This window comes from Tachypleus tridentatus, chromosome 13 (assembly GCF_004210375.1).
Source record: "Tachypleus tridentatus isolate NWPU-2018 chromosome 13, ASM421037v1, whole genome shotgun sequence".
NCBI lineage: Eukaryota > Metazoa > Arthropoda > Merostomata > Xiphosura > Limulidae > Tachypleus > Tachypleus tridentatus.
In genome coordinates this window covers 249083943-249140395 of record NC_134837.1, presented here as the reverse complement: position 1 = coordinate 249140395, position 56453 = coordinate 249083943, and the positions used below count along the sequence as shown (strand labels likewise).

Sequence of the window (56453 nt, the reverse complement as noted above, 5' to 3'; positions counted from 1 at the left end):
TCGAGTAGCTTTGCGCGAAATTCAAAAAACATATCGTCACGTTACCAGTTTAGGCACCGACGGGTTACATTATTTGTTATTAATTTTGTGTACAAAATTACATTAAGTATTAAATTGACTTTCAAATATATTGATTCTTAAACTACTACTAAAAACGTTGAGTTGTTACTTTTGTCATACAAAATACGAGATTTATTAACATGAAATAATTCAGTATAGTTTATTAGCCCTGTTGTTATTAATACCATATTATTACTTTTGAATCTACCAGAAACAAAAGTATTAAAGCAGTCTCCAAACATCAAAGACGTATTTATTGTAAGTGAAATTTAAAATAAAAAGTACAATTCCTTTGTTTTGCCAAACATGTTATAATGGTTTTAGTACAGGGGTCGTATCTTCATCCCCACATCTGGGAGTGAGTGTTTCGGTCTTCTCCATGTATTCCATTCCACGTCATCAGCATAACTCTCGTGTTCACCGTTGAGTCTATGAAGTTTGAAACCTTGACATTTGTTGTATCACCAAAATCCTTTAAAGGTTTGGGCATAAGTTGTTTCATATATGTCATTATCTTTGTCCTTTGTAGAAAAACTGCATCCATTATGTCCACTAAAGCCGTCTCCTGTGATATGGTCCGGTAACATAACTTCAGTAAATGAATTTTGATAAATAAACGTGAAATATGCCAGATGTTTGCTTAATATTGTAAAATAATGATTTCTTGAATATACAAAACCAAAGATACACATATTAAACACTTGTAAACCACATCAGGTTTAGCCAGTGTCTGAAAAGAAACGTGAGCGACAATAGGTGTAATACTATACTGTTAACCAGAACTTAAACATACCTTATACTTTTATAACGTGGATAAAGTGAGTCTTCCAGATTAACCATATTATATGATGTGTCATTATCAAAAACGTTCACCATGATCAACTCTATATCATTTAGAACAAAGGTAAAGTAGGTTTATGACGTCTAATGATGTACAGTGTAGACAATAATTTTGAAAGATAAATATAATAGTTGAGAAAGTAGTTTATAGCATGTTTTCGATACCAGCTGCAGTTACTGAGAATAGAATCAGTGTTGTACCGTATTAGAACAGTAATAAATGAGATGCGAAACAGCTCAGAACAGTGATATAAGATATAAAACAATCTTAAGACAATAATGCACATATAAATGAAGTAATAAAACACTTCATAATTATTACTAAAACTGTAGTAGTAAAGTGACTTATCAGTACTTGTGACAGACATGCAATATTGATCTGTCTAATTTGTATAGTAGGTTTGGTTATTTTTATTATTTCCTTCTCGTTCTTGTACTTTATACCAGCGTATATCATGTCAAAAATGACTGGGCAAATACTGTCACCCCACTACATAGTATAACCTAACTTTACCTTTCATAGCTAACTGAAATATATAAGTTTCGTTAAACCAAGCTTGACCAACAGAGAGACAGAAAAGTGAAGTCGAGGCAGTGAAACTTTGGTAAATTACTTTGTGAACCAATTAAAATTAAGATAATTCATTGAATAAATTTATTGTTTTAATAGAATAATTTTTGGTAAAAATCAGTCAGATTAACAACTTCTAATATTTAGTAAAGCCAGTTCGTTTTGGCAACACTTTGTTCCAACAATGACTTTTATGTCATGTCGTTTAACAACAGAAGCATAACCTAATGTTATCGTCAGAGTAGGTTTTGTTTTTTAATTTCGCGTAAAGCTATTCGAGAGCTATCTGCACTAGCAGTCCCTAATTAAGCAGTATAAGACTAGAGGGAAGGCAGCTAATCATCACCACCCACCGCCAACTCTTGGGCTGCTCCCACGACTGAAAGGGCGAGCATGCTTGGTGCGACGTGGATTCGAATTTGCGACACTCAGATTACGAGTCGAACGCCTTAACCCACCTGAACATGGTGGGCCCCACCGAAAGGAATAATATCTATGATTCTAGCATTTTAACTTGGAAGACATTTACTGCTGTTGCACTGGAGGACACTTTACCACAAATTAAAATTTTCAAGACACAACTCGTAGCTATGATTTTCTATTTTCAAGCACATGAGATTAAAATTTATTTTTTAATTCATTATGTGATCATTCAATCTATATTTTGGTTCACGTGACGAAAGTTAACAATGCAAAAATTATTAGGTGTAAAGTTTGAGATAAACATTCTAAACGAACAATCTAAAAGGAATATGAATAAAATCTCTCATTTACAACTTAACATTTTTGTTTTTCATTATGGTGATGTTATTAACCGAGAAACACAATAAGATGATAAGAATTTATTTTTAAAATATCCTTTCTTTTTCTCACGAATTCGAAATCCGAGGGTCGCGGGTTCGAATCCCGGTCGCACCAAACATGCGCGCCCTTTCAGCTATGGAGGCGTTATAATGTAACGGTCAATCCCACTATTCGTTGGTAAAAGAGTAGCCCAAGAGTTGGCGGTGAGTGGGGATGACCAGCTGCCTTTTCTCTAGTGTTACACTACTAAATTAGGGACGGCTAACTCAAATAGCCTTCGTGTATCTTTGCGCGAAATTCTAAAAACAAACTTTTTGGTGAACACAGCACATACCCCAATGTGGCTTTATTATTAGAAAACACAGTCTTACTACGAAACTTTCATTCACTCCTACTTAATTTCCAATGTTACACATGTATGTCATAAACCACTGAGCTAAAGAAACTAGGAATGATAAACTGAATCGAATTTGAATTGATAAACTGATCAAATTGATGCTGCATAAACCAAACCACCCTCCACATTGGCTCAGCGGTATGTCTGCGGATTTAGAACGCTAAAAAACAGGGGTTCGATACCCGTGGTGGGCAGAGCACGTAGTAGATAGCCCAGTGTGTAGCTTTTTGTTAATTCAAAACAACAAAAACATCATAAACCTGAATTGGAGAAAAAGTGGAATTAAAAAAATTTAAAAACGTAAACTGCAATTCGAACTCGAATTTTAATTGGTAGAGGATTACTCGCTCCACGTGTTATTTCCCGATAAATTTAAATCATCAGGTCAGACTGAGCCTTTCATTTGTGTTCGGTACCCATTATATTGTCGACTTCTGTTTTAACCTACGTTCTCATTTACCCTCACCATTAATCTGTCCTGCCGTATTATACCTTTTAAAGGAACGATATTCTTAGAAATATCTGTTTGGCTTCCATTGTTGTAAGTTCATAATTACGTATGAGGCTGCTATATCTGGAGAGTGATCGCTGACTGTATTTGTAGATGTGGTAACACGGAAAAAATCGAGCAGAAAACGGCGCCTTTGATCCTTTCTAAGGAATTACAGAAATGACCTTGTTGAGAGAATGACCAGCCGCTTACCTTTCCAAATCATAAGTCAATATATAATTAAAATTTGACCACATTAAGCCTAAAATTGGCTTCCTTAGATGTCGATATGATTAAAGAATCTAAGAGGAAGCTTGCTAATTACAAACGAGAAGACGGTCTATTATGTTTTCCAATAAATGAATATTCAGCTACTTTCGTTTTGACTAAATTCAAATAGTTCTGAATCTGGTAAAAGTTTCTGATTCAGTAATGTCATTCTAGATTGTTTTTTATTCTTATTTGCTGTCTTTGGTATCTTGAATTAATTAACTTATTATTAATGTGGATATTTCTTATAAACATTCAAAGAACAAGGTGAAATATTGTGGGGAGAAAAAAGAAAACTCAATAATAATGAGGCATTACTAAAACTCGGATGTAGCTTTAAATGCAACATACTTCACTGTATCATATCGATGAAATTATGCACTTTTAGTATGTTATAAATAATTACCTACTTTATAGATTTGAGAAGTTATGAAGTGATAGGAAAGATATATTTTAAGACAATATGTTCAGACGCAACTCGGATGCTAATTATACCTTTGGAGAATTTGATTTCCTAAACTCGGATGCAATACTGCTGGATGCAGTGGTTCACAAACAATTCTTAAAAATTAGGTACAGTGTAGGATTCTTTTTAATGATATATATTTCTTAATTATCGTGATAATTACGAGTTATGATTATGATGTGTTCTAACTGGCCTCTTTTCAGGGCTGGAATCTATAAATCCTAGGAAACGAAGAATTTTGATGTGGGGGCAAACGGGAGTACCCTGAGAAAACCCACTTTCACTGCTAAGGCTGTTTATTCGGCCCCCCACCATTCAGGCCATGTATGTAGTTGTAGGGAGAGAGGTATCGCTGCCAAGTTCGTGAGGTGGCTGCTAGTTGTGGAAATTGTCTTGTCAATTGTGTACGGTTGCTTTCTTTCCGATAGTATTTAGATGCTAGATAGGTAAGTCTTTTCTTGAGAGGCGAGATGGTGCTTGCTTTGTCAAGGTGAGCTGTCGGTGTGTAACTGTCGATATGCCAGTCGAATGGCAAGATTTTGGGCTTGTTGCAATTTTTTATGGTAGTTGAGGGGTGCGTTCGCATTAATCATGTTGCCGTATTCAATGATCAGCCGAATGTAAATCTTGTAAATGGTAAGAATCGTTTTAGTTCTACAGCCCTTGGTAATTCTACTGATTCTTCTGAGGTAGAAGATTCGTTTGTAAACTTTTGAGAGCATGGTTTTGAAGTGGTCAGTCCAAGTTAGTTTCTTGTTGAACGTGATGCCAAGAAACTTAATAGTGGGAGAGAATTTAAACTCAGTGTTCATCATTTTCCTTTTTTGACTTTAGGGATGGATTTGCTCTCTCTCGAGATTTTGCGTTTAAAGGTTATAGCCTGAGTTTTAGTTGCATAAAGCACTACCCGCCAGGTGTTACACCAGGTGGTTATACTGTTCAGTGTGAATTGAACTTTAGAGATGGCCAGTAGGGGTTCGCGTGAGGTCCTCCATACTGCTATGTCGTCAGCATATTGCGACGCATAGGTGTAGTTAAGATAAGGGAAAGGGATGTCGTTAACATATAATTCATATAAAAGAGGGCTGAGTGCAGAACCTTAGGTAACGCCTGACGAGAGGTGAACAATGTGGGATGTTAATTCTTACTTCAGCTCTTCTATTGTCTAAAAGCTAAATATCCATCTTGTTAAGGTAGAAGGGGAAGTTAAACTGAAGGAGTTTGAACTTGAGGCCCTGGTGACAGTTTGAGTAAAAGGCTCGTTTGACGTGTAAAAATAAGCCACTGTTTTTATTGAATCCTTGTACAATGGATTAAAAATAAACTCCGACGAGGCGGATTTGAACCACCGACCTATGGATAACTATAATCTTACTACAGTCCACCGCTCTACCAACTGAGCTATCGTCGGATGTTGTAGATTAAGCCAACTTGTTTTAACTGCATAGCCCACTTGACGTCACTAAGCTCCGCCCAGACCCGACCGAACTTTCAAAAACTGAGCATCGGGCTCTATATAGTCCTTTCAGCTCTCACCTGATGGAAACTTATAGAAAAGATAATCTCGAACAGACTCTTATTTCATATAGAAACTAATAATATTCAAAATGCATATTCGCTGCGTCTCAATTCTCCTCGCCAACATACAGGCCAGAGCACGACTCAATCAAACACATTCTCGCTTATTCAGGCTGGTAGCAGGCGTACCGCAAGGGTCTGCTATCAGATAACTCTTGTACACAATACACTTCAACAACGTTCCGTTCGTCAAACTCGGGTATACTCATGCGTCACAATAAGCTATTAACGCTGCTGTTTGGAGTACGTCAAAAGACTCATTGGTCGCAGCTAGTGGAGCTCAAACATCGCTCAATCACACAACAGAATTGTGTGATCGTTGGCGTATAGCTTTAAATCCCAACAAAATACAGGCAATTATATTTCACCCATGTTGTAAAAAGAAAATGTATAAATTAACCCAAACAAAACTTACCCTACCAGACACCGATATAGAATTAACTAAATCTATAAATAACTCGGAGTCGCCTTCAATCGGTCTGTATAATAGACGGATCACTTTAGCAAAATTTGCAAATCTGTCAATCAACATAATACTTTTTCAGACGCATTGGAGTTTCCCACAAAGGACGCTTGGCCAGTACCACTCCAGCTATTTACAAAGCTTATATTAGACCACTTACTGAATATGGATACATAGTCGCGTGCAGCATGCCCAATGACCTCATGCGAAAGTTAGAAACACTACGATATCGAGTTCCCTGTGTAGCATATCGTTTACCAAGGTACACGCCCCAAGGCTACTTAGATTCACGACGGATATTACCTATACTTTGTGAAATAACCCACAATTTAGCCGCAAGATATTATCAAAGAGCCAGAACAAGAAAAACAATTCTCAAATTAGCTGAAACACCTAACACATGTCGCACCCACTAGTCTCCTTAATATATTTGTAGTGTATAGAGTACTAACCAATTTCCCTCACACCAGATTCTTGACACAGGATCTATACATCCAACGTCATTCTGAAGGACTCTAAGTCCCATACCGGTCGTTTATCTTTGTGATACTTACTCGTCAGAGCCTGTCGTCGGTTTTTCCGCCGCTACTTGCTTGCCTTCTATCCATAACCACAGTTTGTTTGTTTATACGTGTCAGTAATGTGAATGAGTATTTACATACGTAAATACGCACGTTCGTTTTAGTTGTGTTTTTCTCATGTACCTTAACCTAATATCCAGTCACGAGTGGGGTGGAGAGAAAATAAATTTCTGAGTTGATTCTGACTCATAACCTCGGCTAGGAACCAGTCAACTCTCAAACCGAAATATCTGCTGTAAACATTTAAAGATCAGTTATTTAGCTATCAACTTTTAAAGTTTAGTTATTTAGCTATCAACATTTAAAGTTTAGTTATTTAGCTTCAACCTTTAAAGTTCAGTTATTTAGCTATCAACTTTTGTAGATAAAGTTAGAGAGAAATAGTATTCAGGAAGACCTTTCTTAGGCATATTTTGTCTGGTCACTATTTTTTACGTTTTTCTACACTTTTTAAATATGGGGTGTTACGAAACTAATGAAGTGTATTCATATTTCATAATCGCTGGTTTTCGCGAACGCGAAAAAGCAACTTGCAGTGTAACTGGTTGCACTATGGTTTTAAAGAATCCTTGTCTTATTAATCTAACATTACACATGGAGAGACACTATAAAGCAGAATTTGAAAATGTAGTAAGAAGACGTGAAGCTTCAACTATGAAAAGATCACTCCTGCAAGGACCCGGCATGGCCAGGTGGGTTAAGGCGTAATCCTAGGGTCGCGGGTTCGAATCACGGTCGCACCAAACATGCTCGCTCTTTCAGCTATGGAGGCGTTATAATGTAACGGTCAATCCCACTATTCGTTGGTAAAAGAGTAGCCCAAGAGTTGGCGGTGAGTGGGGATGACTAGCTGCCTTCTCTCTAGTGTTACACTGCTAAATTAGGGACGGCTAACGCAAATAGCCCTCGTGTATCTTTGCGCGAAATTCTGAAAACAAACTTTTTGGTGAACACAGCACATACCCCAATGTGGCTTTATTATTAGAAAAGACAGTCTTACTACGAAACTTTCATTCACTCCTACTTAATTTCCAATGTTACACATGTATGTCATAAATCACTGAGCTAAAGAAACAAGGAATGATAAACTGAATCGAATTTGAACTGATAAACTGATCAAATTGATGCTGCATGAACCAAGCCCTTCCACCATTGGTTCAGCGGTATGTCTGCGGACTTACATCGCTAAATACTGGGGTTCGATACCCGTGGTGGGCAGAGCACGTAGTAGATAGCCCAGTGTGTAGCTTTTTGCTTAATTCAAAACAGCAAAAATATCATAAACCAGAATTGGAGAAAATGTCGAATCAAAAAAATTTAAAAACGTAAACTGCAATTCGAACTCGAATATTAATTGGTAGAGGATTACTCGCTGCACGTGTTATTTTCCGATAAACCTAAGTCATCAGGTCAGACTGAGCCTTTCATTTGTGTTCGGTACCCATTATATTGTCCACCTCTCTTTTAACCTACGTTCTCATTTACCCTCACCATTAATCTGTCCTGCCGTATTAAACCTTTTAAGGGAACGATATTCTTAGAAAAATCTGTTTGGCTTCCATTGTTGTAAGTTCATAATTCCGTAATGAGGCTGCTATATCTGGAGAGTGATCGCTGACTGTATTTGTAGATGTGGTAACACGGAAAAAAAATCGAGCAGAAAGCGGCGCCTTTGATCCTTTCTAAGGAATTATAGAAATGACCTTGTTGAGAGAATGACCAGCCGCTTACCTTTCCAAATCATAAGTCAATATATAATTAAAATTTGACCACATTAAGCCTAAAATTGGCTTCCTTAGATGTCGATATGATTAAAGAATCTAAGAGGAAGCTTGCTAATTACAAACGAGAAGACGGTCTATTATGTTTTCCAATAAATGAATATTCAGCTACTTCGTTTTGACTAAATTCAAATAGTTCTGAATCTGGTAAAAGTTTCTGATTCAGTAATGTCATTCTAGATTGTTTTTATTCTTATTTGCTATCTTTGGTATCTTGAATTAATTAACTTATTATTAATGTGGATATTTCTTATAAACATTCAAAGAACAAGGTGAAATATTGTGGGGAGAAAAAAGAAAACTCAATAATAATGAGGCATTACTAAAACTCGGATGTAGCTTTAAATGCAACATACTTCACTGTATCATATCGATGAAATTATGCACTTTTAGTATGTTATAAATAATTACCTACTTTATAGATTTGAGAAGTTATGAAGTGATAGGAAAGATATATTTTAAGACAATATGTTCAGACGCAACTCGGATGCTAATTATACCTTTGGAGAATTTGATTTCCTAAACTCGGATGCAATACTGCTGGATGCAGTGGTTCACAAACAATTCTTAAAAATTAGGTACAGTGTAGGATTCTTTTTAATGATATATATTTCTTAATTATCGTGATAATTACGAGTTATGATTATGATGTGTTCTAACTGGCCTCTTTTCAGGGCTGGAATCTATAAATCCTAGGAAACGAAGAATTTTGATGTGGGGGCAAACGGGAGTACCCTGAGAAAACCCACTTTCACTGCTAAGGCTGTTTATTCGGCCCCCCACCATTCAGGCCATGTATGTAGTTGTAGGGAGAGAGGTATCGCTGCCAAGTTCGTGAGGTGGCTGCTAGTTGTGGAAATTCTCTTGTCAATTGTGTACGGTTGCTATCTTTCCGATAGTATTTAGATGCTAGATAGGTAAGTCTTTTCTTGAGAGGCGAGATGGTGCTTGCTTTGTCAAGGTGAGCTGTCGGTGTGTAACTGTCGATATGCCAGTCGAATGGCAAGATTTTGGGCTTGTTGCAATTTTTTATGGTAGTTGAGGGGTGCGTTCGCATTAATCATGTTGCCGTATTCCATGATCAGCCGAAAGTAAATCTTGTAAATGGTAAGAATCGTTTTAGTTCTACAACCCTTGGGAATTCTACTGATTCTTCTGAGGTAGAAGATTCGTTTGTAAACTTTTGAGAGCATGGTTTCGAAGTGGTCAGTCCAAGTTAGTTTCTTGTTGAACGTGATGCCACGAAACTTAATAGTGGGAGAGAATTTAAACTCAGTGTTCATCATTTTCCTTTTTTGACTTTAGGGATGGATTTGCTCTCTCTCGAGATTTTGCGTTTAAAGGTTATAGCCTGAGTTTTAGTTGCATAAAGCACTACCCGCCAGGTGTTACACCAGGTGGTTATACTGTTCAGTGTGAATTGAACTTTAGAGATGGCCAGTAGGGGTTCGCGTGAGGTCCTCCATACTGCTATGTCGTCAGCATATTGCGACGCATAGGTGTAGTTAAGATAAGGGAAAGGGATGTCGTTAACATATAATTCATATAAAAGAGGGCTGAGTGCAGAACCTTAGGTAACGCCTGACGAGAGGTGAACAATGTGGGATGTTAATTCTTACTTCAGCTCTTCTATTGTCTAAAAAGCTAAATAACCATCTTGTTAAGGTAGAAGGGGAAGTTAAACTGAAGGAGTTTGAACTTGAGGCCCTGGTGACAGTTTGAGTAAAAGGCTCGTTTGACGTGTAAAAATAAGCCACTGTTTTATTGAATCCTTGTACAATGGATTAAAAATAAACTCCGACGAGGCGGATTTGAACCACCGACCTATGGATAACTATAATCTTACTACAGTCCACCGCTCTACCAACTGAGCTATCGTCGGATGTTGTAGATTAAGCCAACTTGTTTTAACTGCATAGCCCACTTGACGTCACTAAGCTCCGCCCAGACCCGACCGAACTTTCAAAAACTGAGCATCGGGCTCTATATAGTCCCTTCAGCTCTCATCTGATGGAAACTTATAGAAAAGATAATCGCGAACAGACTCTTATTTCATATAGAAACTAATAATATTCAAAATGCATATTCGCTGCGTCTCAATTCTCCTCGCCAACATACAGGCCAGAGCACGACTCAATCAAACACATTCTCGCTTATTCAGGCTGGTAGCAGGCGTACCGCAAGGGTCTGCTATCAGCTCACTCTTGTACACAATACACTTCAACAACGTTCCGTTCGTCAAACTCGGGTATACTCATGCGTCACAATAAGCTATTAACGCTGCTGTTTGGAGTACGTCAAAAGACTCATTGGTCGCAGCTAGTGGAGCTCAAACATCGCTCAATCACACAACAGAATTGTGTGATCGTTGGCGTATAGCTTTAAATCCCAACAAAATACAGGCAATTATATTTCACCCATGTTGTAAAAAGAAAATGTATAAATTAACCCAAACAAAACTTACCCTACCAGACACCGATATAGAATTAACTAAATCTATAAATAACTCGGAGTCGCCTTCAATCGGTCTGTATAATAGACGGATCACTTTAGCAAAATTTGCAAATCTGTCAATCAACATAATACTTTTTCAGACGCATTGGAGTTTCCCACAAAGGACGCTTGGCCAGTACCACTCCAGCTATTTACAAAGCTTATATTAGACCACTTACTGAATATGGATACATAGTCGCGTGCAGCATGCCCAATGACCTCATGCGAAAGTTAGAAACACTACGATATCGAGTTCCCTGTGTAGCATATCGTTTACCAAGGTACACGCCCCAAGGCTACTTAGATTCACGACGGATATTACCTATACTTTGTGAAATAACCCACAATTTAGCCGCAAGATATTATCAAAGAGCCAGAACAAGAAAAACAATTCTCAAATTAGCTGAAACACCTAACACATGTCGCACCCACTAGTCTCCTTAATATATTTGTAGTGTATAGAGTACTAACCAATTTCCCTCACACCAGATTCTTGACACAGGATCTATACATCCAACGTCATTCTGAAGGACTCTAAGTCCCATACCGGTCGTTTATCTTTGTGATACTTACTCGTCAGAGCCTGTCGTCGGTTTTTCCGCCGCTACTTGCTTGCCTTCTATCCATAACCACAGTTTGTTTGTTTATACGTGTCAGTAATGTGAATGAGTATTTACATACGTAAATACGCACGTTCGTTTTAGTTGTTTTTTCTCATGTACCTTAACCTAATATCCAGTCACGAGTGGGGTGGAGAGAAAATAAATTTCTGAGTTGATTCTGACTCATAACCTCGGCTAGGAACCAGTTAACTCTCAAACCGAAATATCTGCTGTAAACATTTAAAGATCAGTTATTTAGCTATCAACTTTTAAAGTTTAGTTATTTAGCTATCAACATTTAAAGTTTAGTTATTTAGCTATCAACCTTTAAAGTTCAGTTATTTAGCTATCAACTTTTGTAGATAAAGTTAGAGAGAAATAGTATTCAGGAAGACCTTTCTTAGGCATATTTTGTCTGGTCACTATTTTTTACGTTTTTCTACATTTTTTAAATATGGGGTGTTACGAAACTAATGAAGTGTATTCATATTTCATAATCGCTGGTTTTCGCGAACGCGAAAAAGCAACTTGCAGTGTAACTGGTTGCACTATGGTTTTAAAGAATCCTTGTCTTATTAATCTAACATTACACATGGAGAGACACTATAAAGCAGAATTTGAAAATGTAGTAAGAAGACGTGAAGCTTCAACTATGAAAAGATCACTCCTGCAAGGACCCGGCATGGCCAGGTGGGTTAAGGCGTAATCCTAGGGTCGCGGGTTCGAATCACGGTCGCACCAAACATGCTCGCTCTTTCAGCTATGGAGGCGTTATAATGTAACGGTCAATCCCACTATTCGTTGGTAAAAGAGTAGCCCAAGAGTTGGCGGTGAGTGGGGATGACTAGCTGCCTTCTCTCTAGTGTTACACTGCTAAATTAGGGACGGCTAACGCGAATAGCCCTCGTGTATCTTTGCGCGAAATTCTGAAAACAAACTTTTTGGTGAACACAGCACATACCCCAATGTGGCTTTATTATTAGAAAAGACAGTCTTACTACGAAACTTTCATTCACTCCTACTTAATTTCCAATGTTACACATATATGTCATAAATCACTGAGCTAAAGAAACAAGGAATGATAAACTGAATCGAATTTGAACTGATAAACTGATCAAATTGATGCAGCATGAACCAAGCCCTTCCACCATTAATTCAGCGGTATGTCTGCGGACTTTCATCGCTAAAAACCGGGGTTCGATACCCGTGGTGGGCAGAGCACGTAGTAGATAGCCCAGTGTGTAGCTTTTTGCTTAATTCAAAACAGCAAAAATATCATAGACCAGAATTGGAGAAAATGTCGAATCAAAAAATTTAAAAACGTAAACTGCAATTCGAACTCGAATTTTAATTGGTAGAGGATTACTCGCTCCACGTGTTATTTCCCGATAAATTTAAATCATCAGGTCAGACTGAGCCTTTCATTTGTGTTCGGTACCCATTATATTGTCGACCTCTGTTTTAACCTACGTTCTCATTTACCCTCACCATTAATCTGTCCTGCCGTATTAAACCTTTTAAGGGAACGATATTCTTAGAAAAATCTGTTTGGCTTCCATTGTTGTAAGTTCATAATTCCGTAATGAGGCTGCTATATCTGGAGAGTGATCGCTGACTGTATTTGTAGATGTGGTAACACGGAAAAAAAATCGAGCAGAAAGCGGCGCCTTTGATCCTTTCTAAGGAATTATAGAAATGACCTTGTTGAGAGAATGACCAGCCGCTTACCTTTCCAAATCATAAGTCAATATATAATTAAAATTTGACCACATTAAGCCTAAAATTGGCTTCCTTAGATGTCGATATGATTAAAGAATCTAAGAGGAAGCTTGCTAATTACAAACGAGAAGACGGTCTATTATGTTTTCCAATAAATGAATATTCAGCTACTTTCGTTTTGACTAAATTCAAATAGTTCTGAATCTGGTAAAAGTTTCTGATTCAGTAATGTCATTCTAGATTGTTTTTATTCTTATTTGCTGTCTTTGGTATCTTGAATTAATTAACTTATTATTAATGTGGATATTTCTTATAAACATTCAAAGAACAAGGTGAAATATTGTGGGGAGAAAAAAGAAAACTCAATAATAATGAGGCATTACTAAAACTCGGATGTAGCTTTAAATGCAACATACTTCACTGTATCATATCGATGAAATTATGCACTTTTAGTATGTTATAAATAATTACCTACTTTATAGATTTGAGAAGTTATGAAGTGATAGGAAAGATATATTTTAAGACAATATGTTCAGACGCAACTCGGATGCTAATTATACCTTTGGAGAATTTGATTTCCTAAACTCGGATGCAATACTGCTGGATGCAGTGGTTCACAAACAATTCTTAAAAATTAGGTACAGTGTAGGATTCTTTTTTAATGATATATATTTCTTAATTATCGTGATAATTACGAGTTATGATTATGATGTGTTCTAACTGGCCTCTTTTCAGGGCTGGAATCTATAAATCCTAGGAAACGAAGAATTTTGATGTGGGGGCAAACGGGAGTACCCTGAGAAAACCCACTTTCACTGCTAAGGCTGTTTATTCGGCCCCCCACCATTCAGGTTATGTATGTAGTTGTAGGGAGAGAGGTATCGCTGCCAAGTTCGTGAGGTGGCTGCTAGTTGTGGAAATTCTCTTGTCAATTGTGTACGGTTGCTATCTTTCCGATAGTATTTAGATGCTAGATAGGTAAGTCTTTTCTTGAGAGGCGAGATGGTGCTTGCTTTGTCAAGGTGAGCTGTCGGTGTGTAACTGTCGATATGCCAGTCGAATGGCAAGATTTTGGGCTTGTTGCAATTTTTTATGGTAGTTGAGGGGTGCGTTCGCATTAATCATGTTGCCGTATTCCATGATCAGCCGAAAGTAAATCTTGTAAATGGTAAGAATCGTTTTAGTTCTACAACCCTTGGGAATTCTACTGATTCTTCTGAGGTAGAAGATTCGTTTGTAAACTTTTGAGAGCATGGTTTCGAAGTGGTCAGTCCAAGTTAGTTTCTTGTTGAACGTGATGCCACGAAACTTAATAGTGGGAGAGAATTTAAACTCAGTGTTCATCATTTTCCTTTTTTGACTTTAGGGATGGATTTGCTCTCTCTCGAGATTTTGCGTTTAAAGGTTATAGCCTGAGTTTTAGTTGCATAAAGCACTACCCGCCAGGTGTTACACCAGGTGGTTATACTGTTCAGTGTGAATTGAACTTTAGAGATGGCCAGTAGGGGTTCGCGTGAGGTCCTCCATACTGCTATGTCGTCAGCATATTGCGACGCATAGGTGTAGTTAAGATAAGGGAAAGGGATGTCGTTAACATATAATTCATATAAAAGAGGGCTGAGTGCAGAACCTTAGGTAACGCCTGACGAGAGGTGAACAATGTGGGATGTTAATTCTTACTTCAGCTCTTCTATTGTCTAAAAAGCTAAATAACCATCTTGTTAAGGTAGAAGGGGGAAGTTAAACTGAAGGAGTTTGAACTTGAGGCCCTGGTGACAGTTTGAGTAAAAGGCTCGTTTGACGTGTAAAAATAAGCCACTGTTTTTATTGAATCCTTGTACAATGGATTAAAAATAAACTCCGACGAGGCGGATTTGAACCACCGACCTATGGATAACTATAATCTTACTACAGTCCACCGCTCTACCAACTGAGCTATCGTCGGATGTTGTAGATTAAGCCAACTTGTTTTAACTGCATAGCCCACTTGACGTCACTAAGCTCCGCCCAGACCCGACCGAACTTTCAAAAAACTGAGCATCGGGCTCTATATAGTCCCTTCAGCTCTCATCTGATGGAAACTTATAGAAAAGATAATCTCGAACAGACTCTTATTTCATATAGAAACTAATAATATTCAAAATGCATATTCGCTGCGTCTCAATTCTCCTCGCCAACATACAGGCCAGAGCACGACTCAATCAAACACATTCTCGCTTATTCAGGCTGGTAGCAGGCGTACCGCAAGGGTCTGCTATCAGATAACTCTTGTACACAATACACTTCAACAACGTTCCGTTCGTCAAACTCGGGTATACTCATGCGTCACAATAAGCTATTAACGCTGCTGTTTGGAGTACGTCAAAAGACTCATTGGTCGCAGCTAGTGGAGCTCAAACATCGCTCAATCACACAACAGAATTGTGTGATCGTTGGCGTATAGCTTTAAATCCCAACAAAATACAGGCAATTATATTTCACCCATGTTGTAAAAAGAAAATGTATAAATTAACCCAAACAAAACTTACCCTACCAGACACCGATATAGAATTAACTAAATCTATAAATAACTCGGAGTCGCCTTCAATCGGTCTGTATAATAGACGGATCACTTTAGCAAAATTTGCAAATCTGTCAATCAACATAATACTTTTTTCAGACGCATTGGAGTTTCCCACAAAGGACGCTTGGCCAGTACCACTCCAGCTATTTACACAGCTTATATTAGACCACTTACTGAATATGGATACATAGTCGCGTGCAGCATGCCCAATGACCTCATGCGAAAGTTAGAAACACTACGATATCGAGTTCCCTGTGTAGCATATCGTTTACCAAGGTACACGCCCCAAGGCTACTTAGATTCACGACGGATATTACCTATACTTTGTGAAATAACCCACAATTTAGCCGCAAGATATTATCAAAGAGCCAGAACAAGAAAAACAATTCTCAAATTAGCTGAAACACCTAACACATGTCGCACCCACTAGTCTCCTTAATATATTTGTAGTGTATAGAGTACTAACCAATTTCCCTCACACCAGATTCTTGACACAGGATCTATACATCCAACGTCATTCTGAAGGACTCTAAGTCCCATACCGGTCGTTTATCTTTGTGATACTTACTCGTCAGAGCCTGTCGTCGGTTTTTCCGCCGCTACTTGCTTGCCTTCTATCCATAACCACAGTTTGTTTGTTTATACGTGTCAGTAATGTGTAATGAGTATTTACATACGTAAATACGCACGTTCGTTTTAGTTGTTTTTTCTCATGTACCTTAACCTAATATCCAGTCACGAGTGGGGTGGAGAGAAAATAAATTTCTGAGTTGATTCTGACTCATAACCTCGGCTAGGAACCAGTTAACTCTCAAACCGAAATATCTGCTGTAAACATTTAAAGATCAGTTATTTAGCTATCAACTTTTAAAGTTTAGTTATTTAGCTATCAACATTTAAAGTTTAGTTATTTAGCTATCAACTTTTAAAGTTCAGTTATTTAGCTATCAACTTTTGTGGATAAAGTTAGAGAGAAATAGTATTCAGGAAGACCTTTCTTAGGCATATTTTGTCTGGTCACTATTTTTTACGTTTTCTACATTTTTTAAATATGGGGTGTTACGAAACTAATGAAGTGTATTCATATTTCATAATCGCTGGTTTTCGCGAACGCGAAAAAGCAACTTGCAGTGTAACTGGTTGCACTATGGTTTTAAAGAATCCTTGTCTTATTAATCTAACATTACACATGGAGAGACACTATAAAGCAGAATTTGAAAATGTAGTAAGAAGACGTGAAGCTTCAACTATGAAAAGATCACTCCTGCAAGGACCCGGCATGGCCAGGTGGGTTAAGGCGTAATCCTAGGGTCGCGGGTTCGAATCACGGTCGCACCAAACATGCTCGCTCTTTCAGCTATGGAGGCGTTATAATGTAACGGTCAATCCCACTATTCGTTGGTAAAAGAGTAGCCCAAGAGTTGGCGGTGAGTGGGGATGACTAGCTGCCTTCTCTCTAGTGTTACACTGCTAAATTAGGGACGGCTAACGCAAATAGCCCTCGTGTATCTTTGCGCGAAATTCTGAAAACAAACTTTTTGGTGAACACAGCACATACCCCAATGTGGCTTTATTATTAGAAAAGACAGTCTTACTACGAAACTTTCATTCACTCCTACTTAATTTCCAATGTTACACATGTATGTCATAAATCACTGAGCTAAAGAAACAAGGAATGATAAACTGAATCGAATTTGAACTGATAAACTGATCAAATTGATGCTGCATGAACCAAGCCCTTCCACCATTGGTTCAGCGGTATGTCTGCGGACTTACATCGCTAAAAACCGGGGTTCGATACCCGTGGTGGGCAGAGCACGTAGTAGATAGCCCAGTGTGTAGCTTTTTGCTTAATTCAAAACAGCAAAAATATCATAAACCAGAATTGGAGAAAATGTCGAATCAAAAAAATTTAAAAACGTAAACTGCAATTCGAACTCGAATTTTAATTGGTAGAGGATTACTCGCTGCACGTGTTATTTCCCGATAAACCTAAGTCATCAGGTCAGACTGAGCCTTTCATTTGTGTTCGGTACCCATTATATTGTCCACCTCTCTTTTAACCTACGTTCTCATTTACCCTCACCATTAATCTGTCCTGCCGTATTAAACCTTTTAAGGGAACGATATTCTTAGAAAAATCTGTTTGGCTTCCATTGTTGTAAGTTCATAATTCCGTAATGAGGCTGCTATATCTGGAGAGTGATCGCTGACTGTATTTGTAGATGTGGTAACACGGAAAAAAATCGAGCAGAAAGCGGCGCCTTTGATCCTTTCTAAGGAATTATAGAAATGACCTTGTTGAGAGAATGACCAGCCGCTTACCTTTCCAAATCATAAGTCAATATATAATTAAAATTTGACCACATTAAGCCTAAAATTGGCTTCCTTAGATGTCGATATGATTAAAGAATCTAAGAGGAAGCTTGCTAATTACAAACGAGAAGACGGTCTATTATGTTTTCCAATAAATGAATATTCAGCTACTTTCGTTTTGACTAAATTCAAATAGTTCTGAATCTGGTAAAAGTTTCTGATTCAGTAATGTCATTCTAGATTGTTTTTATTCTTATTTGCTGTCTTTGGTATCTTGAATTAATTAACTTATTATTAATGTGGATATTTCTTATAAACATTCAAAGAACAAGGTGAAATATTGTGGGGAGAAAAAAGAAAACTCAATAATAATGAGGCATTACTAAAACTCGGATGTAGCTTTAAATGCAACATACTTCACTGTATCATATCGATGAAATTATGCACTTTTAGTATGTTATAAATAATTACCTACTTTATAGATTTGAGAAGTTATGAAGTGATAGGAAAGATATATTTTAAGACAATATGTTCAGACGCAACTCGGATGCTAATTATACCTTTGGAGAATTTGATTTCCTAAACTCGGATGCAATACTGCTGGATGCAGTGGTTCACAAACAATTCTTAAAAATTAGGTACAGTGTAGGATTCTTTTTAATGATATATATTTCTTAATTATCGTGATAATTACGAGTTATGATTATGATGTGTTCTAACTGGCCTCTTTTCAGGGCTGGAATCTATAAATCCTAGGAAACGAAGAATTTTGATGTGGGGCAAACGGGAGTACCCTGAGAAAACCCACTTTCACTGCTAAGGCTGTTTATTCGGCCCCCCACCATTCAGGCCATGTATGTAGTTGTAGGGAGAGAGGTATCGCTGCCAAGTTCGTGAGGTGGCTGCTAGTTGTGGAAATTCTCTTGTCAATTGTGTACGGTTGCTTTCTTTCCGATAGTATTTAGATGCTAGATAGGTAAGTCTTTTCTTGAGAGGCGAGATGGTGCTTGCTTTGTCAAGGTGAGCTGTCGGTGTGTAACTGTCGATATGCCAGTCGAATGGCAAGATTTTGGGCTTGTTGCAATTTTTTATGGTAGTTGAGGGGTGCGTTCGCATTAATCATGTTGCCGTATTCAATGATCAGCCGAATGTAAATCTTGTAAATGGTAAGAATCGTTTTAGTTCTACAACCCTTGGGAATTCTACTGATTCTTCTGAGGTAGAAGATTCGTTTGTAAACTTTTGAGAGCATGGTTTCGAAGTGGTCAGTCCAAGTTAGTTTCTTGTTGAACGTGATGCCACGAAACTTAATAGTGGGAGAGAATTTAAACTCAGTGTTCATCATTTTCCTTTTTTGACTTTAGGGATGGATTTGCTCTCTCTCGAGATTTTGCGTTTAAAGGTTATAGCCTGAGTTTTAGTTGCATAAAGCACTACCCGCCAGGTGTTACACCAGGTGGTTATACTGTTCAGTGTGAATTGAACTTTAGAGATGGCCAGTAGGGGTTCGCGTGAGGTCCTCCATACTGCTATGTCGTCAGCATATTGCGACGCATAGGTGTAGTTAAGATAAGGGAAAGGGATGTCGTTAACATATAATTCATATAAAAGAGGGCTGAGTGCAGAACCTTAGGTAACGCCTGACGAGAGGTGAACAATGTGGGATGTTAATTCTTACTTCAGCTCTTCTATTGTCTAAAAAGCTAAATAACCATCTTGTTAAGGTAGAAGGGGAAGTTAAACTGAAGGAGTTTGAACTTGAGGCCCTGGTGACAGTTTGAGTAAAAGGCTCGTTTGACGTGTAAAAATAAGCCACTGTTTTTATTGAATCCTTGTACAATGGATTAAAAATAAACTCCGACGAGGCGGATTTGAACCACCGACCTATGGATAACTATAATCTTACTACAGTCCACCGCTCTACCAACTGAGCTATCGTCGGATGTTGTAGATTAAGCCAACTTGTTTTAACTGCATAGCCCACTTGACGTCACTAAGCTCCGCCCAGACCCGACCGAACTTTCAAAAACTGAGCATCGGGCTCTATATAGTCCTTTCAGCTCTCACCTGATGGAAACTTATAGAAAAGATAATCTCGAACAGACTCTTATTTCATATAGAAACTAATAATATTCAAAATGCATATTCGCTGCGTCTCAATTCTCCTCGCCAACATACAGGCCAGAGCACGACTCAATCAAACACATTCTCGCTTATTCAGGCTGGTAGCAGGCGTACCGCAAGGGTCTGCTATCAGCTCACTCTTGTACACAATACACTTCAACAACGTTCCGTTCGTCAAACTCGGGTATACTCATGCGTCACAATAAGCTAATAACGCTGCTGTTTGGAGTACGTCAAAGACTCATTGGTCGCAGCTAGTGGAGCTCAAACATCGCTCAATCACACAACAGAATTGTGTGATCGTTGGCGTATAGCTTTAAATCCCAACAAAATACAGGCAATTATATTTCACCCATGTTGTAAAAAGAAAATGTATAAATTAACCCAAACAAAACTTACCCTACCAGACACCGATATAGAATTAACTAAATCTATAAATAACTCGGAGTCGCCTTCAATCGGTCTGTATAATAGACGGATCACTTTAGCAAAATTTGCAAATCTGTCAATCAACATAATACTTTTTTCAGACGCATTGGAGTTTCCCACAAAGGACGCTTGGCCAGTACCACTCCAGCTATTTACACAGCTTATATTAGACCACTTACTGAATATGGATACATAGTCGCGTGCAGCATGCCCAATGACCTCATGCGAAAGTTAGAAACACTACGATATCGAGTTCCCTGTGTAGCATATCGTTTACCAAGGTACACGCCCCAAGGCTACTTAGATTCACGACGGATATTACCTATACTTTGTGAAATAACCCACAATTTAGCCGCAAGATATTATCAAAGAGCCAGAACAAGAAAAACAATTCTCAAATTAGCTGAAACACCTAACACATGTCGCACCCACTAGTCTCCTTAATATATTTGTAGTGTATAGAGTACTAACCAATTTCCCTCACACCAGATTCTTGACACAGGATCTATACATCCAACGTCATTCTGAAGGACTCTAAGTCCCATACCGGTCGTTTATCTTTGTGATACTTACTCGTCAGAGCCTGTCGTCGGTTTTTCCGCCGCTACTTGCTTGCCTTCTATCCATAACCACAGTTTGTTTGTTTATACGTGTCAGTAATGTGAATGAGTATTTACATACGTAAATACGCACGTTCGTTTTAGTTGTTTTTTCTCATGTACCTTAACCTAATATCCAGTCACGAGTGGGGTGGAGAGAAAATAAATTTCTGAGTTGATTCTGACTCATAACCTCGGCTAGGAACCAGATAACTCTTAAACCGAAATATCTGCTGTTAACATTTAAAGATCAGTTATTTAGCTATCAACTTTTAAAGTTTAGTTATTTAGCTATCAACCTTTAAAGTTTAGTTATTTAGCTATCAACCTTTAAAGTTCAGTTATTTAGCTATCAACTTTTGTAGATAAAGTTAGAGAGAAATAGTATTCAGGAAGACCTTTCTTAGGCATATTTTGTCTGGTCATTATTTTTTACGTTTCTCTACATTTTTTAAGTATGGGGTGTTACGAAACTAATGAAGTGTATTCATATTTCATAATCGCTGGTTTTCGCGAACGCGAAAAAAGCAACTTGCAGTGTAACTGGTTGCACTATGGTTTTAAAGAATCCTTGTCTTATTAATCTAACATTACACATGGAGAGACACTATAAAGCAGAATTTGAAAATGTAGTAAGAAGACGTGAAGCTTCAACTATGAAAAGATCACTCCTGCAAGGACCCGGCATGGCCAGGTGGGTTAAGGCGTAATCCTAGGGTCGCGGGTTCGAATCACGGTCGCACCAAACATGCTCGCTCTTTCAGCTATGGAGGCGTTATAATGTAACGGTCAATCCCACTATTCGTTGGTAAAAGAGTAGCCCAAGAGTTGGCGGTGAGTGGGGATGACTAGCTGCCTTCTCTCTAGTGTTACACTGCTAAATTAGGGACGGCTAACGCAAATAGCCCTCGTGTATCTTTGCGCGAAATTCTGAAAACAAACTTTTTGGTGAACACAGCACATACCCCAATGTGGCTTTATTATTAGAAAAGACAGTCTTACTACGAAACTTTCATTCACTCCTACTTAATTTCCAATGTTACACATATATGTCATAAATCACTGAGCTAAAGAAACAAGGAATGATAAACTGAATCGAATTTGAACTGATAAACTGATCAAATTGATGCTGCATGAACCAAGCCCTTCCACCATTGGTTCAGCGGTATGTCTGCGGACTTACATCGCTAAAAACCGGGGTTCGATACCCGTGGTGGGCAGAGCACGTAGTAGATAGCCCAGTGCGTAGCTTTTTGCTTAATTCAAAACAGCAAAAATATCATAGACCAGAATTGGAGAAAATGTCGAATCAAAAAATTTAAAAACGTAAACTGCAATTCGAACTCGAATTTTAATTGGTAGAGGATTACTCGCTCCACGTGTTATTTCCCGATAAACCTAAATCATCAGGTCAGACTGAGCCTTTCATTTGTGTTCGGTACCCATTATATTGTCCACCTCTCTTTTAACCTACGTTCTCATTTACCCTCACCATTAATCTGTCCTGCCGTATTAAACCTTTTAAGGGAACGATATTCTTAGAAAAATCTGTTTGGCTTCCATTGTTGTAAGTTCATAATTCCGTAATGAGGCTGCTATATCTGGAGAGTGATCGCTGACTGTATTTGTAGATGTGGTAACACGGAAAAAAAATCGAGCAGAAAGCGGCGCCTTTGATCCTTTCTAAGGAATTATAGAAATGACCTTGTTGAGAGAATGACCAGCCGCTTACCTTTCCAAATCATAAGTCAATATATAATTAAAATTTGACCACATTAAGCCTAAAATTGGCTTCCTTAGATGTCGATATGATTAAAGAATCTAAGAGGAAGCTTGCTAATTACAAACGAGAAGACGGTCTATTATGTTTTCCAATAAATGAATATTCAGCTACTTTCGTTTTGACTAAATTCAAATAGTTCTGAATCTGGTAAAAGTTTCTGATTCAGTAATGTCATTCTAGATTGTTTTTATTCTTATTTGCTGTCTTTGGTATCTTGAATTAATTAACTTATTATTAATGTGGATATTTCTTATAAACATTCAAAGAACAAGGTGAAATATTGTGGGGAGAAAAAAGAAAACTCAATAATAATGAGGCATTACTAAAACTCGGATGTAGCTTTAAATGCAACATACTTCACTGTATCATATCGATGAAATTATGCACTTTTAGTATGTTATAAATAATTACCTACTTTATAGATTTGAGAAGTTATGAAGTGATAGGAAAGATATATTTTAAGACAATATGTTCAGACGCAACTCGGATGCTAATTATACCTTTGGAGAATTTGATTTCCTAAACTCGGATGCAATACTGCTGGATGCAGTGGTTCACAAACAATTCTTAAAAATTAGGTACAGTGTAGGATTCTTTTTAATGATATATATTTCTTAATTATCGTGATAATTACGAGTTATGATTATGATGTGTTCTAACTGGCCTCTTTTCAGGGCTGGAATCTATAAATCCTAGGAAACGAAGAATTTTGATGTGGGGGCAAACGGGACTACCCTGAGAAAACCCAGTTTCACTGCTAAGGCTGTTTATTCGGCCCCCCACCATTCAGGCCATGTATGTAGTTGTAGGGAGAGAGGTATCGCTGCCAAGTTCGTGAGGTGGCTGCTAGTTGTGGAAATTGTCTTGTTAATTGTGTACGGTTGCTTTCTTTCCGATAGTATTTAGATGCTAGATAGGTAAGTCTTTTCTTGAGAGGCGAGATGGTGCTTGCTTTGTCAAGGTGAGCTGTCGGTGTGTAACTGTCGATATGCCAGTCGAATGGCAAGATTTTGGGCTTGTTGCAATTTTTTATGGTAGTTGAGGGGTGCGTTCGCATTAATCATGTTGCCGTATTCAATGATCAGCCGAATGTAAATCTTGTAAATGGTAAGAATCGTTTTAGTTCTACAGCCCTTGGTAATTCTACTGATTCTTCTGAGGTAGAAGATTCGTTTGTAAACTTTTGAGAGCATGGTTTTGAAGTGGTCAGTCCAAGTTAGTTTCTTGTTGAACGTGATGCCAAGAAACTTAATAGTGGGAGAGAATTTAAACTCAGTGTTCATCATTGTCCGTTTGACTTTAGGGATGGATTTGCTCTCTCTCGAGATTTTGCGTTTAAAGGTTATAGCCTGAGTTTTAGTTGCATAAAGCACTACCCGCCAGGTGTTACACCAGGTGGTTATACTGTTCAGTGTGAATTGAACTTTAGAGATGGCCAGTAGGGGTTCGCGTGAGGTCCTCCATACTGCTATGTCGTCAGCATATTGCGACGCATAGGTGTAGTTAAGATAAGGGAAAGGGATGTCGTTAACATATAATTCATATAAAAGAGGGCTGAGTGCAGAACCTTAGGTAACGCCTGACGAGAGGTGAACAATGTGGGATGTTAATCCTTACTTCAGCTCTTCTATTGTCTAAAAAGCTAAATATCCATCTTGTTAAGGTAGAAGGGGAAGTTAAACTGAAGGAGTTTGAACTTGAGGCCCTGGTGACAGTTTGAGTAAAAGGCTCGTTTGACGTGTAAAAATAAGCCACTGTTTTTATTGAATCCTTGTACAATGGATTAAAAATAAACTCCGACGAGGCGGATTTGAACCACCGACCTATGGATAACTATAATCTTACTACAGTCCACCGCTCTACCAACTGAGCTATCGTCGGATGTTGTAGATTAAGCCAACTTGTTTTAACTGCATAGCCCACTTGACGTCACTAAGCTCCGCCCAGACCCGACCGAACTTTCAAAAACTGAGCATCGGGCTCTATATAGTCCTTTCAGCTCTCACCTGATGGAAACTTATAGAAAAGATAATCTCGAACAGACTCTTATTTCATATAGAAACTAATAATATTCAAAATGCATATTCGCTGCGTCTCAATTCTCCTCGCCAACATACAGGCCAGAGCACGACTCAATCAAACACATTCTCGCTTATTCAGGCTGGTAGCAGGCGTACTGCAAGGGTCTGCTATCAGCTCACTCTTGTACACAATACACTTCAACAACGTTCCGTTCGTCAAACTCGGGTATACTCATGCGTCACAATAAGCTATAACGCTGCTGTTTGGAGTACGTCAAGAGACTCATTGGTCGCAGCTAGTGGAGCTCAAACGTCGCTCAATCACACAACAGAATTGTGTGATCGTTGGCGTATAGCTTTAAATCCCAACAAAATACAGGCAATTATATTTCACCCATGTTGTAAAAAAGAAAATGTATAAATTAACCCAAACAAAACTTACCCTACCAGACACCGATATAGAATTAACTAAATCTATAAATAACTCGGAGTCGCCTTCAATCGGTCTGTATAATAGACGGATCACTTTAGCAAAATTTGCAAATCTGTCAATCAACATAATACTTTTTTCAGACGCATTGGAGTTACCCACAAAGGACGCTTGGCCAGTACCACTCCAGCTATTTACAAAGCTTATATTAGACCACTTACTGAATATGGATACATAGTCGCGTGCAGCATGCCCAATGACCTCATGCGAAAGTTAGAAACACTACGATATCGAGTTCCCTGTGTAGCATATCGTTTACCAAGGTACACGCCCCAAGGCTACTTAGATTCACGACGGATATTACCTAAACTTAGTGAAATAACCCACAATTTAGCCGCAAGATATTATCAAAGAGCCAGAACAAGAAAAACAATTCTCAAATTAGCTGAAACACCTAACACATGTCGCACCCACTAGTCTCCTTAATATATTTGTAGTGTATAGAGTACTAACCAATTTCCCTCACACCAGATTCTTGACACAGGATCTATACATCCAACGTCATTCTGAAGGACTCTAAGTCCCATACCGGTCGTTTATCTTTGTGATACTTACTCGTCAGAGCCTGTCGTCGGTTTTCCGCCGCTACTTGCTTGCCTACTATCCATAACCACAGTTTGTTTGTTTATACGTGTCAGTAATGTGAATGAGTATTTACATACGTAAATACGCACGTTCGTTTTAGTTGTTTTTTTCTCATGTACCTTAACCTAATATCCAGTCACGAGTGGGGTGGAGAGAAAATAAATTTCTGAGTTGATTCTGACTCATAACCTCGGCTAGGAACCAGTTAACTCTTAAACCGAAATATCTGCTGTAAACATTTAAAGATCAGTTATTTAGCTATCAACTTTTAAAGTTTAGTTATTTAGCTATCAACATTTAAAGTTTAGTTATTTAGCTATCAACCTTTAAAGTTCAGTTATTTAGCTATCAACTTTTGTAGATAAAGTTAGAGAGAAATAGTATTCAGGAAGACCTTTCTTAGGCATATTTTGTCTGGTCACTATTTTTTACGTTTCTCTACATTTTTTAAGTATGGGGTGTTACGAAACTAATGAAGTGTATTCATATTTCATAATCGCTGGTTTTCGCGAACGCGAAAAAGCAACTTGCAGTGTAACTGGTTGCACTATGGTTTTAAAGAATCCTTGTCTTATTAATCTAACATTACACATGGAGAGACACTATAAAGCAGAATTTGAAAATGTAGTAAGAAGACGTGAAGCTTCAACTATGAAAAGATCACTCCTGCAAGGACCCGGCATGGCCAGGTGGGTTAAGGCGTAATCCTAGGGTCGCGGGTTCGAATCACGGTCGCACCAAACATGCTCGCTCTTTCAGCTATGGAGGCGTTATAATGTAACGGTCAATCCCACTATTCGTTGGTAAAAGAGTAGCCCAAGAGTTGGCGGTGAGTGGGGATGACTAGCTGCCTTCTCTCTAGTGTTACACTGCTAAATTAGGGACGGCTAACGCAAATAGCCCTCGTGTATCTTTGCGCGAAATTCTGAAAACAAACTTTTTGGTGAACACAGCACATACCCCAATGTGGCTTTATTATTAGAAAAGACAGTCTTACTACGAAACTTTCATTCACTCCTACTTAATTTCCAATGTTACACATGTATGTCATAAATCACTGAGCTAAAGAAACAAGGAATGATAAACTGAATCGAATTTGAACTGATAAACTGATCAAATTGATGCTGCATGAACCAAGCCCTTCCACCATTGGTTCAGCGGTATGTCTGCGGACTTACATCGCTAAAACCGGGGTTCGATACCCGTGGTGGGCAGAGCACGTAGTAGATAGCCCAGTGTGTAGCTTTTTGCTTAATTCAAAACAGCAAAAATATCATAAACCAGAATTGGAGAAAATGTCGAATCAAAAAATTTAAAAACGTAAACTGCAATTCGAACTCGAATTTTAATTGGTAGAGGATTACTCGCTGCACGTGTTATTTCCCGATAAACCTAAATCATCAGGTCAGACTGAGCCTTTCATTTGTGTTCGGTACCCATTATATTGTCCACCTCTCTTTTAACCTACGTTCTCATTTACCCTCACCATTAATCTGTCCTGCCGTATTAAACCTTTTAAGGGAACGATATTCTTAGAAAAATCTGTTTGGCTTCCATTGTTGTAAGTTCATAATTCCGTAATGAGGCTGCTATATCTGGAGAGTGATCGCTGACTGTATTTGTAGATGTGGTAACACGGAAAAAAATCGAGCAGAAAGCGGCGCCTTTGATCCTTTCTAAGGAATTATAGAAATGACCTTGTTGAGAGAATGACCAGCCGCTTACCTTTCCAAATCATAAGTCAATATATAATTAAAATTTGACCACATTAAGCCTAAAATTGGCTTCCTTAGATGTCGATATGATTAAAGAATCTAAGAGGAAGCTTGCTAATTACAAACGAGAAGACGGTCTATTATGTTTTCCAATAAATGAATATTCAGCTACTTTCGTTTTGACTAAATTCAAATAGTTCTGAATCTGGTAAAAGTTTCTGATTCAGTAATGTCATTCTAGATTGTTTTATTCTTATTTGCTGTCTTTGGTATCTTGAATTAATTAACTTATTATTAATGTGGATATTTCTTATAAACATTCAAAGAACAAGGTGAAATATTGTGGGGAGAAAAAAGAAAACTCAATAATAATGAGGCATTACTAAAACTCGGATGTAGCTTTAAATGCAACATACTTCACTGTATCATATCGATGAAATTATGCACTTTTAGTATGTTATAAATAATTACCTACTTTATAGATTTGAGAAGTTATGAAGTGATAGGAAAGATATATTTTAAGACAATATGTTCAGACGCAACTCGGATGCTAATTATACCTTTGGAGAATTTGATTTCCTAAACTCGGATGCAATACTGCTGGATGCAGTGGTTCACAAACAATTCTTAAAAATTAGGTACAGTGTAGGATTCTTTTTAATGATATATATTTCTTAATTATCGTGATAATTACGAGTTATGATTATGATGTGTTCTAACTGGCCTCTTTTCAGGGCTGGAATCTATAAATCCTAGGAAACGAAGAATTTTGATGTGGGGCAAACGGGAGTACCCTGAGAAAACCCACTTTCACTGCTAAGGCTGTTTATTCGGCCCCCCACCATTCAGGCCATGTATGTAGTTGTAGGGAGAGAGGTATCGCTGCCAAGTTCGTGAGGTGGCTGCTAGTTGTGGAAATTGTCTTGTCAATTGTGTACGGTTGCTTTCTTTCCGATAGTATTTAGATGCTAGATAGGTAAGTCTTTTCTTGAGAGGCGAGATGGTGCTTGCTTTGTCAAGGTGAGCTGTCGGTGTGTAACTGTCGATATGCCAGTCGAATGGCAAGATTTTGGGCTTGTTGCAATTTTTTATGGTAGTTGAGGGGTGCGTTCGCATTAATCATGTTGCCGTATTCAATGATCAGCCGAATGTAAATCTTGTAAATGGTAAGAATCGTTTTAGTTCTACAGCCCTTGGCAATTCTACTGATTCTTCTGAGGTAGAAGATTCGTTTGTAAACTTTTGAGAGCATGGTTTTGAAGTGGTCAGTCCAAGTTAGTTTCTTGTTGAACGTGATGCCAAGAAACTTAATAGTGGGAGAGAATTTAAACTCAGTGTTCATCATTGTCCGTTTGACTTTAGGGATGGATTTGCTCTCTCTCGAGATTTTGCGTTTAAAGGTTATAGCCTGAGTTTTAGTTGCATAAAGCACTACCCGCCAGGTGTTACACCAGGTGGTTATACTGTTCAGTGTGAATTGAACTTTAGAGATGGCCAGTAGGGGTTCGCGTGAGGTCCTCCATACTGCTATGTCGTCAGCATATTGCGACGCATAGGTGTAGTTAAGATAAGGGAAAGGGATGTCGTTAACATATAATTCATATAAAAGAGGGCTGAGTACAGAACCTTGGGTAACGCCTGACGAGAGGTGAACAATGTGGGATGTTAATTCTTACTTCAGCTCTTCTATTGTCTAAAAAGCTAAATATCCATCTTGTTAAGGTAGACGGGAGGTTAAACTGAAGGAGTTTGAACTTGAGGCCCTGGTGACAGTTTGAGTAAAAGGCTCGTTTGACGTGTAAAAATAAGCCACTGTTTTTATTGAATCCTTGTACAATGGATTAAAAATAAACTCCGACGAGGCGGATTTGAACCACCGACCTATGGATAACTATAATCTTACTACAGTCCACCGCTCTACCAACTGAGCTATCGTCGGATGTTGTAGATTAAGCCAACTTGTTTTAACTGCAAAGCCCACTTGACGTCACTAAGCTCCGCCCAGACCCGACCGAACTTTCAAAAACTGAGCATCGGGCTCTATATAGTCCCTTCAGCTCTCATCTGATGGAAACTTATAGAAAAGATAATCTCGAACAGACTCTTATTTCATATAGAAACTAATAATATTCAAAATGCATATTCGCTGCGTCTCAATTCTCCTCGCCAACATACAGGCCAGAGCACGACTCAATCAAACACATTCTCGCTTATTCAGGCTGGTAGCAGGCGTACCGCAAGGGTCTGCTATCAGCTCACTCTTGTACACAATACACTTCAACAACGTTCCGTTCGTCAAACTCGGGTATACTCATGCGTCACAATAAGCTAATAACGCTGCTGTTTGGAGTACGTCAAGAGACTCATTGGTCGCAGCTAGTGGAGCTCAAACGTCGCTCAATCACACAACAGAATTGTGTGATCGTTGGCGTATAGCTTTAAATCCCAACAAAATACAGGCAATTATATTTCACCCATGTTGTAAAAAGAAAATGTATAAATTAACCCAAACAAAACTTACCCTACCAGACACCGATATAGAATTAACTAAATCTATAAATAACTCGGAGTCGCCTTCAATCGGTCTGTATAATAGACGGATCACTTTAGCAAAATTTGCAAATCTGTCAATCAACATAATACTTTTTTCAGACGCATTGGAGTTACCCACAAAGGACGCTTGGCCAGTACCACTCCAGCTATTTACAAAGCTTATATTAGACCACTTACTGAATATGGATACATAGTCGCGTGCAGCATGCCCAATGACCTCATGCGAAAGTTAGAAACACTACGATATCGAGTTCCCTGTGTAGCATATCGTTTACCAAGGTACACGCCCCAAGGCTACTTAGATTCACGACGGATATTACCTAAACTTAGTGAAATAACCCACAATTTAGCCGCAAGATATTATCAAAGAGCCAGAACAAGAAAAACAATTCTCAAATTAGCTGAAACACCTAACACGTGGCGCGCCCACTAGTCTCCTTAATATATTTGTAGTGTATAGAGTACTAACCAATTTCCCTCACACCAGATTCTTGACACAGGATCTATACATCCAACGTCACTCTGAAGGACTCTAAGTCCCATACCGGTCGTTTATCTTTGTGATACTTACTCGTCAGAGCCTGTCGTCGGTTTTTCCGCCGCTACTTGCTTGCCTACTATCCATAACCACAGTTTGTTTGTTTATACGTGTCAGTAATGTGAATGAGTATTTACATACGTAAATACGCACGTTCGTTTTAGTTGTGTTTTTCTCATGTACCTTAACCTAATATCCAGTCACGAGTGGGGTGGAGAGAAAATAAATTTCTGAGTTGATTCTGACTCATAACCTCGGCTAGGAACCAGTTAACTCTTAAACCGAAATATCTGCTGTAAACATTTAAAGATCAGTTATTTAGCTATCAACTTTTAAAGTTTAGTTATTTAGCTATCAACATTTAAAGTTTAGTTATTTAGCTATCAACCTTTAAAGTTCAGTTATTTAGCTATCAACTTTTGTAGATAAAGTTAGAGAGAAATAGTATTCAGGAAGACCTTTCTTAGGCATATTTTGTCTGGTCACTATTTTTTACGTTTTTCTACCCTTTTTAAATATGGGGTGTTACGAAACTAATGAAGTGTATTCATATTTCATAATCGCTGGTTTTCGCGAACGCGAAAAAGCAACTTGCAGTGTAACTGGTTGCACTATGGTTTTAAAGAATCCTTGTCTTATTAATCTAACATTACACATGGAGAGACACTATAAAGCAGAATTTGAAAATGTAGTAAGAAGACGTGAAGCTTCAACTATGAAAAGATCACTCCTGCAAGGACCCGGCATGGCCAGGTGGGTTAAGGCGTAATCCTAGGGTCGCGGGTTCGAATCACGGTCGCACCAAACATGCTCGCTCTTTCAGCTATGGAGGCGTTATAATGTAACGGTCAATCCCACTATTCGTTGGTAAAGAGTAGCCCAAGAGTTGGCGGTGAGTGGGGATGACTAGCTGCCTTCTCTCTAGTGTTACACTGCTAAATTAGGGACGGCTAACGCAAATAGCCCTCGTGTATCTTTGCGCGAAATTCTGAAAACAAACTTTTTGGTGAACACAGCACATACCCCAATGTGGCTTTATTATTAGAAAAGACAGTCTTACTACGAAACTTTCATTCACTCCTACTTAATTTCCAATGTTACACATGTATGTCATAAATCACTGAGCTAAAGAAACAAGGAATGATAAACTGAATCGAATTTGAACTGATAAACTGATCAAATTGATGCTGCATGAACCAAGCCCTTCCACCATTGGTTCAGCGGTATGTCTGCGGACTTACATCGCTAAAAACCGGGGTTCGATACCCGTGGTGGGCAGAGCACGTAGTAGATAGCCCAGTGTGTAGCTTTTTGCTTAATTCAAAACAGAAAAATATCATAGACCAGAATAGGAGAAAATGTCGAATCAAAAAATTTAAAACGTAAACTGCAATTCGAACTCGAATTTTAATTGGTAGAGGATTACTCGCTGCACGTGTTATTTCCCGATAAACCTAAATCATCAGGTCAGACTGAGCCTTTCATTTGTGTTCGGTACCCATTATATTGTCCACCTCTCTTTTAACCTACGTTCTCATTTACCCTCACCATTAATCTGTCCTGCCGTATTAAACCTTTTAAGGGAACGATATTCTTAGAAAAATCTGTTTGGCTTCCATTGTTGTAAGTTCATAATTCCGTAATGAGGCTGCTATATCTGGAGAGTGATCGCTGACTGTATTTGTAGATGTGGTAACACGGAAAAAAATCGAGCAGAAAGCGGCGCCTTTGATCCTTTCTAAGGAATTATAGAAATGACCTTGTTGAGAGAATGACCAGCCGCTTACCTTTCCAAATCATAAGTCAATATATAATTAAAATTTGACCACATTAAGCCTAAAATTGGCTTCCTTAGATGTCGATATGATTAAAGAATCTAAGAGGAAGCTTGCTAATTACAAACGAGAAGACGGTCTATTATGTTTTCCAATAAATGAATATTCAGCTACTTTCGTTTTGACTAAATTCAAATAGTTCTGAATCTGGTAAAGTTTCTGATTCAGTAATGTCATTCTAGATTGTTTTATTCTTATTTGCTGTCTTTGGTATCTTGAATTAATTAACTTATTATTAATGTGGATATTTCTTATAAACATTCAAAGAACAAGGTGAAATATTGTGGGGAGAAAAAGAAAACTCAATAATAATGAGGCATTACTAAAACTCGGATGTAGCTTTAAATGCAACATACTTCACTGTATCATATCGATGAAATTATGCACTTTTAGTATGTTATAAATAATTACCTACTTTATAGATTTGAGAAGTTATGAAGTGATAGGAAAGATATATTTTAAGACAATATGTTCAGACGCAACTCGGATGCTAATTATACCTTTGGAGAATGTGATTTCCTAAACTCGGATGCAATACTGCTGGATGCAGTGGTTCACAAACAATTCTTAAAAATTAGGTACAGTGTAGGATTCTTTTTAATGATATATATTTCTTAATTATCGTGATAATTACGAGTTATGATTATGATGTGTTCTAACTGGCCTCTTTTCAGGGCTGGAATCTATAAATCCTAGGAAACGAAGAATTTTGATGTGGGGGCAAACGGGAGTACCCTGAGAAAACCCACTTTCACTGCTAAGGCTGTTTATTCGGCCCCCCACCATTCAGGCCATGTATGTAGTTGTAGGGAGAGAGGTATCGCTGCCAAGTTCGTGAGGTGGCTGCTAGTTGTGGAAATTGTCTTGTCAATTGTGTACGGTTGCTTTCTTTCCGATAGTATTTAGATGCTAGATAGGTAAGTCTTTTCTTGAGAGGCGAGATGGTGCTTGCTTTGTCAAGGTGAGCTGTCGGTGTGTAACTGTCGATATGCCAGTCGAATGGCAAGATTTTGGGCTTGTTGCAATTTTTTATGGTAGTTGAGGGGTGCGTTCGCATTAATCATGTTGCCGTATTCAATGATCAGCCGAATGTAAATCTTGTAAATGGTAAGAATCGTTTTAGTTCTACAGCCCTTGGCAATTCTACTGATTCTTCTGAGGTAGAAGATTCGTTTGTAAACTTTTGAGAGCATGGTTTTGAAGTGGTCAGTCCAAGTTAGTTTCTTGTTGAACGTGATGCCAAGAAACTTAATAGTGGGAGAGAATTTAAACTCAGTGTTCATCATTTTCCTTTTGACTTTAGGGATGGATTTGCTCTCTCTCGAGATTTTGCGTTTAAAGGTTATAGCCTGAGTTTTAGTTGCATAAAGCACTACCCGCCAGGTGTTACACCAGGTAGTTATACTGTTCAGTGTGAATTGAACTTTAGAGATGGCCAGTAGGGGTTCGCGTGAGGTCCTCCATACTGCTATGTCGTCAGCATATTGCGACGCATAGGTGTAGTTAAGATAAGGGAAAGGGATGTCGTTAACATATAATTCATATAAAAGAGGGCTGAGTACAGAACCTTGGGGAACGCCTGACGAGAGGTGAACAATGTGGGATGTTAATTCTTACTCCAGCTCTTCTATTGTCTAAAAAGCTAAATATCCATCTTGTTAAGGTAGACGGGAGGTTAAACTGAAGGAGTTTAAACTTGAGGCCCTGGTGACAGTTTGAGTAAAAGGCTCGTTTAACGTTTAGAAATAAGCCACTGTTTTAATTGAATCCTTGTACAATGGATTAAAAAATAAACTCCGACGAGGCGGATTTGAACCACCGACCTATGGATAACTATAATCTTACTACAGTCCACCGCTCTACCAACTGAGCTATCGTCGGATGTTGTAGATTAAGCCAACTTGTTTTAACTGCAAAGCCCACTTGACGTCACTAAGCTCCGCCCAGACCCGACCGAACTTTCAAAAACTGAGCATCGGGCTCTATATAGTCCCTTCAGCTCTCATCTGATGGAAACTTATAGAAAAGATAATCTCGAACAGACTCTTATTTCATATAGAAACTAATAATATTCAAAATGCATATTCTCTGCGTCTCAATTCTCCTCGCCAACATACAGGCCAGAGCACGACTCAATCAAACACATTCTCGCTTATTCAGGCTGGTAGCAGGCGTACCGCAAGGGTCTGCTATCAGCTCACTCTTGTACACAATACACTTCAACAACGTTCCGTTCGTCAAACTCGGGTATACTCATGCGTCACAATAAGCTAATAACGCTGCTGTTTGGAGTACGTCAAGAGACTCATTGGTCGCAGCTAGTGGAGCTCAAACGTCGCTCAATCACACAACAGAATTGTGTGATCGTTGGCGTATAGCTTTAAATCCCAACAAAATACAGGCAATTATATTTCACCCATGTTGTAAAAAAAAAAAGTATAAATTAACCCAAACAAAACTTACCCTACCAGACACCGATATAGAATTAACTAAATCTATAAATAACTCGGAGTCGCCTTCAATCGGTCTGTATAATAGACGGATCACTTTAGCAAAATTTGCAAATCTGTCAATCAACATAATACTTTTTTCAGACGCATTGGAGTTACCCACAAAGGAAGCTTGGCCAGTACCACTCCAGCTATTTACAAAGCTTATATTAGACCACTTACTGAATATGGATACATAGTCGCGTGCAGCATGCCCAATGACCTCATGCGAAAGTTAGAAACACTACGATATCGAGTTCCCTGTGTAGCATATCGTTTACCAAGGTACACGCCCCAAGGCTACTTAGATTCACGACGGATATTACCTAAACTTAGTGAAATAACCCACAATTTAGCCGCAAGATATTATCAAAGAGCCAGAACAAGAAAAACAATTCTCAAATTAGCTGAAACACCTAACACGTGGCGCGCCCACTAGTCTCCTTAATATATTTGTAGTGTATAGAGTACTAACCAATTTCCCTCACACCAGATTCTTGACACAGGATCTATACATCGAACGTCTCTCTGAAGGACTCTAAGTCCCATACCGGTCGTTTATCTTTGTGACACTTACTCGTCAGAGCCTGTCGTCGGTTTTTCCGCCTCTACTTGTTTCCCTACTATCCATAACCACAGTTTGTTTGTTTATACGTGTCAGTAATGTGAATGAGTATTTACATACGTAAATACGCACGTTCGTTTTAGTTGTTTTTTTCTCATGTACCTTAACCAAATATCCAGTCACGAGTGGGGTGGAGAGAAAATAAATTTCTGAGTTGATTCTGACTCATAACCTCGGCTAGGAACCAGTTAACTCTTAAACCGAAATATCTGCTGTAAACATTTAAAGATCAGTTATTTAGCTATCAACTTTTGTAGATATAGTTAGAGAGAAATAGTATTCAGGAAGACCTTTCCTCTTCATATTTTGTTTGGTCACTATTTTTTACGTTTTTTTTTCTACCCTTTTTAAATATGGGGTGTTACGAAACAAATGAAGTGTATTCATATTTCATAATTGCTGGTTCTCGCGAAAGCGAAAAAGCAACTTGCAGTGTTACTGGTTGCACTATGGTTTTAAAGAATCCTTGTTTTATTAATCTAACATAACACATGGAGAGACACTATAAAGCAGAATTTGAAAATCTAGTAAGAAGACGCGAAGCTTTAACTATGAAAAGAACACTCCTGCAAGGACCCGGCATGGCCATGTTGGTTTAGGCGTAATCCGAGGGTCGCGCCAAACATGCTCGCCCTTTCATCCATGGAGGCGTTATAATGCTCGGTCAATTTCACTATTCGTTGGTAAAAGAGTAGCTCAAGAGTTATCGGTGGGTGGTGATGACTAGATGCTTTAACTCTAGTCTTACACTGCTATTATAGGGACAGCTAGCGCAGATAGCCCTCGACTAGCTTTGTGCGAAATTCAAAACAAACAAAAATACTACTGCAATATGAGCAGAATCACGACTACAGCGACACCAAGCGTAGAAAAACTATTCACGAGTTGTTTTGTTTTCAACAATAAACATTCCAATGGACATAAAAAGGTTTCATAATGCTGTGATTGAGTTGGTGACTCTAAATTTGAGACATTTTCCTGCAGTATAGGAGAGTGTGTTTTTAAAGTGATCGATCGAATTAAGAAGGTTCTTGACACAATAGTGGATCGGAAGATTTTGACTCTAGTTGATAAAAAAGTTGTAGAAATCGTAAAGCAAATAAGTGAAGAGCTGCAAAACAGATGTTTTCATTGAAAATTAACATCTCATCTTGTTTGGATAGGTCTGTGCTAGCCATTAATGTCTTAGTCATTGATAGCGACTCTCTTCAAATAAGAACGTTAGCTCTTACAAACGTATCTACATTCTGGTAAAAAACATCATAAAATAGTTATAAATGTGTTATCGAAATACAACTTGAATGTATTCTATCGCTACTGATAATGCTAGAAATATGGTTAAAGTTGTGGAATTAATTTCCGATGAAGGAAATGAGATTGTTAGTGATGAAAGTGATATAAGTGAAATGTACTAAACTAGATAGTGTTATTTCTGTTAAATGTGCTGCTTACACTTTGCAACTTGCAGTAAAAGATAGGTTAAATAAAGAACTGTGTGCAATTACTATTTCTCAGGCGTAAAAGCTGTCGAAAAAGCTGCAAATTTCAGGTATAAAGAATATTTCAAAGACAAAGAAATGTCATATGTTTATTGTGGACGGAAGATGTGATGGTGCTCAACATCTGATGTTATCTCCCGTTCAGTTAACTTCGTGCTCAACATCTGATGTTATCTCCCGTTTAGTTAACTTCATGCTCAACATGCGATGTGATCTCCCGTTTAGTGGAACTTGGTGCTGAACATGTGATGTGATCTCCAGTTTAGTTAACTTCATGCTCAACATGCGATGTGATCTCCCGTTTAGTGGGACTTGGTGCTCAACATGTGATGTGATCTCCCGTTTAGTGGAACTTGGTGCTCAACATGTGATGTGATCTCTCGTTTAGTGGAACCTCCACCGTTTATTGAAATAATTGAAAACATTCTCTTCAATATTGAGATAAATTACAATAAATTATACTCGTATTAAAACCGGCTAAAAAGCTACAGTACAGTTACAAGAAGAAAATGTACCTCCTGGAGACTTCTATAAAGTGTGGCTTGTTTGTAAAAGTGAAATATCCATAATCAAACGTTTGCTGGCTCAAAACATCACAGAACTAATGAAAGCTAGGAAAAAAAAACTTCTTAAAAATGAAGTAAACCGAGCATTGTTATATCAAGATTATAGAATCAGTGTTTTGTCATGTGAAGCAGAACAGGGACAAGCCATAAATCATTTGATCAAACTTAATGGCAGATTGTGTGCAATGAATCCTAAACCTGAATTTCAAGTAACTTGGGAATTGGAAGAGCAGATGGCATCCAGTGCATCAGGGGATGAGTTGGAAAAGATGTTTACAGTGGCTGTGAAAACTCGAGTACTCCAGAAAAGGGCATTTCTTCGGCTCTGAAGAACTTTGGGAAAACTGAAATAATTCCAGCAGACAGCAGTCTACCTTCATGGTGTAACTCAATGAGGATAAAACATAAAGACTTGTACAAACTGACTATAGTTGTGCATGCTGCTCCAGTGATACAAGTCAGTGTAGAAAGGTCATTTTATACATTTAGTGATCTTTAGTCCCCAAAGAAACAGTTTGTTGTCTGAAAACATTGAGAATATCTTAGTTGTTCATTCCAATTTCAGCTTGTAAACTTATCTTATACAATGTTTGTATGTTTTATATAATAAAGATATTGTAAACTTATGTTATACAATGTTTGTATGTTTTATATAATAAAGATATTGTAAACTTATGTTATACAATGTTTGTATGTTTTATATAATAAAGATATTGTAAACTTATGTTATACAATGTTTGTATGTTTTATATAATAAAGATATTGTAAACTTATGTTATACAATGTTTGTATGTTTTATATAATAAAGATATTGTAAACTTATGTTATACAATGTTTGTATGTTTTATATAATAAAGATATTGTAAACTTATGTTATACAATGTTTGTATGTTTTATATAATAAAGATATTGTAAACTTATGTTATACAATGTTTGTATGTTTTATATAATAAAGATATTGTAAACTTATGTTATACAATGTTTGTATGTTTTATATAATAAAGATATTGTAAACTTATGTTATACAATGTTTGTATGTTTTATATAATAAAGATATTGTAAACTTATGTTATACAATGTTTGTATGTTTTATATAATAAAGATATTGTAAACTTATGTTATACAATGTTTGTATGTTTTATTTAATAAAGATATTGTAAACTTATGTTATACAATGTTTGTATGTTTTATATAATAAAGATATTGCAGTAGAAACTCATTTTTACTATTTCTTTCGCGTCCGCGTCGCGGCAAACATGCTCGCCCTTCCAGCCGTGGGGGCGTTATAATGTGACGGTCAATCCCACTATTCGTTGGTAAAAGAGTAGCCCAAGAGTTGGCGGTGGGTGGTAATGACTAGCTGCCTTCCCTCTAGTCTTACACTGCTAAATTAGGGACGGCTAGCACAGATAGCCCTCGAGTAGCTTTGTGCGAAATTCAAAAACAAACAAACAAACAAACAAAACGTGCTGCTGTTTATTGACAAAAACAAGTTGTTGTTTTTTTCTTTCAAACTCCATTTCTTAAAACTATAAATTACATCAATAAAGATACAATCAAACCTTTAGGCTTAGTTCTGGTGAAAGTTGGGTTTTTGTTACAAGGAGAGTACTTGACATTCTATCTATGATAAACAAAGGAATGTTATATGTGTCATATATATTTTTATAATTGTCTGAATCTAGAATACCAAAAGTGGGGATTTTTAAATATATTTTTGTTTGTGGTGCCATTTGATAGATATACCATAACGTATTTATTGTTTCGGTAGATAGATATAGATATAAACGCCATATTATAGTAAGATTAGAAAATATTACGTAATTCTATATATTAGATTTACCAAAAATATATATCTTCAACAATGTATCATGCTACAGTCGTTAATATATAGCCTATATTATCTATATTATGTTGTTCTATTATTAATTAACTTTGCTTTTAGTTCCTGATTTTAATAAAGTTTGATAATTATAATTATATAACCCACAACAACTTAATATACTGTGATGGTTCACCTGGTGTCGTATCATCATTACGAAGAACAACTTAATATACTGTGATGGCTCGCCTGGTGTCGTATCATCATTACTAACAACAACTTAATATACTGTGATGGTTCACCTGGTGTCGTATCATCATTACTAACAACAACTTAATATACTGTGATGGTTCACCTGGTGTCGTATCATCATTACCAACAACAACTTAATATACTGTGATGGTTCACCTGGTGTCGTATCATCATTACTAAAATGTTTACGACATTTCTATATCTAACTTCTCTCAGTTGTGTCTGGAACATTTTCTCACGTTGGGTGACACACAATTAAGGGATATTGATGATGTGGTAAAGTTTACAAGAATAAGCAATATTCTGATCACGTTGTCATTTTAGTTAAAATAAAATTTTAGGTAGGACTAATTTACACTGATTACTTATGTTATAATTATATTGGTTAGCAATGTGGTCACTAGGATGAAACTAGAATTGAATGCTGTTAATCAGTTAATTCAGTCTCAAATTTTGGACATGTTCACACTGAACAATTTGTCTTCATTCCATTGGTTCCACTTGTTTAGTACATCGGTATAATCAACACTGGTATCAACGATTCTAAGGTTAGTACAGTACACTTTGAACTTTTTCAGTAAATTTTATGTTTAGTTGATGTTGTGTTCGAAATTGTTGATCCAACGTTTACTCCACCAAACATGCTTTCCTTTATGACGTGTGACTGGGCGGTATGTTGTTACAATCAATCCAACAGTTCCTTTGTAAAACAGTGGTTGGTATATACTAGGTACCTTTCCTCTTTTCTTTCACTGCTATATTACTGACGGCTATAACAGATAGCCCTCGTGTAGCATTTAGCCAAATTCAAACAAACCAATAGTCGCTTTAGAGAAATCTGATAAGCTAACGAATTTTTCAGTTTGGTTTCGTTCATTAAAATGGAGAAACTTTGGAATGATGTATCGAAGTTTGCATTGTGAAAGAAAGCACATTTCAAGATTTTCTTTTTTAACTTTAATATTTCAGAGTAACAGCATACAGACAATAGTTCATTTACATATGGTCATATCAAGACATTAGCAATCAGTGTATCGGAGAAAAACGATATTTGATGATTAATAGTATAACTATATTGATGATGAAGTAATACTTTGATATAACAGAAGGAGACAGGAATAGCATTTTCAATATTTTACAAATTCCATCTTCAGTAGTCAAAGCAAAATAAAAAAATACATAATTTTTAACTAAATAAATAAAATATATTTCTGAAACAATGATAATTTAATCAAACCTGAAATACATAGAAAGTAAATTACTGACAGTAAAACATGCTGTACATATTTTAAAATATCTATTTTAATGAAGACTACATGATATTTCGTGTTGGTTAAATCTGTTTGATGTGTATAGTTTCTTTAAGTACTAATTCCAGATCAGTGTTATCCCTACAAAAAATATTTATATTTTAAAGTTCGTGTCCTGTTTCTTAACTATTTCATTTTATAAACAAAAATCATGAGTTACTCAACTTTTCTAAGTATTTTCATGAACAATCCAATATTTTATTAACCCGTACCACTAGATGACGTTCGGTTTTTTTAATACAACAGGCTTTACCGTCTTCACTCGCGAAATATGGACGAGCCATGAATAAAGATAAATTCGGTTGTTGTTAGTCAGGAAAATCCCATGCGTAATATGGTGTTAAACCTAATCTGGAACTAGAACATAATTTATGAATTATAAAAAAGCAATTATCTATCACCGTATTGCTCTGTAGTTTTTGTTTTTTTAATCTATTTTTCTAACTAACAGCTTTTAGTTAATTCTACCCCGATTTGGGAGCACCTTTCAGATGTTGGGTGCACAACCCACGTATCAAATTTTAAACTTTAAGTAAAACATAATACTAAATGTATAGTAATAGTTTTACTCAAGTATTTTAGACTCTTTAGTTTTGTAACATTCATTCAGTACACGTCACAAAGAATAAAGCCCAACAGTATTTAAACAGACACTGAAGTTGAAGACAAACACTGTTGAAACAGTTATTGATACTGCAGACCAATAATTTTAAAACAGTCATTGAAATTGAATATAGAGTGAAACTGAAGACCAATAATGTTGAAGCAGTGAGTGAAGTTGAAGAACAACAGTGGTGAAATAGTCAGTGAAAGTGAAGACCAACACTGCTGAAACAGACTGAGAAATTAATGACGTACTCTAATGGAACAGTTGTTAAAAGTGAAGACCAGTTGTGTTAAAAGAGAGTAAAAGTGAAGACACTCAGTATTGAAACACTCAAATTACAGACCTACACTGGTAAAAAAGAATTGAAACTGAAAACCAACACTGCTGAAACGACAGTGAAATTAAAGATCTCCACTGTTGAAACATTCAGTGAAAGTGAAGACCAACACTACTGAAACAGACCGTGAAATTGATAACGTACTCTATTGAAACAGTCATTGAAAGTGAACATCAGTTTAGTTAAAAGAGAGTAAAAGTGAAGACACACACTATTGAAACAGTGAAACAGAAGAACACTAATGTTGAAAAAGATAGTGAAATTGAAGATCAACATTGTTAAAACAGTGCAGTTGAAGATTAACAGTGCTAAAACAGTCAGTGAAAGTGAAGACCAATAGTGTGAAAAATTCAGTGGAAGTGAAGACCAATAGTGCGATAAATTCAGTAGAAGTGAACGCCAATAGTGTTGAAATGGAAGTGAAAGTGAAGACCAAGATTGTTGAAACAGACCGTAAATGTGAAGAATAATAATGTGAAAACAGTTAAAATGAAGGTTAGCTCTGAGGAAACAGCTCTTGAAACTGAAGACAAGTAATGTTAAATATATAGTGAAAGTGAAAATCAACAGTGTTGAAACGTAGTAAAACTGAACAGCAACACTGTTCAAACAGTCAGTGAATTCGAATACCAATAGTGTTGATACAGACCTTGAAATTGAAGACCTACAATGTTGAAATATTTAGTTAAAGACCAACACTACTGAAACAAACCGTGAAATTGATGACGTACTCTATTGAAACAGTCGTTGAATGTGAAGACCAGTTGTGTTAAAAAGAGTAAAAGCGAAGATACTAACTGTTGAAACAGACAATTAAATTAAAAACCAACACTGTTCAAAAACAGACATTGAAACTGAAAACCCACACTGCTGAAACTGAAAGTGAAATTAAAGACCGACACCACTGAAAGTAGTGTTAAAATGTAGAGTGAAAGTGAAGATCAACCCTATTGAAATAGACCGAAAATTAAGACTATACTGTTGAAACAGTCAATGAAATTGAAGATCAAGAATGTTAAAACAGCCAGTGAAAGTGAAGACCAACAGTGTTGAAACAAACCGTGAAATTAATGACGTACTCTATTGAAACAGTCATTGAAATTGAAGACCAGTAGTGTTATAATGTAGAGTGAAAGTGTAGATCAACACTGTTGAAACAAACTAAAAATTAAGACTACATTGTTTAAAGAGTAAAATTTAAGACCATTAGTTTTGAAACAGAGTGAAATTAATGACGTACTCTATTGAAACAGTCATTGAAATTGAAGACCAGTAGTGTTATAATGTAGAGTGAAAGTGTAGATCAACACTGTTGAAACAAACTAAAAATCAAGACTACATTGTTGAAAGAGTAAAATTTTAAACCATTAGTGTTGAAACAGCAAAACAGAAGAACAGTAATGTTGAAACAGATAGTGAAATTGAAGACTAACAGTGTGTAAAGTGTGAGTGAAACTGAGGACCAGTAGTACTGAAAGAGAAGATCAACAATATGAAAAAAGACAATGATACAGAAGGCAAGTTGTGTTGAAACAGTCAGTGAAACTGTAGACCAATAGTTTCAAAACAGACATTGAAATTGAATACCAATAGTGTTGAACATACAGTGAAACTTAAGACCAATAATGTTGAAACAGACAGTGAATTTGAAGACCAACAGTGTTGAAACAGTCAGTGGAAGTGAACAGGAATAGTGTGGAAATGGAAATGAACGTGAATACCATCAGTGTGGAGACAGACAATGAAACTTAACACCAACACCGTTGAAACAGATAGAGGAATTGAAGACCAATAGTGTTTAAACAGTCAGTGAAAGTGAAGACCGATACTGTTGAAACAGACAGTGAAATTTAAGATGGACACTTCTGAAACAGTAAGAGAAAGTGAAGACAAACACTGTTGAAACACAGTGAAATTGAACACCAACACTGTGGAAACCGTCAGTGAAACTAAAGACCTATAGTGTTGATAAAGTCATTGAAAGTGAAGACCAACACTGTTTACACAGATGATAAAATTCACGACCAACACTATTGAAACAGTTATTAAAAGTGAATAGCAGTAGTGTTAAAATGTAGAGTAAAAGTAAAGACAAATACTGTGGAAACAGAATGAAAATGAAGAATACACAATTGAAACAGAGAGTGAAATTAAAGACCCTCAGCGTTGAAACAGACAGTGAAACAGAAGAACAACAGTGCTGAAATGTACAGTGAAATGGAAGACCAACAGAGTAAAAAGAGTCAGTAGAACTTAACAGGAATAGTATGGGAATGGAATTGAACGTGAATACCATCAGTGTGAAAACATACAATGAAACTTAACACCAACAGTGTTGAAACAGATAGAGAAATTGAATACCAACAGTGTTGTAAGAGTCGGTGAAAGTGAATATTAATATTGTTGAAACAAACTGTATAATGGAAGACGTAAAATGTGAAAACAGTCAGCGAAACTGAACAACAGTAGAGTTGAAACAGACAGTGAAATTGAAGACCGACACTGTTGAAACAATTAGTGAAAGTGAAGGCAAATAGTGTGAAAGCAGACAGTGAAATTGAAGCTCAAAAGTGTTTCAACAGACTGTGAAATTAAAAACCAAGTGTTGGAACACACAGTGAAAGTGAAGACCACCGAGGTGAAAAGCGTTAGTGGAATTCAAGACCAACAGTGTGCAGACAGACAGTGAAACTGAATGCTAGCAGTGTTGAAACAGATGGTTAAATTGAAAATTAACTTTGTTGGAGCAGACAGTGAAAGGGAAGGCCAACAGTGTGAAAACAGTTAGTTGAATTCAAGACAAATAGTGTTGAAACAATTAGTGAAAGTGAAGACAACTAGTGTTAAACAGACATTGAAATTGAAGACCAACGTTGTTGAGACAGTCAGTGAAACTGAAGACAAACAGTGTTGAAACAGATGTGAAAGTGAAGACCGACACTGTACAAACAGATAGCAAAACTGAAGACAAGTACTACTGAAACAGACAGTGAAATTGAATTGTGCTAAAATGTTGAGTGAAATTTCACAGACAGTGAAATTGAAGACCAACAATGCTGAAAAGCCAGTGAAAGTGAAGACCAACAATTTGTAAACAGCGAGCGTGGCTGAGGACCTTTAGTATAGAAAGTGAAAGAGAAGATCAACAACGTAAAAAGAGACTGACACCAAAGACCGTTAGTGTTAAAACAGTCAGTGAAAGTGAAGATCAACAGTGTTGAAACAACCAGTGAAAGTGAAGACTAACAGTGAAACTGAAGACAAATACTACTGAAAAAGAGAGTGAAATTGAACAGTGTTGGAACAGTCAGTGAAAGTGAAGACCAGTTGTGTTAAAACAGTATGTGAAACTGAGTATCAAGTATTGAACATAGAATGAAACAAAAGACCAATAATGTCGAAACAGACAGTGAAGTTGAAGGCCAACAGTGTTGGAACAGTCAGTCAAAGTGATGACCAATAGTGTTGAAACATTGAAAATGAAGATCAACAGTATTGAAACAGTCAATAAAATTGAAGACCAATTGTGTTGAAACTTAAGTGAAAGTGGAAACGAAAATTATGAAAACAGGCAGTGAAATTGAGAACTACTAGTGTTTAAGGAGACGGTGAAATTGAAAACCAAGTGTTGGAGCACACAGTGAAAGTGAAGACCAACAGTGTTGGAACAATCAGTCAAAGTGAAGACCAACAGTGTTCAAACAGAAGCTATAGTGAAGACCATATGTGTAAAAACAGACATTGAAATTGATGACCAATATTGTTGAGACAATCAGTGAAACTGAAGATCAACAGTGTTGGAACAAAAGTGAAAGTGAAGACCAACAGTGTAGAAACATGCACTAAAAATGAAGACCAGTGTTCAAAATTAAATACCAACAGTGTTGAAACAGTTAGTGAACGTGGAGACCAAGAGTGTGAAAACAGACAGTGGAAGTAAACACCAATAGTATTGAAATGGAAGTCAAAGTGAAGACCAAGATTGTTGAAACAGACCGTAAAAGTGAAGACGTACAGTGTGCAAACAGTCAATGAAATTGAAGACCAACAGTGTTAAAACAGATCGTAAAATTAAAGAACAACACTTTTGAAACAATCACTGAAAGTGAAAACAAGTAGTGTTAAAATGTAGAGGTGAAACTTGAGATTACACTGTTGAAACAGTAAATTGAAGACCATAAGTGTTGAAACAGACAGTGAAATTGAAGATCAATTATGTTGAAATAGCCAGTGAAAGTGAAGACCAACAGTGTGTAAACAGCGAGTGTTACTGAGGGTCTTTAGTATAGAAAGTGAAAGAGAAGACCAACAGTGTTAAAAGATACTGGTGCCAAAGATCGTAAGTGTGGAAACATTCAGTGAAAGTGAAGATCAACAGTGTGAAAACAGTCAATTAAAGTAAACACCAAAAGTGATGAAAGGGACAGTGAACTTGAAGACCAACATTGTTGAAACAGTCATAGAAACTGCACAATGAAAATATAAATAACCATAATGTTTTTTTTGCGAGTTTCATTTCAAACATTATAGAACTCTAAATATAAAAAACCATACTATACTTCTCGTGTGTTTTATTTAAAATATCACAGAAATGAAAATATAAATAACCATAATGCACTTGTTTTGTATTTTATTTCAAACATAACAGAACGTAAATATAAATAACCATGCTGTACGTTTTGTGTGTTTTATTTGAAACATTACAGAACTTAAATATAAATAACCACACTGTACTTGTTATGTGTTTTATTTGTAGCATTACAGAATTAAAATATAGGTAACCATACTGTAAGTGTTGTGTATTTCATTTGAAACTTAACAGAACTGTAAATATAAATGGCCACATTGAACTTGTAGTGTTTTTAATTCAAACATTACAGAACTATACATATAAATAATAATACTGTACTTGTTGTGTGTTTTATTGGACACATTACACAAGTGTAATAATAAATACCATACCGTCCATGTTGTTTGGTTTATTTGATATATTACCGAACTTAAATATAAATAACCATACCATAGTGGTTGTTTGTTTTACTTTAAATATTACAGAACTGTAAATAGAAGTAACAATACTGTACTTGTTGTTTATTGTATTTGAAACAATACAGAACTGTGAATACAAGTAATCATACCGTAGTTGTTGTGTTTTATTTAAATCATTACACAACTGTAAATATAACTAACCATATCGTACTTGTGTGTTTTATTTGAAACATCAGAAAACTCAAATATAAACAACTATATTGTAAACTCGACTATGTATTACTGTTTTACGGCTCTGCTAGATCATCGGCCTTAAAGATGCTAGACCCTATTCATCATCAAGGACTTCGGCTCTGCACTGTGGCTTTCCGCACTTCCTCAGTTCATACATAGAGTCTCATGAACCTTCTTTGCACCTGTCTTTAGTATATGAAACTTCGTTCCTGACCAATGCATCTCACCTGGGGTTGTGTTTTCCTTCCTCAGTGGGCCATACTTTTTCAGACCAGACAGTCTGCCATTGCTCCTTTTGGCCATTGTATCCAGGCGCAGTGGGATAAATTGGGTCTGCCTTGGATAACATTGCTGTATCTACTGGTCAGCCCATCCCACCATGGCTTCTTACAGTCCCCAACTGTGACCTGTCTTTAAGTAATCTGAGAAAAGTAGACACTTCTGATTGGAAACGCTGTCTGCTATTTGCTGAACATCTTTCGAACCATTCCTATTTATACAGATGGTTTGAAATCAGGGACTGTGTGGGCTCTGCCGTGGTTTGTTGTGGTTCGGTGGTTGCGCGCAGAATCCCTCTACAGCTTCTGTGTTCACTGCTGAACTGTATGCCATTTCTCTTGTCCTGGATCACATAGAAGCTAAGCAGTACTCAACCTTCACTATTTATACTGACTCACTTAGTTCTCTTCTGGCCCTGGAATCGCTTCACGTTAATTCACACCCTGTTCTCGCTGATATTCAAAACCAACTGGCCCATTTCTCATTAATATCTACTTCTATCCAGTTTTTCTGAATACCGGACCACGTTGGTATTCGCGGGAACGAGCTCGCCGACACCACAGCTAAGTATATCCGCTATGGCACTATTACCGCTGTGCCCGTCCCATACATGGACTATAGTTCTGTGTTCAAGCCTCGGCTCTGTGCTAGCTGGCAGTCGACTTGGAGTGAGCAACCCAAAAACAAGCTTTTCCAAATAAAATTCTATATTGGACTTTGGCCGTCTTGCTTCCGTAAGGAGGAAATTGTTCTAACTAGACTACGCATGGGTCACAGTTTTTTTATCTCATCGTTTTCTTTTATCTGGAACTGATGCACCAGTGTGTAACACTCAGATCACAATAAACTTTCTTGTCGTTGTTACGACTTTCAACGACGGCACCATTTTGAACATGTTCTGTCCCCAGGTTTCTCCATAATGTTAGATAGTGTTATTGGTAATGGTGCCACCGTCCACCTTGGTAATGATTTTAGTTTTTTAAAGGCTATTAATCTTTTTAATGCTATTTAAGGTTTTTTAATATGTACATTACACGTTTTTATTGTGGTTCCCTTTTAAAAATCACAGTTCATCTAGTCGAATTTCAAATTAGAAACTGGCCGTAACATTAAATAACTCGGAAACAGGACTGGAAAGGCCAACTTCAGACGACTAACGGTGGTTTTCGTACTTAAACGATTCATATATGTACATTATTGGTCGTAATGGACAATCTGGTTTATGAGGTTTGGGGATGCCGTATATTTGTGGTGTGCGTGAGTCGGTTTTACGTAGGTAGGAATAAAGTGTTGGTGAAATTGTGTTGGCTTTTTTCAATTTTTAGTAGCAATTTGTTTAGTTGCGTCTTGTGTGTCTTTGTTAGATTTGTATGTATTAGTTTAAATTTCTTAGTCTCTGATAGGATGTTCTTCATTTTTTGGATGTATTCATTCGTGTTCATTATGACTATAGCGTTACCTTCATCTGATTTTAGAATTTTTATGTTTTTGTCTTGTTTTAGGTTTTTAATGGAATTAATGTCTCTTTTTGTAAGGTTGTTTTTTAGTTTTCTGTTTTGTGAAATAATGTTGATGGTTTTGTGAGAAAATTCTTTGAAAAAATCGTTTAAGATGTTGTTTTCAGGTGTTTCTGGAAAATATTAATTTTTAATTTTTCCTGGGAAGTTTGGTTGTTGGATGTCAATAAAATTATCCAAGTTGTCTTGTTTCTGTTGGTTGTTTTCTTGTTTTTGTTTTCTGTAGAACGTATCACAAGTCTCCTGGCTAGATCTTCTAAACATGTTTTGATTTCTATGCTTGGAATGTACCTAGGAGCTATTGCAAAGTTGAGTTCTTTGTTAAGTAGATGTATCTCGTCTGTGTTTAATTGTCTGTCGGATCTGTTAATTATGAGGTTAGTCAACGGTTTGTCGTTTTGTGTTTTTTCTGTTGTTTGCATCTTAGAAAAGACATCACGACAAAATGCAAACAACACCGAAAAATCACCCATACTGCACCATACATTGCTTGGGACTCAGAACATGAAACAAAAAAAAAACTCAACATACTAAGAAACCAAATAAACACAGCCATAAAACTATGCTCACCAAATAAAATTAACGATGAATTAGACAAAATAAAACAATACTTCATCAACATCAAAAAGTTTCCTCCACAAACCGTAGAAAACATTATACGCACACACCTAGACAGAAAGCAAAATCAACCAACTAAAGTAAATATATCCCACGAATTAAATAATCACCTAACCATATACTGCTGCACATCATATAATCCTGACATCAGCAGAAAAATAACCAACATTTGGCAAAAACTAATAACAAAATATGACATTCCAGTTAATACCAAATTTATTCAAAAACCAGGCACAAAACTAAGGTCTATACAGTGTAAGAACTACACTGACAAACACCACACCAACATTATTTATAAAATACAATGTGATAACTGCCACGATTTCTATATTGGAGAAACAAGTAGAAAAATGGAAACTAGATTTAAAGGTCACAAAAAGTCACCTTCACACGTTTTCGAACTTTGCAAATAAAATAAACACAACATAACCACAGAAAACACTCAAATACTAAATAACGAAACAAACGCAAAATTAGAGAAGCCTTACTTATACAACAACTTAAACCCAAAATAAACCAATATAAAGGAACGCCTTTATACCTATATTAACATAGTAAAATAAATAAAATTATATATTCAAACATCTAACACTGCCCTCTACATTCCGATACTCAGTTACACAACCCCTTCCAAACATGTGGTCAGCTTCCGATCAGTTACCTCTTTCTTTCTTTGTGAACCTGACGATGACCGAAGAAGGTCGAAACGTTGTTCGCTTCTCTACGTAAAATATTTTCCCAACCTAAACGATCCGTTTTTACATATATATTATATTTATTATTATATTACATTTCTCTACAAGTGGGTTTTCTCGACATCACTGAACTTAGATCTTTGTTTCCATTTCACGTTTCTCTATAACCGCTTCATCTATTCCAGCTCGGCGAAACGTCTTCATCAAAATGTTGAACTAAATAAAACTTTATTATTATTTTTACACACACATACATTTATATGACTTTTTTCTCTTCACTTTCCATGCATTTCGTATGTTCTATTCTGACTAAAGTGAGATTTTAAATCACACACCGCACCACAGATGAGTTTCAAACAGCAGGTAACTCACTCACTTTAGACTTTTGATTAAATTTCAAACGTGAAGGTCATTTTCTCCTCTCAATTCTGCTCACATTTAAATCTCTAGTGGCAATAAAATGCACTAAAGAATATGTACGGTGAAATACTTTGTTTTTATCATCACACGTGTAACACATGCCAAACGTGAGGTAATAACCACTTCAGATCATTATAAGGTTTTAATTGTAACTCTCCAATTTTCTATAGATAAGGAGAAGAAAAAATATTCAAAATGAAATCATACTTAAACCATCGGTTCACAATTTATTTTCTTAATCTAAAATATGTATGTATATGGTTATTTTTGTGTGAAATGAACTGTTTAAATAAGTCCATTCACAAGATAATGGTAGCCTCCAAACGTCACGAAATTTAAGACAATACACGTGATGCAGTTAAAATATTTGTTCTGTATCAGGACTCATGACTGAAATACATTTGGGTCGTCCTCAACGGTAAACAATAGTTTACGTCATTAAAATTGTCAGACATTCCACACGTGGAATGATGAGCCACCTCGTATTTATTCGCGTTTTCCTCCACTGTTAGGGAGATCAAACACCTCAATATTCAGACAATGCACTCACTGATTTGGAGAACTGCTAATAAAATGAAAGGCTTATCTTTGTCTCCTGAGGATTTCGCTCAAAGCTACCCGAGGGCTATCTGCACTAGTCGTCTCTCATATAGCAGTGTAAGACAAGAGGAAAGGCAGATAGTCATCAACCCCCACCCTCAACGCTTGGGCTACTCTTTTATTAACGAATAGTAAGATTAATCGTAGGGACGTTATAAAGTCACGATTAAGCCCACTATTCGTTGATAAAACATTAGCCCAAGAGTTGGCGGTGGGTGGTGATGACTAGTTGCCTACCATTATACATGCTTGCAATGGGGATTCGAATCAGCGACCCACATATTATAAGTCCAGTGCCCTAACCCCCTACTGGCCGTGGATTACAACCGAACGTGTAATTCGTTTTCTTGAGAATATCTCGTGTCTGTTTCTTCAGCCATTGGATCCACAGTCGCCTCTTTATCACATGTTGCATCCACATCTTTTACTTAGGTAAAAATAACGTTGATTTGTGTATTATCTCTATTATAAATAAATATAGATAATAGCGTAGTGGTAGGTGAATTACCTACATATTTGCATATGTGAATTAGATAACACTATCTTCTAATTCAAGGTATAAACGAAACATTGTAACTTTAAAACTAAAAGTAATAACAATGTTTCAGCTGTTCTAATTGTTTGTATTAGATTTTGAAACTTACAAAGGTTATGTTGCTTACAAACTAAACTAGATAATAGTAAACACAACAGATATACTATAACTGAATACATACAACACTAAATATAACAGTTATAATATCACTGTTTTTACAACAAAAACACCATAATTTAGAAAATATGATATGAGACACAATTCAAGTTCCATATATGGTTATAGTAACATATCAAACATGAGAACTAAGAATCACCATAATTAATTAGAGACGATACTAAACATAACAAATACAATAACATATAGCTCACAATTAGAGACGATACTAAACATAGCAAATACAATAACACATAGCTCACAATTAGAGACGATACTAAACATAACAAATACAATAACACATAGCTCACAATTAGAGACGATACTAAACATAACAAATACAATAACACATAGCTCACAATTAGAGACGATACTAAACATAACAAATACAATAACACATAGCTCACAATTAGAGACGATACTAAATATAACAAATACAATAACACATAGCTCACAATTAGAGACGATACTAAACATAACAAATACAATAACACATAGCTCACAATTAGAGAAGATACTAAACATAACAAATAAAATAACACATAGCTCACAATTAGAGACGATACTAAAAATAACAAACACAATAACACATAGCTCACAATTGGAGACGAAACTAAACAGAACAAATACATAACACATAGCTCACCTCTAATGTGTTTGTATTTACAACTTAAACCTAACATACTTGCTAGTTTTTTTTTATTTTCTATATTTATATATGACCGTGAATGTATCTCTCTCTGTGGGTCTCCTTCTCTTCAAGACCGTCTGTAAGTGGAGTTACAAACTCGAAACTTGAGGTAAAGATACAGCTTTACTCGAGAAGAAACATGGGTTATGGGGCCGCGGCCTCAAAGTAAGCTAAAATGTCCAGTAAAAAATTAATGATATTTATCTATGAACACCACCATGATCCAGATTCAAACTCTGATCACAGCATTAAGTATCTCTGCATACTTTATACTTGAAGACATCAACTGTTACTTTCTCCAGTTTTTTTTTTTAGTGCCATAAAGTTTCTCGACAATAAGAACTGTTTACCAAGATATAATTAATACAACACTGACATAAACTTTATAGAAGATAACTAGTTATGAAACGAACCCATTGTTTATTTTGTTCAAGTACACAGAATAAATAGCTAATTTACCTGTATTTTTAACGTAAATCGTGGGTCTAATGGTTTATATGAAATCATAATAATGTTTGTTCATTCAAGGTAAGTGAAATTGGAAAAAAAATAAAATCTGAAAATAAATAGTTTTAGTTTTATTTTCTGTCACAGTTTTCAGGATTTCTTCTAATCTTAAAGGGCGTCAAGGAAAATATTTAGTATTTGGAGATGAAACTTGCGTTTTGAGATTACACACCAAATCTCCAGGTAAATTTGTTACAAGGAACATTTTCATCTCCAGTTTATCCTTGAGTAACTGATTTGATATTTGAATTATTATTATCATTATATTATATCCCTTCTTACAGTAAACAGCTGTTTATCATGTACCTGATGTTTTGTTATTATTATTAGGCCCTTTCTAACAGTAAACAGCTGCTTATCATGAAACTGATGTTATATTATTATTAGATCCTTTCTAATATTAAACAACTGTTTATCATGAAACTGATTTAATAGTTCTATTAATAAGAAAGAAGTGGGATAAGAAATTGGACATTTTGACCACACATCACATTTCTGTCAAAACAAAATAAAATAACAGTAGGTCTGAATATGACAGATTGATAAATATCGACAAAGCTGAGTAAAACATGGTTGAATAGCAAGATAAAATACTCAGTAAAATATTGTAGGAGTGAAGTTGTTAAAATACACAGCAAAAAAATGGGTAATTGAAAGAAACAAACAGAAGGAGCGAGGTCATCTAGTAGTCAGTACGTTGCGTTGTGGCTGTAGTTAAAGAAGAAATACTAAAAAACACAAAATTTATACTATGGTTTGTTTTACTTAATCTAAAGTCGGTATGAAGGTGTTAGGTTTTGTGTGGTAAACATTGTTTAAATAAGTTCAGTAACAAGATAATAGTAGCCTCCAAGTATGAGGAAGAACTGAAACAATACACGTGATGTAGATAGAAGTTCTGTTCTGCACCAGGAGTCATGAGTACAATAATGGTACTTGTTCCTTGTTAAGATTTAAACAATAACTAAGTTATGATTGTGTCAGTAAAGGAGGATTTAAACAATACATAAGTCATGACTGTGTTACTAAAGGAGGGTTTAAACAATAACTAATTTATTATAGTGTCAGTAAAGGAGGATTTAAATAATATATAAGTCACAGCAGTGTTACTAAAGGAGGATTTAAACAATAACTAAGTCATGACAGTGTTACTAAAGGAAGATTTAAACAATAAATAAGTCATGACATTTTTACTAAATCAGGATATAAATAATAAATAAATCATGAGTGTGACTATTGAAAGATTTAAACAATCATTAAATCGTTATTTTCAAACATATATTGTTTATATGCAAAGCGTTATTTTTACACATTATACCAAATATTTTCTGGATAATAAAACTAAGACAACGAAGCAAGGTGCACAGTGCTGGATTCCATTGAATAAATTGACTAATTGTTATATCAGTTGAGAGAAACTTTTATATTGTCCTTAATAGCACTATGAGAGAAATCTCTAATCATCGGTTTTAGTGAGATTACTATGTGCTGTGTAACGAACCTTTACTGACGTATTTTGTTTTTCTTTTAGGTGCTTTATTAACATTATGGGTGATGTGGCCGACGTGTAGCAATTAGCAGTAATTAATTTCGTTTATTTACGTGATGATTTATTTAATAGAAAACCGGCTTTTTTCGAGTGAACCTAAACCGTTCTACACAGCCCTACAGTAATTCAGTGGCCAATTATTAAGAATCAAAGGTTAACATATTTGTCAACAGATGACATTGTTAGAAATTTTTCGTAAATCAAATCGTAAGAAACATTGAAAACAAAATCCATAATTACTAAAGATGCCTTATATATAAAAACAACACTATTTGTTCGATAAACCATGACTTTTAGTCTCCAGTGATGCTGTATATGTCTCAGAATTGTTTGGATAAAACTTAATACAATACCATTTCAAAAAATAAATAAACTTATATTATTCCTGTTTCCAAAACTTTCAAGATATTGAAATTGAACGCAGAATTCAAGACAGGAGAACTGAATGAGGTAAAATAGTGAGTTAAAAAGAAAAACTTAAAAAGTAAGTAAGTTATAGTGTGACAGGTAAATGAAACGTTCTTATTTAAATAACAAAGTGTAAAATTTGAAAATAATTAAATTAATTGTGGTATTTCTTAGGAGAAAGAAAATGCAAAGAATTTACGTTGCGATTGGCTTTGCTTGGTGGTTAGAGTATTCGAATCACGGGTTATAATCTTGTTACCGAAGACGTTAAAATGTGAAGTTAAATCCCACTATTCTTTGGTAAAAGAGTAGCTTAAGTGTTGGCGGTGGGTGATGTTGACGATATACCTTCCTTCTAGTATATCATTTTATAATTAGGAACGGTTAACACAGATTTTCTTCCTGTAGGTTTGCGCGAAATTCAGAACAATCAAATAAGTATACCACACGCAAAGTGAGCGAAATACAGTAGAAAAACATGATATAAAAATTAGTTTATCTTTAATAAAAGTCAATGTGGCGTCAAGTCAGTAATTATTAAAATTTTCAGCTATTTGCTGAAATATCTGCATATTTTCTAAGCACACTAAACTGAAACAATAGACCTGTCTTTCTTTTCGTTTGGTTTTTCATTGACAAAAATAAATTTGACTGAGAAATTGAAAACGAAATTACACTTCGATGTGACATCTTTCGTCTAAGTATTTGAAATATATATATATATAAATAACAATTGTTGAATACATTTTTAACAAAATAAATTCATAGTACTTTCTCCACTCCAAGAAGAAACAAAAATACAAGTTCTCACTTCTTAGATGTTTTTAATTTAAAATTAATACATGTGAATTATGTTTGAAAAAAAAAACAAACGATTTCTGTTTTTATTTTTGTCAGCAATCAAACTTATTTCACTGAATCAGATAACTCGCCAAAGTTATCAATCCAACTTACTTCAGTGAATCAGGTATATCGTCAAGTTTTGGAAGCAGTAAAAGTTATTTTATTTTAGAGCACTGTTAACTCAAGTGAGGCTGGTCATCCAAACCCTGAAGCCGATTATAATTACCAGCGCCACCTTT

At 36.4% G+C, this 56453-nt stretch overlaps 7 non-coding genes across 7 annotated transcripts; all 7 read right to left on the bottom strand.

Annotated features, from left to right (window-relative positions):
* Positions 1-5223: 5223 nt before the first annotated feature.
* TRNAY-GUA (transfer RNA tyrosine (anticodon GUA)) lies at positions 5224-5309 on the bottom strand. The gene is given in 2 exon segments: positions 5224-5259; positions 5273-5309. It is a non-coding gene; the product is annotated as a tRNA-Tyr (tRNA).
* A 4788-nt stretch (positions 5310-10097) lies between these two features.
* On the bottom strand, positions 10098-10183 carry TRNAY-GUA (transfer RNA tyrosine (anticodon GUA)). Its single transcript is given in 2 exon segments — positions 10098-10133; positions 10147-10183. It is a non-coding gene; the product is annotated as a tRNA-Tyr (tRNA).
* A 4791-nt stretch (positions 10184-14974) lies between these two features.
* Positions 14975-15060, bottom strand: TRNAY-GUA (transfer RNA tyrosine (anticodon GUA)). The gene is given in 2 exon segments: positions 14975-15010; positions 15024-15060. It is a non-coding gene; the product is annotated as a tRNA-Tyr (tRNA).
* Positions 15061-19850: 4790 nt separating this feature from the next.
* Positions 19851-19936, bottom strand: TRNAY-GUA (transfer RNA tyrosine (anticodon GUA)). Its single transcript is given in 2 exon segments — positions 19851-19886; positions 19900-19936. It is a non-coding gene; the product is annotated as a tRNA-Tyr (tRNA).
* A 4788-nt stretch (positions 19937-24724) lies between these two features.
* On the bottom strand, positions 24725-24810 carry TRNAY-GUA (transfer RNA tyrosine (anticodon GUA)). Its single transcript is given in 2 exon segments — positions 24725-24760; positions 24774-24810. It is a non-coding gene; the product is annotated as a tRNA-Tyr (tRNA).
* A 4783-nt stretch (positions 24811-29593) lies between these two features.
* On the bottom strand, positions 29594-29679 carry TRNAY-GUA (transfer RNA tyrosine (anticodon GUA)). The gene is given in 2 exon segments: positions 29594-29629; positions 29643-29679. It is a non-coding gene; the product is annotated as a tRNA-Tyr (tRNA).
* Positions 29680-34461: 4782 nt separating this feature from the next.
* On the bottom strand, positions 34462-34547 carry TRNAY-GUA (transfer RNA tyrosine (anticodon GUA)). Its single transcript is given in 2 exon segments — positions 34462-34497; positions 34511-34547. It is a non-coding gene; the product is annotated as a tRNA-Tyr (tRNA).
* Between the last annotated feature and the right edge of the window lie 21906 nt (positions 34548-56453).